Here is a 72,089-nt window from a genome sequence, read left to right on the forward strand (position 1 = left end):
AATAAAACAACAAAAAAATATACAAATGTATGAATAAACTTTCAAAAAATGCACATAATTTAAGGTGACTCACAGGTGACATCTTCTCTAAAGTCGTTTACTTTCCCTTTCTTCTTAGTCCGGCCGGGACCGATATGACGACTTATTAGTCTCTGCAGAATTTGCAGTATCCCTACCACCTACTGTATACCCCACACTGTAATCAAACTCGTAATGAACAATGCCCCAAATGGCAAAAATGCCCATCTTGGTACCCAACACATTGAAAGTGCCCCCTCAGTAACCGTTCCCCTTCATTAATAGTTCCCCATACAGTAATAATGCCTCCTTTGTGCTCCCAAACAGTAATAAAACCAAATTTGTGCCCCAATACAGAAATAATGCCTTCTTTATTGACTCCATAAAGCAATAATTTCTCCCTTTAGTGACCCCACACAGTAAAAATGCCTCCTTTTGTGCCCCAATACAGCAATAATGCCCCCTTTAGTGCCCTCTTTGTCCTCCATACAGCAATAATGCCTCCTTTATCACCTCCACACAGTAATAATGCCTCCTTTGTGTACCCATACATTCACAATGCCTCCTTTAGTGCCCTCTTTGTGCCCCCATACAGTAATAGTGTCTCCTTTACAGCCCCAACACAAAAACAATGCCCCATTTGCTCCAAATAAATGAAGTTCTCTCGTACTGGCTGCTCCTCCAGGCCCAGTCAAGGTTGGAGGGGCTGCTACTGGGCCCAGAGAGAAAGGGGGCCTGCCGATGCCAGCGGACTGATCTTTTTTTTTTCTTGCAATATATATTTCAGAATTTATACAAATACAATTTATAATGTTGAGCAAAACTTTTTACATCCGTAAAAGAAAAAAAGAAATTAAGAAAAAAAATAAAACAGAGAGAGAGATAAAAGCTAAGAAACTAGCCAATTAATAAACTAACAACACATAGGTTTGAAAAGTTGGTAATTTCTTATCCAGGGCATCCATCTCTCCTGGAATAGATATTTTCCTGCTTCCCAATCTAGACCTAGTAATTTTTCATACTGAAAATATATATTTACCTTATTTATTACTTCGGTAATACAGGAAATGTTATTTGTTTTCCAGTTGGATGCAATTATATTACGTGCTGCATCTAAAATTCTGCAACAAACCCATCTATTTTCTTTGGTGATTAGATTCACTCATATTTAATAAAGCTAATTCTAACATAAGAATTGTCACGATCTAGGGGTATGTGGAACCATTAGGCCGCTCCGCCGTAGCGGAGAGGCCACTGAGCAACTCACAGTCTATGCACAAAGTCTATGGTAGGAGTGTAGCACAAGGGTACTTGAGATAGTCTGGATGACGGCAAGTGCTTTGGTACAGATGGGGCTGGAGTTGGTCGGTTGTGCTAGATGTGGCGGATGGTATCCTGGATGACAGGCAACAGTAGACGTGTAGTATTCCAGCAGGCAGGGCAAGGCACGGCTCAGGTACTGTAATGACGGGGTAGGGAGAAGACAGGTGAGCCCTAATCTACCCGCCACTCAGTCCCTGCCTACTTGCACGGCCCGTCCTAGGCGACGGCGTACAACTGGGCGACGGTCCCTACGCTCAATATGTGCACGACAGACAAACAGACAAGGGTACACAGAAGCTAGTCAGTAAAGCCAGGGTCAAAATGAAGCAAGGTCAATAATGATAGCAGGAGCAGCAGAGCCAGGAAACAGGAAAGAAGCACAGGCAGAGGCAAGCAGGAAATGAAGGTATAAATAGACCGAGGGCGGGAGCTAGAACCGTCTGGCCAGGCTGTGATAGGTTCTCCCACTCCTGAGCCTACCAGCCTGAGTGGTAGCAGATCGCGTCACTCTATCAGACTTAGGAGCAGGTGCAGACTGATTAACCACGGGCGTCGACACAGAAGCTGTGTCTGGCAGATCCTTTACAGGTACAGTACAAGCTCGGGAACAAGGCACAGCACGTGATACAGGATATAGGAGGCAGGACAAGGGAACACTGGGAGAAGGAAAACACTAAGGGACCATTTGCAATACAGACATGGGAAAACTACAACAATGCTCAGGCAGGGAGTGAAAGGGTGGAGCCCTTCTTGTAGTCCAGGATGGACAGGAGTTGATTAGGGAACATGCGCGTGCGCTGGCCCTTTAAGGTCGGGGAGAGCGCGTGCGCGCACCTTAACAGTGAAAGCAGGACCAGCCGGCGGCGAGTGCTTGCATCTCCTAGGAGGGAGACGCTGGCAGTAAGTCAACGGACTGTGGTCATGGGCGTCGCCAGGTAAGGAACGGCGGCGGGTCCGAGACCGCGGCCGCGACAGTACCCCACCTTACGCCCCCTCTTCTTAAGTCCGGAATGCAAGAGGAACTTCCTTATGAGGGTAGGAACTTTGAGGTGCTCTTCTGGCTTCCAGGACCACTCCTCAGGACCAAACCCTCTCCTGTTCTCTTAAAGTCCAGAATCTCTTTTACCTCAAACACATCAGACGACCCGCTGGGAGCAACTACCTAGGAGCTTTACTGAAGCGGTTCAGAACCACAGGCTTAGGGAGGGACACGTGGAATGGGTTGGGGATCTTGAGCATGGGAAGCAACCAAAGTTTATAGGCTACAGGGTTAATCCGTTGCAGAACTTCGAAAGGACCGAGGAACCTGGGAGCAAATTTGTGGGAGGGCATCTTGAGATGAATGTTTCTCGAGGATAGCTAGATCTTGTCTCCAGCAGAGAACTGAGGAGGAACCTTTCTCCTTTTATCGGCATACTTTTTCATGCGGTCCGCTGCTTGGAGAATTGCAGACTTCGTCTGCTGCCAGATGTGAATAAACGTCCTAAAAGAAGAATTGGCTGCTAGTACCTGAGTCATGGCTGGCACAGAGAGAGGAGCTCGAGGATTCTGGCTATACGCGAGATGAGGCAGTAGACTCACTTGTGTTATTATTGTACGAGAACTCCGCCCAAGGCAGAAGTTGCACCCAATTGTCGTGTTGGGTGGAAACAAAATGGCGGAGATAGTTCTCCAAAATTTGATTGGTCCTCTCCACTTGACCATTGGACTGTGGTGATAGGCAGAGGAGAAGTTCAGCTTTACATCTAACAGGTTGTACAGGTTTCTCCAGAACTTTGATGTAAACTGTACTCCCCGGTCCAAGACAATATGCAGAGGAAGGCCGTGCAGGCGGAAGATGTGTTGAATAAACAAATTTGCCAAGCGACGCGCAGACGGAAGGCCTGTCAGTGGAACAAAATGTGCCATTTTTGAGAAACGATCCACAACTACCCAGATTGTAGTACATCCAGCAGAAGAAGGAAGGTCAGTGATGAAGTCCATCGCAATATGCTGCCAAGGGGCATCAGGAACAGGCAGGGGTAATAGCAGGCCAGCAGATTTGGAGTGGGTAGATTTGTTCAAGGCACAGTTCGTACATGAAGAGAAATAGTCCGCAACATCACCAGGCAGAGTGGACCACCAATAGTGACGAGCTACCAAATCCTGTGTCTTACGAACCACTAGTGCCCAGCTCGTTTAAAGTTGTGGCTCCAACTGAGAATTTTCTTCCTGTCAGCAAGACGGACAAAAGTCTCTGATTTGCAGAGAGTTAGCAGCAATAATCCTAGAAGGATCTATGATGTATTGAGGAGTCTCCTCAGAGTCATTGGTTTCGAAAGAGCGAGACAGGGTGTCTGCCTTCACATTCTTGTCTGCAGAATGGAAGTGAAGCAAAAACTGAAATCGGGCAAAGAACAACGACCATCTGGCCTTGCGTGGATTTAACCGTTGGGCCAACTGTAGGTATGTGAGGTTCTTGTAGTCTGTATAGATGATAATAGGATGAATAGCACCCTCCAGCAAGTGTCTCCACTCCTCTAAGGCCAACTTGACGGCCAACAATTCCCGATCCCCGATGGAATAGTTGCGTTCTGCTGGGAAGAATAATTTTGAGAAGAAGCCACAAGCCACCATCTTGTCTTTGGAATTCTTTTGGCACAGTAGTGCTCACGCACCAATGGAAGAGGCGTCTAGCTTCAGAAGAAATTGTCGAGAAGCATCAGGGTGATGGAGAACAGATGCTGAGGTGAAAGCGCTCTTGAGATCAGAAAACACAGATTCTGGCTCCGGAGGCCAGACCTTGGCGTTCACCCCCTTTTTGGTGAGGGCCAAGATTGGAGCAGTCAGAGATGAGTAGTTCGGGATAACCTGCCGATAGAAGTTTGCAAATTCGAGAAATCGTTGTATGGAACAAAGACCCTGAGGTCGTGGCCATTCTAAGACGGATCTCACCTTATCAGGAACCATCTTGAATCCACGATCAGACACAATGTATCCCAGGAAGAGCAGAGAGTTTCTCCTAAACACACATTTCTCGAGTTTAGCATATACACGGTTCCCCCTTAACCGCAAGAGAACTTAGTGAACGTGCTTTCCGATGTGTCAACAAATCAGGTGAGTAAATCAGTATGTCGTCCAGATAAACCACCACACAGACATACAGTCGGTATCTGAAAACGTGATTTGCAGAGTCCTGGAACACAGCTGGGGCATTACATAGTCCAAAAGGCATTACGAGGCCGTCTCGGGTGTTAAATGCGGTTTTCCAGCCGTCATCCTTGCGGATACGTATCAAGTTATAAGCTCCACGTAGATACAGCTTTGTGAACACCTTGGTCCCACGAATTCTATCAAAAAGTTCCGAGATAAGTGGTAGGGGGTACTTGTTCTTGACCATAATTTGGTTTATACCCCGGTTGTTGATGCATGGACGAAGAGATCCGTCCTTTTTCTTCACGAAGAAGAATCTGGCTCCTGCCGGAGAGGATGAATTCTGGATGAACCCTCATTCGAGGTTCTCCTTAACTTAGGCAGACATGGCTAGGGTCTCTGGCAGGGAGAGAGGATAAACTCGACCTCGAGGTGGCGAGGCGTCAGGAAGTAATTCAACAGGGCAATCATAGATACGATGGGGGGGAAGCATCTCTCCCTTCTACTTACTGAAGATGTCCGCAAAACTGGCATACTGTGATGGTAGATCGGGCAGTGAGTGAGGCAGTGGCGGCAAAACAGGACGAACCTGTGGCAGGCAGCAAGCAAGGCACTTGGGACCCCAATGGAGGCCCTCACTGGAACTCCAGTCGAGAACCAAAGCATGTAGTCGGAGCCTAGGCAGGCCCAACAGCACAGGATTGATGGCTTTAGACAGGACAAGGAAGGTGATCTGTTCCGAGTGAAGAACTCCGATTTGTAAGGTCAGTGGTTTGGTGATAGGATCGGGCAATGGTAGTCCATTTACAGAGCCAACAGCCAGGGGTCTCTCTAGAAGAACTGTGGGTAGATGTAGACGATTCAATAAATACTGCTGGATGAAATTTGCAGCTGCTCCGGAATCGAGATAGGTAGAAGAGGAATGTGATGTCTCTCCAGAGATGATGGTCACAGGAATAGATAATTTGGAAGAGGCTTGGACGCATGGAGTCATCCCCCCTACGGTTGCCTCTCCAACCAACCCTAGGTGCTGGAGTTTCCCGGCTTCTGTGGACATTGGCGCACAAAATGACCCTTAAGACCGAAATACAGACATAAACCAGAAGAGCGTCTATGCTGCTTTTCCTGCTCGGACAACTTGACTCTGTCTACCTGCATCGGTTCTTCAGGTAGCGCAACAGGGGAAGGCAATAGTGGTCTCTGGGCCGAGGGTACAATTCTGTGAAACCGGCTCTCCTGTCAAACCTCCTGAGTGCATTCCTGGATCCTCATGTCGACCCGGGTGGCCAACAGGATGAGGGCATCCAAGGTAGAAGGAAGGTTGCAGGCTGCTAGCTCGTCCTTGATGTGTGAGGACAGTCCCTGCCAAAAGGTCGCCACCAATGCCTCATTGTTTCATGTCAACTCTGCTGCAAGAGTACGAAAGGAGATGGCCTACTCTCCTACTGTGGAGCCTCCTTGCTTGAGGGTTAGCAGAGCTGTGAAGATGTTTGGCCCGGCTCCTCAAACACGGCATGGAAAGACTGCAGAAACAAGGCTATATCCGGGGATTCAGGTCCCTGTTGTTCAAAGATGGGGTTCACCCATGCAAGGGCCTTGCCAGTGAGGAGGGAAATAATAAATACTACCCTGGCCTCCTCAGAGGTGAAGAGATGAGCTCGTAGTCTAAAATAAATGGTGCATTGATTGATGAACCCTCTACCGTCATAGCGAGGAGGAAGAGGCAATGAAACTGTGGATCTGGAACAAACAGGAGGAGAAACGGGCAGTGGAACAGCAGCAGTCTCTGGTGGGGGAACTGGAGGTGGAACAGGGAGTTGATCTAGTCGGGCCATGATACGGTTTACAGCCTCAAGGAGATGATCCTGACCTGCCCGTAGGTCATGCATATCTGTCTGTATCCTCTGAACTGCGGTCATAGGCTGGCCAGCGGGTTCCATGATACTGTCACGATCTAGGGGTATGTGGACTCACTAGGCCGCTCTGCCATAGCGGAGAGGCAGCTGACCAACTCACAGTCTATGCAGAAAGTCTATGGTAGGAGTGTAGCACAAGGGTACCTGGGATAATCTGGATGGCGACAAGGGCTCTGGTACAGATGGGGCTGGAGTTGGTGGGTTGCCCCAGACATTGGCGGATGGTATCCGGGATGACAGGCAACAGCAGACGTGGAGTATTCCAGCAGGCGGGGCAAGGCACGGCTCAGGTACTACACAGGCTCGGGAACAAGGCACAGCACGGGATACAGGATATAGGAGGCAGGACAAGGAAACACTGGGAGCAGGAAAACAAGGGACCATTTGCAATACAGATATGGGAAAACTGCAACAACGCTCAGGCAGGGAGTGGAAGGGTGGAACCCTTCTTATAGTTCAGGATGGACAGGGGTTGATTAGGGAACTTTAAAAAAGTGCACGCGCTGGCCCTTTAAGTCCAGGGCCGAGCGCATGCGCGCACCTTAACAGTAAGAGCAGGACCAGCCGGCCGTGATTGCTGGTGTCTGCTAAGAGGGAGAAGCCAGCAGGAAGTCAATGGACTGTGGTCGCGGGCGTCATCAGGTAAGGAACGGCGGAGGTCCGAGACCACGGCCGTGACAAGAATTTATTTTCTTTTTCCAGTAATTTAATTGATAGACCAGTAACTTCAGACCAGAAGGTCTTCATTTTTCCACATCCCCACCAGATATGTATCAGATCATCCCGCAATCTCTCCAACATAGCCCCCTTTTATTTAAGTTGAACCAATTTCTTTGGATGTAAATATATCCGCCGGTACATTTTTTTAATTGTTACAAGATGATTTATACATTTAGTATTTTCACAGGTACATTTTATAGCAGTCAGCCATTTATCCAACAGAAACTCTTTTTGTAAGGGCTTATTCAGACGAACGTAAAATACGTACGGGCAACGTGCGTGATTTTCACGCGCCTCGCACGGACCTATGTTAGTCTATGGAGCCGTGCAGACAGTCAGTGATTTTTGCGCAGCGTGAGTCCGCTGCGTAAAACTCACGACATGTCCATTCTTAGTGCGTATTTCGCGCATCACGCACCCATTGAAGTCAATGGGTGCGTAAAAACCACGCATGGCACACGGAAGCACTTCCGTGGGACGCGCGTGATTCGTGCAACAGCAGTGAAATGTATGAATGAAAACAGAAAAGCACCACGTGCTTTTCTGTTTACAAACATACAAACAGAGTGTCATAATGATGGCGGCTGCGCGAAAATCACGCAGCCGCGCACCATATGATCATGACATACGGAGCTGTTAAGTGCCTTTTGCGCACGCAAAACGCAGCATTTTTTGCGTGCGCAAAACGCACAAGCTCGTGTGAATCCGGCCTAAGTCTTTTTCCCATTGTAGCATGTACTTGAGTTTGCCATTGATATTTCCAGTTACTAGTTTATTGTAGATCAGGCATAAACCATTCGAGAGTTCTTTAGATTTAATGACCTGTGTAAATCCCTTTATATCCCTCTGACTTTGTAGTCTAATAGCTTCAACAATTTTATATCTATTAATAATACTTTTGATTTGGCAGATTTTCAAACAGTCGTTATCGCCTTTACCAGAAAGCAGCGATAACCATTCTGGTGAAGCGAATTGATCTATATTATAGAGATCACTTAGACATGAAATGCCTTTTGATTCCCACCAAGTGCTCTCCCAATTCTGTATTAAATGACGAAAATAACTTATTTTGAAATCCGTTATTTTTATATTAATAACTAGTTCTCCTAGCTCTTTGCGCGTAAGGCGCCATATTCTGAAAGTCTTAGAGTTGATATAAGGAAGGTCATGAGGAATAGGGAGGTTTAGACTATCAAAGATCAAAATTAGTTTTGGATGCCATCCATCTTTTAAAGTTGTAGCTTCTTACCATCAGCAGTTAATTGGCTCTATAGTTGTCACTTTATATTACGATAATAAATTTGATATGCACCATTTTTCAACTGCAGATATGCTATTTTTCCCGAAACCCTCACTCTCCCTCTTTCCCCTTTCCAAATATAGTGAGACATGGAAACTTGCAATTTTTTTTATCCAGGTATGAGGAAGTTTGAAGGGAAGGTTAAGGAAAATAAAGACTATTTTTGGTAAAATATTCATTTTGAAGGCATTAATCCTTGCTTTTCATGACAGGTTTGTTTTGACTAATTTCGCAACGTCTTCCCACACCACTTCAAGAAGCATCTTTTGATTTAACTCATTTGTTTTAGGGATACTGTTTGCAATTTTTGAACCTAGTTATTGCATGTTATCTACCCAATGAAATAGATTTTTTTTTGATGGATTCTTTCCGTTTTTTCGTAATATTAAAAGGTAAAATTTGTCATTTTCCCTAGTTTAACTTCTACCATGACACCTGTGAACACATATTAATGATTGTTTTGATATTTTGAAGAGTATTGTAGATTGACTGTGTGGCCGAACTTTATGCCACTAATGTTTGGGTCCTTTTTGAGGGCAACTAGGGGTTCCACCACCAAATTAAAAATTAAAGTAGACAACGGGCAGCCTTGTCTTGTTCCATTTGATATATAGAACAGTTCTAAAAGGAAACCATTGTATAATACATTAGAGCTTGGAAACGAATACAAGGCCTTCACTGCATTCATAAACGAGCCCATGAATCCATATCTCTCCATTGTTTCCCATAGAAAGCCCCAGTGGACCTTATCAAATGCTTTTTCAGCATCTAGTGATAGGAGAACACTGGGGCCCTCCATCTTCCCCATAAAATCTATCAACCCAAGTACTCTTCTACAGGCATCGCCTGTTTGTCTCCGAGGTATGAAGATTTAATAATTTCATTCATACGAGCTGCCAAGATACTGACAAGAATTTTTATATCTCCATTTAATAATGAAATTGGCCTGAATTCAGCGGGAGTATTCCCTAATTTACCTTGTTTAGGGATCGCTATAATTATTCCTTCCAACATTTCTCTAGGAAAGGATTTACTTTTGAATGCCATATTAAATACCCTGGTTAAATAGGTAGAGAGGATATCTCTGTAGGTCACATAATATTCATTTATTAGGCCATATGGGCCTGGAGCCTTCAATTTTTTAAAGAATTAATAACTTCCCTAACCTCAGAAATAAGAATCGGTCTGTTTAGAAGTTCTTGGTTGTCTTTGGAGAGATGGGGGAGTTCTAATCTGTCTAAAAAATATTTTGTGTCTCCATTGTTTTGGTTGTTTACATCCTCTGATCCATTTAGGTTATACAGCTTCTTATAATAATCCGCAAGGGTGTTGGCAGTGCCCCAATAAAGAAATAGTGCCTTCTTTAGTGCCTCCATAAAGCAATAATTTCTTCCTTTAGTGACCCAACACAGTAATAATGCCCCTTTGTGCCCCAATAAACTCGACCTCGAGGTGGCGAGGCGTCAGGAAGTAATTCAACAGGGCAATCATAGATACGATGGGGGGGAAGCATCTCTCCCTTCTACTTACTGAAGATGTCCGCAAAACTGGCATACTGTGATGGTAGATCGGGCAGTGAGTGAGGCAGTGGCGGCAAAACAGGATGAACCTGTGGCAGGCAGCAAGCAAGGCACTTGGGACCCCAATGCTCCCTTTGTGCCCCATAAAGTCACAATGCCTCCTTTAGTGCCCCCTTTGTCCCCATATAGCGATAATGCGTCCTTTATCCCTCCACACAGTAATAATGCCTCCTTTTTGCCCCATAAAGTCACATGCCCCCTTATGCCCCAGACAGTGATAGTGCCTCCTTTACAGCCCCCACACAGTAATAATGCCCCATTTGCTCCAAATAAATGATGTCCTCTGCGTCCTAGCTTCTGGAAAAAGATCAACACACTGCCATCGACGGGCCTGCTTCTCCTCTGGGCCCAGTCAAGATTATAGGGGGTGCTACTGGGCCCAGTTTTCCCCCCTAACACCACCCCTGTAGAGCCCCCAGCAGTCAAACCACAAGTATAACAGTATAATTTCCCCCATAGAGCCCTCAGTAGTTAATATACTGCAAGGGGGGGTCTAAGCAACTGACTGACAGCGGAGGGCTCTCCATAGAGCCCTCTGCAGTTAGCCAGATGTTCAGACTCCCCCTCTTGTAGTATAATCCCCCCCCCCCCCTAGCATTGGCTGATCACTTTTTTAAACTAGAAGGTTGAGCACAGTGAGCGGTGCTCAGTCTTTCACACGGCACACCGCACAGAGGCCCTCGATTTCTTTGGCTGCTCTTCTCTACAGACCTGGAAAGAGAGAGCAGCCAGCACAGAGCAAGTGGTGCTCTCTCCTGCTCTGCTCTGGCGGTGCGGGCAGCGCCAGAGGCGTGTTCTAGCAGAAGCCTATCTTGCCTATCGTGCTGCCCATCTTCTAGATCAGGCAGCCTCTTAAAGGTCTAGCACGGCCATAGCCGCGATCATAGGAAGGGGAAACAAAAACCTGGCAGCCCTAAAAATATATTGGGGGAACGGCCTGGGGGGCCCCACGGCCCAGCCCGCCCCTTCACTTTTCCATTGCTTTTTTAAGAAGAGAAGCATAGGGAAACCATACTAGGTCGGGCCTGGTGTTGTTTTAAGCATTTAGGGGTTCATTCAGGGCCGACATCAGGAATTTCTAGGCCCCATACAGCCAAGAAGTCTGGGCCCCCCTCCATTACTGAGGGTTGGGCAAAGTAAAGTGGCGCGATCACATTTGTATGTTATGCACTGATGTTAACTTATTTTCGTAGTGATGTCAATTACAGTGAACAGAACCATGGATCAGGTGCATGACCAGTTAATGCCCTGGATTTTGTTAAATTCAGCTAAAACGTATCCCACTGTTATAGTGAATTTTCAGTGCGCAATCCGCACCGAAAATAATCTATCTATCTTTCTATCTATCTCATGTCTATCATCTATCTATATCTATCTAACTAGGAAAGACTGGGCCCCATAGCAAACTTTTGACTGGGGCCCCCCTCCCCTGGGTATCACACAACCCCCCCTTGTAGATAGTGCCTCCCTATAGATTCTGCCACACAGCTCCCCCTATAGATAGCACCATACAGCCCCCCTGTAGTCAGCACCATACATAGCCCCCTGTAGATAACGCCTTACAGCCCCCCTGTAGATAACGCCATACAGCTCTCCCCCTGTAGATAACGCCATACAGCCCCCCTGTAGATAACGCCATACAGCCCCCCTGTAGATAATGCCATACAGCCCTAAACTCCCCCTGTAGGTAATGCCATACAGCCCCCAACCTCTTCCCAAAAAAACGACCTATAGTTTGTCCTACAAAAGAGATGTATCCCCTATCCACAGGATAGGGTGTGGATAGGGGATACATGTGTGATCGCTGGCAGCAATAAGGAGAACGGGGGACCAAAAGTCCCCCGAAGTTCTCCATGAGAAACCTCGGACTTCCGGGGTCTGCGCAGTTCAATAAAAATTAAAGGAGCGCTGGTCACACATGCGCACAAGCATGACCGGTGCACAATTAATTTCTATGGAGCTGTCGACAGACCCCTGGAAGTCCGAGGTTTGTCATGGAGAACTTCGGGGAACATTCGGTCCCTTGTTCTCCTTTTCACTGTGCGTCCCAGCGATCCCACATGTATCCCCTATCCTGTGGATAGAGGATGCATGTCTTTTGTAGGAACAACCCCTTCAGTGGCGTCGCACCGTAGCAGCCATAGCGGCTGCTAGCGGAGCCTCCGGCCATGGGGGGGATAAATCTGTCTATTTATCTCGTATCTCTATCTATCTATCTATCTATCTATCTATCTATCTATCTATCTATCTATCTATCTATCTATCTATCTATCTATCTATCTAAGAAACACAAAAGTTTGAACAGCACATTCCAACAAAATGAAACAAAACAAAACGTGTATAGAGGTGCAAGAACGCCTGTGACTGCAAATTTACATAGCACACAAGAAAATGGCGACAGCACACTGCGAACACTAATGCCACCTAAGCCACTAAATATAAATAAATATGCATTACTGCTAAATCTACTTACAATAGGGAGGTTCTTAGCGCACATTTTGATCAAATTGTGTGAGCTCACCTGCCACGACAAGGCGACCTCTATGAGGTGGGAACCTACGCTGCACATACAGCCAGAACTGGGACTAAACCTACATGTTCTTGGGGATCCATGCGATACTTTATGTGGTCCTCATCTGACAGCCATTTGCACTAACTTAGGGACTTTGGGACTTATCTGGACACCTGGATGATTTAACTTATCACCGAGATTGTTCTGTAGTACCCATACAGAGATGCACCCACTTCACTTAATGGTGGGGTGTATACATCCTCAATCCCTCCTCCTCTCTTCCCTTTCGGTAGTGTGCATACCTCTGCATTTGCATACCACAGCTGGGTTCGCATGGTACTTGGTGCCCACATGAGCTGACACGCCGCCTCTCGCATCACTGTGGGAGATGGTCTGTCTGCTACCCCATAATTGGCTATCTTGGACCTTCAATTGTTTCTTCAGTCGCCACCGTTCACACGGTGCGTTTTCATTGCGGGTCTCCCGCCTGTAATGGAGTTACTCACAGAGTAATCCTCCAGAGACATTCTCTCCCTACCACCGCATATCCCACAGTCCTACCTTGTGGTCGTTTCAAACGTGTGAATATATGGAATAGTTTAGACATCGCTTCGTACCAATTCCAAAATGGCTATGACAGCTTCTCAAGCGCTCATTGCGCATATGCTGAATGATGCCTATTACTTATTCCCTCCTCTTCCTACTGCGTTGCTGGCACCCTCTTTCAATATGGCCGCTATGAGCCTCCGATTTGCACTGCGCATGCGCGGACATGCGCAGTAGCAGTTAGTTGTAATTAGGGCCACAGACTTGCTGATTTACATTGATAGGAAGCCACTCATCATGGGACCGACATCAGCTGGATCCACACAGATTTTTCACCTTATCTATGAACAATACACTGATGTTGTGCATTTACAATTGAACACAATTAACTATGTTTTTAAGTATACTGTACATTGGTTTGTGTATATGCACATTATACTGTAACCTAAGTACGCAAAAGTCACTTCACTTAACCCCTTAACCTTCAAATGTTGTTTAGTACCACTAGTATCACCCATTATACTTGAGTATACTTTATTGACCAATCTTGTACTGTTTGTCACATATGTCCTATATATACCTCCACATGTACTTGTGAACACATGCTTGAGAAAGGCTCTAGGATATTGAGCCGAAACATTGAATTTGGGCTAATAAAGCTCCTTCTTTTTTGAACACCAACTACTGGATTTGCTGCCTATTTTGTGTTTCCCTATCTATCTATCTATCTATCTATCTATCTATCTATCTATCTATCTATCTATCTATCTATCTATCTATCTATCTATCTTTCTAGCTCATATATATTGATATATAGTATAGTTAAAGAATGGGGCTATACGACGACTTTGGCCACGACACAGGTCCCATAGACCTGTGTTAATAGATAGATAGATAGATAGATAGATAGATAGATAGAAGAATACAGATAGATAGATTTGAAAAAATAAAAATGTTTTATTATTACTATTACTGTTCTCCCTCACCTGGCAGCCTGCCAGGAGAGGGAGAAGTTATAGTAGGTCTGTGGGGGGCATGAGAGGGTGGTGCGAGGGGGGCCCATGAGAGGGGGGAGGGGAGGGGTGCCATCAATCGGGCAGGCCCCTAATGGCAGTACCAGTAGTACTGCCCTGATGGTGGTCCTGGGTTCATTAACAGGGGTATGCCGATAAATATCCCCCATTGTGTCCAATGCATGTGACTGACACACTATTGCTTGATGTTTAGCTCTTGTTTAACCCTCACCATTTACCTTCCACCTCTAGCTTTGGAGAGTAAAGCTCATTAGGAGACTAAAATATCTCTTGTGGGCACAGTAATGAGCCTTTGTGCCTTTCAATTTTTGCACTTGAAATTAGTTAATGGGTTTTAAAATAGGAGTACTGCAATTTCCTGGACTGTGAAGTAAAAGTTTAGAATAAGAATGCATTTTTAGTATTTGGTAAATGTACAAGAAAATTATATATACACAGTCAAGTCACAATATTATGACCACCAGCTAATATCCAGAGTAACTGCCGTGTACAGCTCAGACAGCAGCTAGAGGGGCTGGGAGGGACTCAATAAGGTGCTGGTAGTTTGTCTCAGGTATCTGGAGCCATACTGACTGCAGTGCATCCCATGTTTGCTGGAGGGTACATGGAGGAGGATCCATAGAGCGAATAAGATGATCGAGGTGGTCCAACATGTGCTCAATTGGGTTCAAGTCTGGCAAATTAGGGGGCCGGGGAAGTACTTGGAAGTCTTGGGCGGGCTGTTCCAACAACTGTCGGACATTTCTAGCCATGTGACATGTCGCGTTGTCTTGCTGGAAGATTCCATCTGCCCCAGGGAAGACAAACAGCATGTATGGGTGGATGTAATCTGCAACGATGGATTCATACCCAAATCGGTTCAGAGTGCCTTCCACATGGAAGAATGGTGTTTGTTCTGTGATGTTTCTCGCCTGACATGCCAACGTCCATCCTGTCGATGAAGCAGAAAATGTGACTCATCAGAGAAGGCAACCCTTTGCCAATCATCGGTGGTCCACATACGATACTGCCGTGCAGTTTTTGCCCCTTTTTTAAGCCTTTATTTCTGATGCACCTTAGTTAACATGAAAGCAGTGACCACCCGTTTGCTTCGGAGCCCCATACACTGTAGGGTTCGCTAAACTGGTGTTTTAGGCAAACGTCTTGTAGCCGCCTGGTTGATTTTCACGGTGAGCCGACGTTCACCTCCCACATCAATGGAATGTGGTGCTCCGCAGTTTCCACGTCGGTTATTCCTAATGGTGCCATTTGTCCACTCGCGATACACTTTCACCACATCAGCACGTGAACTGTGCTGTTTGAGAAATTCTGTCTCCCTTGGCCCGAAAGTCAATAATCATCCCATTTTGCAACTCTGATAACCCGTTTACCCATGGCAACAACGAGTGATATGTGTTCAGACAGCCTATCGCACACCTTATATACCCACCAAGCCAGCCCACATCACATCACTTCCTTCATGGGCTACGTGCTGCCGATGTCAAAAGTAGGAGGTGGTCATAATAATGTGACTCGACTGTGTATATCATTACAGTATTATTAACAAAATGGTGCCTTTTAGCAGCCAGAGTATTCCAATAAAACATCAGGGAGCTGGAGGAAATTCCTTGTCAGTCCGTCATCAGTCTGCTAGTTCTTAGGCCCAGTTCACACAGTTTTTTTATGCTGATTTTGATGAGGAAACCGCGTCGCAATCAACGGCAAAAAATTATTTCAATAAGAGGCGGAGGCGTTTTTTTTGCGCGACGGTTTTTAGCCACTCGTGGTAAAAAAAAAGCGGCATGCTCTTTCTTGCCGCAGCTCCGCCTCTGACCTCCCATTGAAATCAATGGGAGGCAGAGAAAGCGTTTCTCGCTGTGTTTTTTTGCCCGTGGCGCTCATTGGCCGCAGGCAAAAATGCAGCGAAAATCGCGGCAAGAATGTGCATTCATATTTTTCTGCCTGCAAAAGAACTCTGTGTGAACAGGGCCTTATACTACAGCATGTAATATTTGCCCCATTCAAACACTATATGCCTCCACACAAATCTGTAGTCTGTTGACATATATGCTAGGCAGTGGGGGGAAATTTGAAATAAAGTAACAGTCTGACTACTAAAGTGAGCAACAGACAGTTTAAGTATTATGTTGGAAAGATTGATATTTATAAATTTTCTCATACTTTTATTAAATCTAATAAGAAAATCATGTAAAATTAGGACCCATATGATCATCTGGTATGTTAGATTTCAACCCATGACCTTAGTTAATCAGTGTGTCAGTGCATTGCTTTTTTTTTATGCATTCAGTACAACAACATGAGAGCATAATAGCAGAGGTAGACTGTGTTACTTTTGATGCATTTAATTGCCACAATCAATGATACATTTGGATATTATTGGAAACACTTTGATGCTATCTAAAACCCAGGGGAACAATGCTTCTATTTCTATCCTCCTGCATTGACTAATATTTACTGTCGGGACTGGTTCTAATTATACACAGCCTTTAAAGGGTAACTAAACGTTCAACAAACTTCTGGCATATCATAGTGACATGTCAGAAGTTTTGATTTGAGGGGATCCGAGCACTGAGACCCCCACCAATCGCTAAAATGAAGCTGGAGAAGTGCTCGTGTGAGTGCTTAGCCGCTTCATTAGGCTGGGTTCACACGACCTATTTTCAGACGTGAATGAGGCGTATTATGCCTCGTTTTACGTCTGAAAATAGGGCTACAATACGTCGGCAAACATCTGCCCATTCATTTGAATGGGTTTGCCGACTTACTGTGCAGACGACCTGTCATTTACGCGTCGTTGTTTGACAGCTGTCAAACGACGACACGTAAAAATACAGCCTCGGCAAAAGAAGTGCAGGACACTTCTTTCAGACGTAATTTGAGCCATTCTTCATTGAACTCAATGAAGCACAGCTCAAAATTTACGGCTGTCAGAGAAGCCTCGCAAAATGCGAGGAGGAGCATTTACGTCTGAAACGAGGCAGCTGTTTTCTCCTGAAAACAGTCTGTCATTTCAGACGTAAAAGCCTTCTACCGTGTGCACATACCCTTACTGTTCGGCTTTTTCCGGAACGCTGATGTAGCGGAGTACGAGCCCACACACTTTCTATTGAGTATGTACACCGCTTCATTGATTTCCGGAAAAAGCCAAACAGAAACTAAGCGGCTGAGCGCTCACACGATCACTTCTGCAGCTTCATCTTAGCGATTGGTGGGGGTCTCAGTACTCGTACCCTCACCAGTAAAAAAATATAACATGCCACTATGACATGTCAGAAGTTTGTTGAACGTTTAGTTACCCTTTAACCCCTTAACGACCGCCCACCATCTTTTGACGTCAGGCGGTGCAGGTACTCAGTCGGTGGTGCAGGTACTGTAGTAGAGGGGGTTTAACGGCACCCTGGTGACATCTGCACTAAAAACCGGCTGTAAGTAACAGGTCCGGTTCTTAGTGCAGCCATCAGGACCTGCCGATTTCGTCGTAACAGCATGTGACCGCTGTGACAGCCAATCACAGCGGTCACATGCTGTTACTGCGTACAGAGCCACCGGGAGTGTCTAAATGACAGCTCCTGCTCTAAGAACGAGCTGTTGCTAGCAGCTCTGTTCTTAGAGCAGTGATCAGGAGCCAATAGTATTGGTTCCTGATCTTTTTTGATCACTATGAGATCCAATCATAGTGATCACTACTGTAAAATAAAAGTAAAAACATGTATCTGTTTCTCCTCACTGTTCTAGCTGTGGAGAGAAACAGATACAAGTGTGTCAGTGTCCCCACACAAAATCACTTGTTCCTCACACACAGTTTATTAAAAAAAAACAATTTTTTTTCAGTATTTTATAGTATATAGTATATACATATATATATACATATAAATATATTTACTGTATATACTAAGAATCGTACTATAAACTACTTTCTTTTTAGGGTACGCTGTTAGACGGCGTGTACGCTGTTAGGCCTCATGCACACGACCGTAGCCGTGTGCACGGCCGTGATTTTCGGGTCGGCCGGCTGCGGACTGTCAGCCGCAGGCCGCCCGCAAATCGCGGGACATGCACATGGCCGCCACCATTGTTTTCAATGAGCCCGGACCGCAGAACAGGGCCGTAATAAGACATGCCCGTTCTTTCTGCGGTCCGGGCTCCCGGGCCGTGCAAGGACCGCAAAAACTACGGTCGTGTGCATGGCCCCATAGAAAAGAATGGGGCCGAAATTCTCCCGTGGATTTTCGGGGGAATTGCGGCCGCAAAAACACGTACGTGTGCATGGGGCCTTAGACGGCGTAGGGTGCTGTTCTGGGCTTGGGTTTACGGTTTGTGTTAGGCGTAGGGTTTAGGTTTAGGTTTGAAAAAAAAAAAAACTTAAAAAAAACAATAAAAAAAAAAGTTTAATTCTTTTAGTGTTCTTAGTTGATTAGGCTTCATGCACACGACCGTGCTCGATCCTGCACTTCTTTTGACGAGGCTGTATTTTTACGCGTCGTCGTTTGACAGCTGTCAAACGACGACGCGTAAATGACAGGTTGTCTGCACAGTAAGTCGGCAAACCCATTCAAATGAATGGGCAGATGTTTGCCGACGTATTGTAGCCCTATTTTCAGAAGTAAAATGAGGCATAATACGCCTCGTTTACGTCTGAAAATAGGTCGTGTGAACCCAGCCTTACTTGAAAGCGACAGCGAAAGTGTCGCTTCAAGGGATTCTATGGATATGAGACCCAGCACCAGTGATATGGGAGACGGCGCAGTTGCCACAACGTCCGTTCAAAGTGCAGCCCCTGAAATTGCACAACCTCACCAAACCGATTTAGTGTGGGAACCCACGAGTTTATTTTCTCCCACCATAAATGACTTTATTGCTACTCCTGGCATAAGTCCCAATGTCAGTAATTTTTCACCACTAAATTATTTTAATATTTTTATTACGGACCAAGTTTTGGAACATTTTGTGCAGAAAACAAATTTGTATGCCAGGCAGTACATTGCCAATAAGCCTTCGTCACCTAATGCCAGGTTGTGGAATCCCACAAATTTCAAAGGGCGTCTCTCATTCCGTCAATTCATACCCTCAAAAAGTGCAAAATACGGGGTAAAGATCTACAAGTTATGTGAAAGCACTACTGGCTACACATGTGCATTTAAGATCTACGAGGGTAAAGACAGTGAATTTAATCCACCAGGGTGCCCTCCAAATATTGGTACCACTGGTAAGATTGTGTGGGATTTAATTGGCCCTTTCCTACACAAGGGGTATCATGTATACACGGACAGTTTTTATACCAGTGTGCCATTGTTTAGCACCCTTCATTGTGCCAACACCGGAGCCTGTGGCACAATACGCAGGAATCGCAAAGTTTTCCCACGTCAACTTGTGGATAAAAAACTACAAAAGGGGGAGTCATGCACTTTTCAAATTGAGAAGATGCTGGCTTTAAAATTTCATGACCGCAAGGACGTCTACATGATCAGCACTGTCCATTCAAATGCAACAGCAACTATTAGAGAACGTGGGGCCTCTGCAGATAGACAAAAGCCTGTGTGTGTCATCGGCTAGTACAAATTCAGGTTGCGATGCAGAACGCATTTGTCCTGTACAAAAAATCAGCGGGCAGAGCGACATTCTTTGAATTTCAGGAGAAAGTGATTGAAGATCTCCTATTTCAATCTGCAGACCAGAGAGTAGTCCATGAGTCAGAGGATGTACACCGACTTGTTGAAAAACATTTTTTACACCCCATCCCTTCAACATCTAACCAAAAATACCCCAAAAAACGGTGTCGGGTCTGCAGCAAACGAGGACAGCGAAGTGAGACACGATATTATTGTTCCGCTTGTCCTTCCAACCCTGGTCTATGCATAAGTCCCTGTTTTGTCCTTATCAATACACTATGGGCTTTATTACAGTTTTGTTCGGGTTTTTGGTGGACCTCTTACACCCGACAATACTTCTAGAAATAGCGACATTAATTTGGGGAGTAGTGGTCCTTTACTGTATCTATACATACGGTGTCGGACACTGCCCCTTTATATATTCTACAGGTGATTGGTTGTTTTGTGCACATGGCGGTTCCTACCTTGCCGGGCAGGGGCTTGTTATGGTGTACCGCGTCACTTGGCACATTCGTCCCTTATATAGGGATTGATGGAGCTAAAGAGACGTTGTATGACCAGTCACTTTGAATAATAAAGTCATTACAGCCCTACAAATTTTCTTTCATCCTGTGAACATGCTCTAGTTTTCATCATAGCTGGATACATTCTTCCTCCTTTTTTTTTGATATATTGCCTTTTTCCGCCAACAGTTTAATACATTTTCCCACTCTAACTTACTATATATCAGAGCGGGTTGATATACATAATGTCTATGGACTGACATGATTTCAGGACAGCTGCTTTCTTAGCACGACATAGTCATAGGGTGTAGAAACTGTTAGGGACATATATTTCTCAATCTAGAAAAGTAGAATCCTCCCATTTTCAAAGCAAAATGTGTGTCCTGAAAGCCTCCGGGTGCTCCCTTCCTTTTGTGTCCTGCCGTGTGTCCAGGAAACACATTAGGGCCACAATGGGGATATTTTTGAACACAGGAGAAACAGGGTGATACATTTTCTGGTGCATTTCCTTATTCTCATGTCCTCTGTACAAGAAATCTGACCTTAAAATGACACATTTGTGAAAAAAAGTGAAATAAAATTTTCTTTCCACCTGCTTTGCATTAATTCCTGCGAAAACTGTGGGGTCAAAATACTTAGTACACACCTAGATGAATACCTTAAGCGGTCTAGTTTTCAAAATGGGGTCATTTATGGGGAGTTTCTATCTTTTTGGCAGCTCAGTGCCTCTATAAATGTGTAATGGGACCTGAAACATTTTCAAGCAAAATGTGTGTCCTGAAAGTCTTCGGGTGCTACCTCCCTTTCGGGCCCTGCCGTGTGTCCAGGCAACGCATTAGGGTCACAATGGGGGCATTTTTGAAAACAGGAGAAACAGGGTGATAGATTTTGGGGGGTGTTTCTTCATTCTCATGGTCGCTTTACAAAGAAATCGGTCTTCAAAGTGATACTTTTATATAAAAAGTGTTTTGTTTTTTTATTTCACCTGCTATGCATTCAATTTAGCAAAAAACTGTAGGGTCAAAATACTCACTACAGCCCTAGATAAATACCTTAAGGGGTCTAGTTTTCTAAATGGGGTCGTTTATGGGGAGTTTCTATCGTTCTGGCAGTTCAAAACCTCTCCAAATGTACAGTGGGGCCTAAAACATTTTCAAGCAAAAATGAGACCTGAATGCCTCCGGTTGCTCCCTTCCTTTCGGGCCCTGCCGTGTGTCCAGGCAACGCATTAGGGTCACAATGTGGGCATTTTTGAAAACAGGAGAAACAGGGTGATAGATTTTGGGGTGCATTTCTTCATTCCCATGGTCGCTTTACAAATAAATCGGTCTTCAAAGTGATACTTTTATGAAAAAAGTGAAATTATATTTTTTTACGCCTGCTTTGCATGAATTCTTACAAAAAAACTGTGCTGTCAAAATACTTACAACACCCCTTAATAAATACCTTAAGGGGTGTAGTTTTCAAAATGGTGTCACTTGTGGGGGTTTCCACCATTCTGACACCTATGAGCCTCTGAAAACCTGGCTTGGTGCAGGAAAACAAAATGTACTTCAAAATTTATAAAATCATTACTAAACTTGTAAGTCTTCTAAATTGCTCTAAAAGTGCTGCCAAAATAGAGTAAAGCGATGGAAATATATATTTAATAAAAAAAATTGTACAGTATGTATGTACATATGTGACATATTGCAGTTAAAAATAGGGAAAAATGATAATTTTTACAAAATTTCTTCAATTTTTCTATTTTTTCATTAATTTCCGCAAATCGTATCAGTCTACTTTTACCACTAAAATAAAGTACAACATGTGACGAAAAAACAATGTCAGAATTACTTGGATATTCAAAACTTTCACAGAGTTATTCTCTGATAAAGTCAGACATACCAGATTTAACAAATATGGCTTGGTCATTAAGGTCTTTTCAGGCCCGGTCATTAAGGCGGAATTCACACGACAGGGATTCCCGGCCGGGTGCCGGCCGTTCATAAATCGGCTGGCACCCGGCTGCATTAGGAATAATAGACCCCTAATGGGGCTATTCACACGACCGATTTTTTGACGGCCGGGAAAACCGCCCGTCAAAAATAGGACATGCTCTATTTTCAGCCGGGTGCCCGGCCGCCCGGCTCCCATAGAAGTCTATGGGGCCGGGTAATACACGGCCATCACCGGAATGTGTTCCGAGTGATGGCCGGGTCTACCGTCGCTCGCGCACTCTCTCTCCTCCTCCTCACAGTGCAGAGTGCATGTGAGGAGGAGGATCTTTTATTGCTCGCTGTAGGAGTCGGAATCCCCAATCCCCGGCTGGGGATTGGGGATTCCGCTACAGGAGAAGTGAGTGACTACACTGTTCATATATGGACACAGCGAAGTCACGCACTTCTGCAGCGGAATCCCCGACTCTATGGCCGGGGATGCCGCTACAGGAGAAGTGAGTGACTACACTGTCCATATATGGACACAGCGAAGTCACTCACTTCTGCAGCGGAATCCCCGACTCTATGGCCGGGGATTCCACTACAGGAGAAGTGAGTGACTACACTGTCCATATATGGACACAGCGAAGTCACTCACTTCTGCAGCGGAATCCCCGACTCTATGGCCGGGGATTCCGCTACAGGAGAAGTGAGTGACTACACTGTCCATATATGGACACAGCGAAGTCACGCACTTCTGCAGCGGAATCCCCGACTCTATGGCCGGGGATGCCGCTACAGGAGAAGTGAGTGACTACACTGTCCATATATGGACACAGCGAAGTCACTCACTTCTGCAGCGGAATCCCCGACTCTATGGCCGGGGATTCCGCTACAGGAGAAGTGAGTGACTACACTGTCCATATATGGACACAGCGAAGTCACTCACTTCTGCAGCGGAATCCCCGACTCTATGGCCGGGGATTCCGCTTCAGGAGAAGTGAGTGACTACACTGTCCATATATGGACACAGCGAAGTCACTCACTTCTGCAGCGAAATCCCCGACTCTATGGCCGGGGATTCCACTACAGGAGAAGTGAGTGACTACACTGTCCATATATGGACACAGCGAAGTCACTCACTTCTGCAGCGGAATCCCCGACTCTATGGCCGGGGATTCCGCTACAGGAGAAGTGAGTGACTACACTGTCCATATATGGACACAGCGAAGTCACTCACTTCTGCAGCAAAATCCCCGACTCTATGGCCGGGGATTCCGCTACAGGAGAAGTGAGTGACTACACTGTCCATATATGGACACAGTGACGTCACTCACTTCTGAAGCGGAATTCCCGACCTGTGGCAGGGAATTCCACTTCAGGAGAAGTCAGTGGCTACACTGTCCATATATGGACATTGAAGTCAGTGACTTCTCCTGGAAGGGGGGGGGGATGGGTGCAACCTACAGGGGACTGTGTGGCATCACCTACAGGGGGCAGGGTGGCATCACCTACAGGGGGCAGGGTGGCATCACCTACAGGGGGCAGGGTGGGTGGCATCACCTACAGGGGGCAGGGTGGGTGGCATCGCCTACAGGAGGCTGGGTGGGTGGCATCGCCTACAGGGGGCAGGGTGGGTGGCATCGCCTACAGGGGGCAGGGTGGCATCGCCTACAGGGGGCTGTGTGGCATCGCCTACAGGTGGCTGTGTGGCATCGCCTACAGGTGGCTGTGTGGCATCGCCTACAGGGGGCTGTGTGGCATCGCCTACAGGGGGCTGTGTGGCATCGCCTACAGGGGGCTGTGTGGCATCGCCTACAGGGGGCTTGGTGGCATCACCTACAGGGGACTTGGTCGCATCACCTACAGGGGACTTGGTGGCATTACCTACAGGGGACTTGATGGCATTACCTACAGGGGGCTGGGTGGCATTACCTGCAGGGGACAGGGTGGCATCGCCTGCAGGGGGCTGTGTGGCATCGCCTGCAGGGGGCTGTGTGGCATCACCTACAGGGGGCTGGGTGGCATTACCTACCAGGGGGGCTGTGGCATTATCTACAAAGGGCTAAATTCATCCGATTTTAAAACGGACAGGGAAAAAAACGGATGCAAATCGGGTCCAAATCGGCCGGTAAAAACGGCAACTCGGCCCGGAACGGAATCGGAACGGATGCAAAACGGATGCAAACCGGCTGGGAAAATCGGCCAAAAACGGCCGATTTTCCCGGCCGACACTCGGACCCTGTCATGTGAATGAGGCCTAAGGCCTCTTTCACACGACAGTGAAAAACGGCCATGTGATGGCCGTCCTTTTAACGGCTTTCACATGGCCGTTTTCAGAACAATGATATTCTATGGGTGCATTCACATGGCCGTTTTTTTAACGGCCCGTGAATAATGGCCGTCAAAAAATAGGACATGTCCTATTTTTGGCCGTTTTAACGGCCTGACGGCCCCAATAGAAGTCAATGGATCAGTTTTTAACGGCTGTCAATACATGTAACAACCGTTAAAAACGGATCTGTTACATGGGGATTGGCAAGGGAACTACTAGTTCCCTTGCTGGCTATCGTTGGCATACTCACGTTTGCGGCGCTTCTTCAGGTGTGGTCACTCGTCTGTGGTCACTCGGGTTTGAAGGCGCCTCGATGACGTCATCGCCCCGTCGCGCTGCCTTGCCAGATCCCATGCAGACGAGTGACCATACCTGAAGAAGAGGAGAGACGGCGCTGCTCTCGTAAGTATGTTGCATGATCTATAGGCAGGCTGGTGTGGCATCTACAGGGAGGCTGGTTTGGCATCTACAGGGAGGCTGGTGTGGCATCTACAGGGAGGCTGGTGTGGCATCTACAGGGAGGCTGGTGTGGCATCTACAGGCAGGCTGGTGTGGCATCTACAGGCTGGGTGGTGTGGCATCTACAGGCAGGCTGGTGTGGCATCTACAGGCAGGTTGGTGTGGCATCTACAGGGAGGCTGGTGTGGCATCTACAGGGAGGCTGGTGTGGCATCTACAGGGAGGCTGGTGTGGCATCTACAGGCAGGCTGGTGTGGCATCTACAGGCTGGGTGGTGTGGCATCTACAGGCAGGCTGGTGTGGCATCTACAGGCAGGTTGGTGTGGCATCTACAGGGAGGCTGGTGTGGCATCTACAGGGAGGCTGGTGTGGCATCTACAGGGAGGCTGGTGTGGCATCTACAGGGAGGCTGGTGTGGCATCTACAGGGAGGCTGGTGTGGCATCTACAGGGAGGCTGGTGTGGCATCTACAGGGAGGCTGGTGTGGCATCTACAAGGAGGCTGGTGTGGCATCTACAAGGAGGCTGGTGTGGCATCTACAGGGAGGCTGGTGTGGCACGATCTACAGGGAGGCTGGTGTGGCACGATCTACAGGGAGGCTGGTGTGGCACGATCTACAGGGAGGCTGGTGTGGCAGGATCTACAGGGAGGCTGGTGTGGCACGATCTACAGGGAGGCTGGTGTGGCATCTACAAGGAGGCTGGTGTGGCATCTACAAGGAGGCTGGTGTGGCATCTACAAGGAGGCTGGTGTGGCATCTACAGGGAGGCTGGTGTGGCACGATCTACAGGGAGGCTGGTGTGGCACGATCTACAGGGAGGCTGGTGTGGCACGATCTACAGGGAGGCTGGTGTGGCACGATCTACAGGGAGGCTGGTGTGGCACGATCTACAGGGAGGCTGGTGTGGCACGATCTACAGGGAGGCTGGTGTGGCACGATCTACAGGGAGGCTGGTGTGGCACGATCTACAGGGAGGCTGGTGTGGCACGATCTACATGGAGGCTGGTGTGGCATCATCTACAGGGAGGTGTGTGGCATATACAAGGAGGCGTGTGGCATCATCTATAGGGAGGCGTGTGGCATCATCTACAGGGAGGCGTGTGGCATCATATACAGGGAGGCGTGTGGCATCATATACAGGGAGGCGTGTAGCATCTACAGGGAGGTGTGTGGCATATACAAGGAGGCGTGTGGCATCATCTATAGGGAGGCGTGTGGCATCATCTACAGGGAGGCGTGTGGCATCATATACAGGGAGGTGTGTGGCATCATATACAGGGAGGCGTGTGGCATCATCTACAGGGAGGCGTATGGCATCATCTACAGGGAGGTGTGTGGCATCATATACAGGGGGCGTGTGGCATCATCTACAGGGAGGCTGTAAATAGTGTCTAGGTGAACATGTGACCTTCCTTTGGTTGTTTTCAGGGGGTTGGGACAAAAAAAGCCTGACCAATGAAATTCAGCAGTTTTTTTAACGGCCATGAAAAACTGATGCAAAATGGATGTCAAACGGCCATTAAAAACGGACAGACGACTTCCGGTTCCGGCGCTGGGGATGCAGGACGCGAGTGACTGAGCTCCCGCTCCCTTCCAGCCTGTAAGCTCGCAATAGTCGCTACGGCGACGATAATCAGCGGGGAAGTCACCAGCCTTGCACACAGCAACATCATCGGTGGTGCCTGTATGGACAGGTACCTCCTCAGAAGCGCGCAGAAGCCAGCCATGGAGGAATCAGCCGCGGCCGTGGTAAAGGGAGGTAAGATGGCGGCGCTTCCCGCCACTGCGACCCTGCTATACACACAGGAAGATGAGCTGCAGCACCATCAGTCCCAGCTTTCAAGCCCGGCAGAGCATGTACTGTCCGCTCTTCCAGTAGCCATTGACTATGTAACCCTGGCCCGTGAAGTAGCCAAACAGATAGCGCCAGACCTGCAAAAGGCGCTGGAAAAAACGGTGCAAGATTCTCTAAACCGCGTGCATGCGGAGCTGGCACAAGTCACTATCAGAGCTGATGAGTTAGAACAGCGTATGACGCTGTTGGAGGATGAAAATGAACGCCTGCAATCCAAACTCAAAGGGGTGCTGTCTGTTACTGCGCAGTTGGGAGACAAGGTGGAGGATCTGGAGAACCGCTCCAGGAGGAGCAACCTGCGACTGGTGGGGCTGAAAGAAGCGGTGATATCTGCTGATTTGCAGCGAGTGTGTGAGAGGACATTGCCGGAAGCCTTAGGTCTCCCCCGTCCCTGCCGGGTGGAGAGGGCGCATAGAGTGGGGCCGGACCCCAGAAACCTCCCAGCAACAGCTGACCATAATTCACATCGTCCCAGACAAGTGATCTTCAAACTGTTGGATTACAATGACAAGGTGGCACTCATGAAAGCTTTCCGCAGCAGATCGCGTCCTTTGGAAATACTGGGCATGAAAGTGCTACTATTTGAGGATTTCTCGGCGGAGGTTGCAAAACGAAGGCGGGCTTTCAGCAAGATCTGCACCGCGCTGTTCCAAGCGAGAATACGCTTTAGCCTGCAGTACCCAGCCACCCTGCGGGTGTTTCAAGAGAACGGGCGGAACAAGGTTTTCACCACTCCACAGGAAGCGGAGGACGCACTTGCGGAGCTTTGTGGGAACAGATCACAGCAAGAGGAGCGTCACAGTCCAGTACATAGTCCGCAACGCAAGTCAAGAGAAGACAAAAGGCACCGGCTAAATAGGGAGCGTACCTGGGCAGAAGCCTTAATGCCCACACCTGGAAGATCCCGGGGGGGTCGAGCCGGAAATAGAGGGGACTCTCCGAAGCCGCAGAGGCGAACACGGGACCGCACCCGATCCACGTCTCCTGATTGACGGACGAAGTCCTTTTTGGCGCATTTTATTTAAGCTGTTGTGATGATGATTTTGTGGACGCTGTAGACCAATTGCAGATTCCGACCAGATACAGATAAGTTTACAGATAATCTGAAAGTTATTGAGGGGGATATTTTGCAGTCTTAAACAGCACTATGTACCGGTCAATAGTTGACCTATTGTTACAATGTTACAATGTTATCAAGGTTGAAGTATATGCATTCTGATATTTCCCTGCTTTTTCAATGCAAGATATTTGTGAGGGAGTTAGATCAGGATCTGAGATTGTCCCTGGTGGGCGGGATTGAACGGGAGTTATACAATGCCTCCCCCACGCAAGGGATTAGTGTTATCTGTTACAATGACAGACTGAGGGACATTGTGGTAGGAGATAGGGGGCACGGAGGTAGGGAAACCTTGAAGCGAAGCAAGGTTCATAGGGAAATGTGAGGATGCAATCCTAACGGACTCTAGGCTGTTAAAGTAATGATAAGGGAAGGTACATAAGGGTGCGCAGGTGACAAAGAGGTACTGAGGGGGCAAGGGCAGGTGTTACTTCCTCATGGAAGGAGCCATATAGGCAGGCTGGGGGGGAGGGGGAGGGAGGGGCGCGTTCTGGCATAACAGAAAAAAGTGAAGTCACATACACCAGTGGGTATTAAGGGAATGCTAACCCTTGCCGCAGGTGATTTTATGATTTTATTAGGTAAGGGATGGTTGGCATTGTTGGTTCTGGCTTACAAGCCAGGGTTTGGTTATGATGTTAATGTTAATGTTTGTACATGGCTCTTGGGAAAAGACGGATCTGACTCCCTGGACTCCACACGACTTTTAGGCACTTTAGCTCATCTTAAACACGGTCCAATAACATGAAAATAGTTTCTTGGAACGTTAAAGGGCTGAGATCCCCACAGAAACGGACCAAACTTTTAAGGCACATGAAACGATTGCATCCTGATGTGGCCCTATTGCAGGAAACTCACCTAACCGAGCCGGAGTTTAAGTATTTGCAAAAGTTCTGGGTGGGTCAGGTTTTTGGCTCGTCGGCAAGGGAGGGTAAGGCGGGAGTTATAATTCTGGTACATAAAAACTTTGCGTTTACGCTGGTGTCCCAGGAACGGGATGACGAGGGCCGTTGGATCCATCTAGTGATGGAGCATGCAGGGGAAACCATCAGTATTTATAATGTGTATGGCCCAAATACGGTTAACACTGGTTTTTTCGGTCACTTGGAAACCCAACTCCAGCAGGATCGCACTAGGTTTTTGATTTTAGGGGGAGACCTTAACACTGTAAGGTCTTCAAAGGAGGATAGGAGCGCAGGGACTAGTTCGCAGAGAAATAGAGATAAGATCTTGCCCGACTTTTTAAGACACACGGCCCTAATAGATGCGTGGAGGAGTCTACACCCAGATGCGCGGGAATATACACATTTCTCTCATGTTCATCAGTCATGGTCGCGTATTGATTATTTGTTAGTTAGTGACGCAATGTCGCGACGTTTACGTGAAGCGACAATTGAAGATTTAGTTATTTCGGACCATGCTCCGGTTACCATTACATTGGCTGACACAGTAGCTAGAGGAACGGATTTTATCTGGAGGTTTCCCGCTTTTCTTGCAAAGGATGAGGGCTTTACACAGAAGCTTAAGGGGTGGTGGATGGAATTCGATGGGGATAATGTAGCGCATCGCTCGGAACCGTCATTGTATTGGCGTACAGCCAAGGCGGTAATAAGAGGGAAAATCATGCAGTATATGTCTAATCTTAAACGTAGGACGACCGAAGGATACAAGGCAGCGAGCGACAGATTACGGCGTGCGTACACAGCATTCCTACATTCGCCATCAATGCTATTGGGGGAGGAATGGAAGGAAACCAAGCGACAGTTTGATCAATGGTTAGACAAAAGAGAGAGTATTTACCGGTCCCAATTTGATGCTGATTTAATGCGTTTCGGCAATAAGGCGGGCAAATTATTAGCGCGGTTAGCAAAGGGGAGGTATGCACCGTCACACATTTCAACACTTAAAGAATCAAACGGAACTCCTACCTCGGACCCAAAAAAAATCAATACCATATTAAGTAAATATTACCAAGCCCTTTACTCAGAAACACCCATAGATCTCCAAAAAGGGAGGGCATTTTTGGAGAAGGTGAAGTTGCCAGGGCTTACCCAGGAGCAGAATGGTCATTTGAGCGCGGAGATTACACTAGAGGAAGTTTGGAGCGCCATTAAAACATTATCTAACGGAAAGGCCCCGGGTCCGGATGGATTCACAGGGGAGTTTTTCAAATCTCTGAGAGAAGAAATCAGCCCTACCTTGGTGGCATATTATAATACTTTACTAGGAACGGGAGCTCTACCAGCAGAGGCCAAGGTAGCGCATATAAAGGTGCTACCCAAGAAGGGGAAGAATCCTCTTGACCCGGGGTCGTACCGCCCCATCTCGCTGATAGATCAAGATCAGAAATTGCTCACAAAAATTTTGGCCAATCGACTGGCTATGTATCTACCCATACTGGTGGGAAAATCTCAGGTAGGCTTTGTAAAGGGCAGGGCTGCAGTGACAAATTTACGTAAGGTATTGACGGTGCTAGAAACAGTCAGGCACGATCCCCAGCCAGGTACCAGGCCGGCACTTCTAGCGCTAGACGCAGAGAAAGCCTTTGATAACATACAATGGGAATGGCTGGGGATGGTGCTAGACAAAATGAACATTCAGGGAGATTTCCGGGTCTTCCTGAAGGGAGTCTACAATAGCCCGCAAGCACGTGTTCACTCCTCGGGGTTCCTATCAGATCCCTTCCAATTACATAAAGGAACACGGCAGGGTTGCCCCTTGTCGCCCCTGCTATTCAATCTAGCACTGGAACCTATGGCCAGATTCTTGGAGGAATCGGATATGTTCAGAGGCATTCAAGTGGGATCTTGTGCAGTGAAATTAGCCCTGTTCGCTGATGATGTCATACTTTTTATGTCAAACCCTCAGGAGCATTTAGGGAAGGTTTTTCAATTTTTGAAGGAATTTGGGCAGTGCTCGGGATACAAAGTCAATATAGCTAAGAGCGAACTGCTGGAGTTGGGCAGGCCATTGCCAAAGACCTTTTGGCAATCCTTGGGTTGCGGGATATCACCGGTGGAACACTGCATTACCTATCTGGGTATCAAAATAGGGAGGGTACCAGACACTCTGTATGGCCTAAATTATCCCCCGTTAATTAAAAAAATACAAGCGGAACTCACTAGATGGGGCCAATTGCCGTTGTCCCTCTTGGGAAGATGTCATCTGATCAAGATGGTTAGTTTTCCTAGATTGCTATACCCCTTTCAAACGCTACCTCTCTTATTGAAGCATGTGGATGTCTCGAAATTGACGGCTTCATTCACTAAATTTATATGGGCAGGAAAAAGGCCGCGCATAGCACTCACCAAGTTCATGATGGGCAAACAAGAAGGGGGTGTGAACTTTCCGAATGTCAGGGGTTATAACGTGGTCTGTCTTATGCGTCATGTAGTAGATTGGCTTCATGAAACAAGTAATTATTCCAATTTAGATCTGGAAGGGGAGTATGCCTCACCTTGGAACCTGAAAGCTTTGTTACATTGTAGAATCGCTTCTCTTCCGTGCCGTCTCAAAACCTCCATTGTATTGAGAGATACAGTTCTAGCTTGGAAAGTGGTACGTAAGCAGTTTGGGTTACCCCACCTGTTATCGAAGTATATGCCGTTGAGCGGCCACCCGGAGTTTTTACCGGGAATGGACAAGGGGGACGGAATTGCCTCATGGGGGAGGGTAGGCATTGGTAGCGCAGGGGATCTCATGCATACAGAGGAAAAGAGGTGGTTAACTGGGGAGGAAATCACCGCTAAACTCAGACCCATAGTAGATAGAGTCAATTTTTTGCAAGTACTTCAGGTACGAACATTTTGTACCTCCAGGCTCAGGGATTTGAGTAAGGAAGCTACTACGCACACTCTGGATGAGGTCATAGGTCCAACAACTGGGCGGGCGACCATTTCAGGAATGTATAGAGCATTGAGAGAGGGTTTTGTTCGTCCGCAATTAAGGATTAGTTTTAAAAGCTGGGAACGGTGGACTCAGGATCCAGATATAGGAGAGACCATACTGGGAGGTTGGGAGACGGTACGGAAGAGTGTGATAAATGAGAGCTGGAGGGAAACCTATTTCAAGTTGATGCATGCAGCTATATATGGTTTTAATATCTTGCCCTCACAATCTTTCCCTGATCGCATTACAAGTTGTCCCAAGTGCAATACACCACTGACGAATTTGTGGCATGGAGTGTGGGGGTGTGTACACACGAAACGATTTTGGGGGATGGTACAGAAATATATTAAGGACCATTGGAAAACGAATCTCCCAATGACGCCTCAAGCGCTACTATTCCATCAAGCGCGGCCGCCGGAGGAAGAGGGTGCTCGAGGAGTAAGATCACCTCCCGTGTTGGTGCACACGATTCTACTGGTAGCTTTGAGATGCCTCCTGAGTCACTGGTTAGAGGCAGACACGCCGGGGTTAGAAATGATTGTGTCACGGCTGAAACAGTTATTGGTTCTTGAGAGGGTGGAGGTGGAAAGGCGGAAGGAAACGGGAACCAAGAAGCTATTTGATAAGTGGCAAGTATTTATAGAAACGCAATGTACAACAGCCGAAATAGCGGAAATTGTTAGGCCTTTCCAGTACACAAAGTGGTACTGCACGCAGCTCTTGGCAGGCGGTTTAGGGAGGATGCAACTGTGAGCCAGCTGGGGGAGAAAGGATGAGTGGAAACTCATTGATGATCTAGGTGGTGTTGGAGTTGGGGGAGTCATGTTTGTTTGGTCCATCTGAAGATCGACAATTATGCCATGTTTCTATGTTGGTGTGTTTATATGTTATGTTGAATCTAAATCAAAAGTTAATCCCATGACAGTTGAGTGCTGCGCACTCATGATGTAACTCTTACGTGAAATGTTTGTAAGAAAATGTGAAAACTGACAATAAAAAGGATATTTAAAAAAAAAAAAAACGGACAGACGGACTTGAAATGGATGAAAATTTAGAGACACACTGATGCAAAATGGCCATGAAAAACTGACAGTTGATCAGTTTTAAATGGACATTTTTTTTCACTGTCGTGTGAATAAGGCCTAAGGGGTTAAGAAACAGAAAGTTCATCTGTCTTCAAGATGTAAGTGTGTTTTGATCATGCTGCAAAATCACTCAAAACTGTACCTCTTTTTTGCTGCACTATGGGAGAAGTCAGCAATAGTGTGAATTGCCGCTACATCTGTGTCGACGATTCACAGTGAGCCAGTAGAAATGAGGGGGAAGCAGTGCTCTTCCGAGCTCTGCACCGCCTTAAAAACTACTGATTGGCGGGGGTCCCGGGAGTCGGACACCGAGCGATCAGCAACCACAGCTAGAAGTAGCGCAGGGCTTATTGTCCTGCACCCAGGAAACGCAGAGGAGGAGGAATTTAAGTAAGTGTGTGTGTGTGTGTGTGTGTGTGTGTGGTCTCATTTTTTTAACTCTGATTTAATTTAGGAGGTCTTGTCTGGGTTCTGATTTTATTTATGGGTCTGGTCTGGGGTTTGATTGGTTTAGGGGGTCGGGTCTGGTCTGGGGTCTGAATTTATTTAGGGGTCTGATCTGGGGTCTGAGTAATTCTGAGGTCTGAATTAAAGAGGCTCTGTCACCAGATTTTGCAACCCCTATCTGCTATTGCAGCAGATAGGCGCTGCAATGTAGATTACAGTAACGTTTTTATTTTTAAAAAACGAGCATTTTTGGCCAAGTTATGACCATTTTTGTAGTTATGCAAATGAGGCTTGCAAAAGTCCAAGTGGGTGTGTTTAAAAGTAAAAGTCCAAGTGGGCGTGTATTATGTGCGTACATCGGGGCGTTTTTAATACTTTCACTAGCTGGGCGCTCTGATGAGAAGTAACATCCTCTTCTCTTCAGAACGCCCAGCTTGTGACAGTGCAGATCTGTGACGTCACTCACAGGTCCTGCATCGTGACGGCCACATCGGCACCAGAGGCTACAGTTGATTCTGCAGCAGCATCAGCGTTTGCAGGTAAGTCGATCTTACCTGCAAACGCTGATGCTGCTGCAGAATCAACTGTAGCCTCTGCTGCCGATGTGGCCGTCACGATGCAGGACCTGTGAGTGACGTCACAGATCTGCACTGTCAGAAGCTGGGCGTTCTGAAGAGAAGAGGATGTTACTTCTCTTCACAGCGCCCAGCTAGTAAAAGTATTAAAAACGCCCCGATGTACGCACCTAATACACGCCCACTTGGACTTTTACTTTTAAACACACCCACTTGGACTTTTGCAAGCCTCATTTGCATAATTACAAAAATGGTCATAACTTGGCCAAAAATGCTCGTTTTTTAAAAATAAAAACGTTACTGTAATCTACATTGCAGCGCCGATCTGCTGCAATAGCAGATAGGGGTTGCAAAATCTGGTGACAGAGCCTCTTTAAGTTAGGTGTTAGGTGTGGGGTCTGAATTTATTTAAGGGTCCGGTGTTGGGTCTGAATTCATTATGGGGTCTGGTGTGGGGTCTAAATTAATTTACAGATCTGGAGTGGGGTCTAAATTAATTTAGAGGTCTGGTGTGGGCAGGGGCGTTGCGAGGGTCTTAAAAGATATGGGGCACAAGCCCCAAGACATATAGTTACCACCACATTTTTTTATTTTTTTTTACCTATACTGTATATCAGAGATAGCATATCTATAACACTAAAAGGCTCCTCTAGCTACACCGCTGGATAGAATTGGATGCATGGCCCCAGCAGACAGTATCACAGATGATAGACTTAGGGCTCATTCAGACGAGCGTGAATCTCATCCGTGTGATGTACATTGAAATAACGCACAGCACACTGACCCATTGATTTTAATGGGGCTATTCACACATAAGTGAGTTTTCACTGCATGTCCTATATTAGTGCATTTTCCCGCACCTAGTCGCCTGTTGAAGTCAATGGGTGCGTGAAAAGCTGCTGACCGCGTTTCACACATCAATTACATTGAAAAAAAAAAAAAGTGCTTGCAAGTGCGTGAAAAACACATGCCACACGCAAAGCACACTGATGCAAAACGCAACGCAAACGACCAGATTTCCACGCGTTATTTACACGAGTAAATCTGTCACGCTCGTGTGAATGTAGCCTTAGATACATGGCCCCAGTAGTAAGTATCCTTGTACTAACCCTCACTGGCAAATTTGGCATTTCTGAGGCCATTTCTGGGACCCCAAGCAAAGTTATGTCTCGGGGCTCTAATCAAATACATCTGGAGATTGTTCCCCATACAATGCTCCTGTATGGTTCCACCCACAGTCCCCCTGCCATACATCTGCCTTGTAGACAGTGCCATGCAGTCCCCTGTAGGTAGTCCCCTTGTGGTAGGCTTAGATACATGGTCTAACAGACAGTATCACACATAGGCACTATATCTAAGTCTACCACATGTGTTACTAATGTTTTTTTTTTTGTGTTTGTGTTTTTTTACAGCTTCGGTTGTTGGACTACGTCAGATTTGAGGACTACTTCAATGACAGTGTTTTTTATTCTCAATAAAATGGTTAATGAGGATTGTGTGGTGGGTTTTTTATTTCAATAAAAAAATTTTTTTTATGTTCTTGTATTTTTTTAAACTTTATTTCTACTGCCTTAATAATAGCTGCTGGCTTATTGACAGCGTCCATTTCTAAGGCGGGGCTTAGTGTTAGCCGGTGCAGAGGCTAACACTAACCCCCATTATTACCCCGGTACCCATCGTCACCAGGGGTGCCGGTAGGAGCTGGGTACAATCTGGCACCGGCTACCACTAAGCCCCGCCTTAGTAATAGACTCTGTCAATCAGCCAGCGGCCATTACTAAAGTGGTAGTAATAAAGTTTAAATGAAAATACAAAGACATACTGTAGATAAAAAATGTTATTGAAATAATTCCCCCACACAATTCCCACTAACCATTTTATTGAAAATACAAAAAGCCGTCATCGAAGTAGTCCTCGAATCTGTAGTAGGCCAATGACTGAACCTGTAAAAAAACACAAACACAAAAAAAACCCATTAGTAACACATGTGGTAGGCTTAGATACAGGGCCCATGTGTGATACTGTCTGTTAGACCATGTATCTAAGTCTACCACAAGGTAGGCTTAGATACAGGGCCCCAGCAGACAGTAATCGTATACTGTATAAGATTACGAACAACATAAGTCTCACAGGACACGTTCAAATGGCTAGGTGACCGCTGGGTACGGATTATACACCTCCAGAGTACAGGAGAGAAGTAACAAAATAAAAACTCCAATACATCATACCTTATAACTGCGATACAGGAGTCAGACACTATTTATATAGAAAATTAGAAAAATATCAATTTTATTACTAGATTTTATACAATGAAGAAATATAAAATATGCATAGGATCCAAAAACAGGGGCGCTTCCTTTCCTCTGGGTCACTTTCCTGACACCTATGGGTAAGGAACACCAGGTTACTTTACTCTGTTTGGGACTCTAGTCTCAGCTATACACTTTTCAGGACATCTGTTTAGACCTATATGTCAGCATTGATGCTCATAATGACCTTTTAAGATATTACCACCCTTGTGTTTGTACTTACTACTTATCTCATCTATGCCAATATTGGTTATTTAAGCTAGATTCAATAGCTTTGCTCCCCCTTTTTATACCTGATGTCACCTGCCTTCTATTAGTACCAGGCATGCTTCAACCCTATATTCATGTATTAATTACTATGATACTTTTGTGGTACTAATGTGTGCACTTCTGTGGCCCATGTACAGTCCAATCTTGTTTTTGGATCCTCTGCATATTTTATATTTCTTCATTGTTTAAAATCTAGTAATAACATTTATATTTTCTAATTTTCTATATAAATAGTGTCTGACTCCTGTTTCTCAGTTGTAATGTATAAGATTACCGTCTGCTGGGGCCCTGTATCTAAGCCTACTATGTGGTAAACTTAGATACAGGACCCATCAGACAGGATCAGACATGGGCCATGTATCTAAGAATATTATGTGGTAGGCTTAGATACAGGGTTCATGTGTGATACGGTCTGTTAGACCCTGTATCTAAGCCTACCACAAGGTAGACTTAGATACAGGACCCCAGCAGACAGTAATCTTATACTGTATAAGATTACTGTCTGCTGGGGCCCTGCATCTAAGCCTAACATGTGGTAGGCTTAGATACAGGGTCCATGTGTGATACAGTCTGTAAGACCGTGTATCTAAGCCTACCACAAGGCAGGCTTAGATACAGGACCGTAATGTTACACTTACCCTCCTCTTCGGCTACGGGTGCAGAGGATGTTCTAACACCATCTAACGTCGTGATGTCATCCGCAGCGCACAGCGCTCGGGAAGGAAGATGGGTAAATACGTGTTGTTACTATAGTAAGAGGGCCCGTGTATTTTATTATATAGGCCCCAGTTACTATAGAAAGTTTTATAGATGCGGTGCTAGCGGCAGTGGCCAGGTCCACTTGCGACCGCTGCAACCCAAATGTGGCAGTCGTTGAGGACCTAGGGCACCGGGCCAAAGATCCAGGGCTTGGGCCCCGAAGGCCCGGTGCTAGCGACGTCCTTCGGTGTGGGGTCTGAATTAAAGCGACCCTCCGGTCCCGATACAACATTTTAAATATGATGGTGTATATGGAGTAATATTACATGGTGCCCTCCAGTTGCCCCCCTCTGCCGTGGATCTGCTGTTATAGGGTTCCCTCTTTGCCGTCCGAAAATGGCTGCAGCGTGTCGTAGACTATGATTCTGAGACACTCCAACTGTTCTCGGATTGGCCAGAGGTGATCACTTGAGCAGTTTTGTCCAATCCGTGAACAGAGGGAGTGTCTTAGACTCAGTTTGAGAAGCACTCTCACCATTTTAGACACCACAAAGGGGGCCTAAAATTGAGGATCCACAGCAGAGGGGGGCAACTGGAGGGCACAGGTGATATTACTCCATATACCCAGTGGCGGATTATCATATGGGCGGTTCGGGCGGCCGCCCGGGGCCCGAGGCTCCCAGGGGGCCCATGGCAGCTTGAACCGCACATCGTCTTATAAACCTATTCAGCGCGCTAGCGCTGCTAACTGCCGAAGGTGGGGAGGAGCAGGGAATTGGCCGGGATAGCGGTAGGACACGCTTCCCTGACAGTGTGGGCGCCGCCATTGAGTAACAGAGCAGCGACGGACGGACTCCAAAGCTGGCAGAGAAGAGCCGGGCGGGCGGTCACCGGCGCTGAGGTTAGTAGGCTTATCCTCCTGCCCAACTGGTTCCCGACCGCTGGCTGTATTTTTACCGCCAGCGGTCAGGGACGGGTCCTTAAAACCCGAGCCATAGACTTTCTACGGCTCGGGTTTTAACTTGCTGCCCGCGCGATCGGGCAGCTGAATGTCGGGTCTCCGGCTGTCAGTGACTGCCGGGGACCCTGAGGAGAAGACAGAAGCAGCTTTCGCTGCTTCTGTCTTCTCTGATCTCTTTTACACAGCGCTCAATGAATGCTGTGTAAAGGAATAGAGACAGCAGCAGCGGCGCTGTCTCTATTCCTCCCGGTGATCATGTGACTGGTCACATGATCGCCGGGTGCCGTTACTGACAGACTGCTGCTGGGTCTTACTAGACCCAGCACAGCTCTATTAGTGACACTATGAGAGGGCTGATTTCCCCTGTAACTGGGGCTGCTGGGCAGCCCCAGTTACAGTGGAAAAACATGGTGTAAAAGAAAGAAAAAAAATATATAAAGTTCCCCAAAGGTCTTTTTTGACCTTTGAGGAACAGACCATAGTAATAAAAAAACAGTAAAGTAAAGTGCAAAAAAAAATAAAAAAATAAATACACATAAAATACCAATCCCAAAAAAAACGTTCCCCTGCCAATCATTGTTGTAACGCTAGCGCTGACACAATTACCCTAATATAGACATGTAATATATTAACATTTACGGTAAACAATGACGATTACAAATAAAAGGTCTATTTTAGGGTAAAACGATGTTATTACCAAAAAAAAATAGCTGAAACTTAAAAAAGCTTATTTTTTTACTATTATTTTCAAACTTTATGAATAAAAATTCTAAAATAGCAAAAAAGGAGTGTATAAAAATGATAAAAAACTAAACCTGCATTATCTACGGAAAAAAAGTCGCAAAAATCACGTCGTTCTTATTTCTTTTTAATAAAAATGTGTGTTTGGTGCAACTTTATAATTACGTTTTATTAAAAAATATTTTCACTTTTTGAGATACAGCTGCTTTGTATCCTGTATCTGTCAGGTCAGCAGGACTGACGGGATCAGTGAAACGGGCCCTGCGCTAAATTATAATCTTAGATGTGATAGATTTGAGGTGGATCCTGCGTGTCACTGATCCTGTCAGTCCTGCTGACCTGACGGATACAGGATACAAAGCAGCTGTATCTCAAAAAGTAAAAATATTTTTTAATAAAATCAATCAATCAATCACACTGATACACACACATACTAATATATATATATATATATATATATATATATATATATATATATATATGTATATATATATATATATGTATATAATTATAATATAACGTTTTTAAATGTGTACATAACCTTGTGGCACTATATACAAGGGGGAGCGCTGTGAGGCACTATATACAAGGGGGAGCGCTGTGTGGCCGATGCAGTTGTATGAGGACTTTTTTTTTGCGTGAAGACTTGTAGTTTTTATTGGTACCATTTTGGAGTAGATGCGACCTTTTGATCACTTTTTAATCACATTCTTTTAAAGTCAGGATTCACAGAAAACAGCAATTTTTCCGTCGTTTTTAAATTAACTTTTTACGGCGTTCACCGTGCGGGTTAAGTAATGTAATAGCTTTATAGTCGGGGTCGTTACGGACGCGGCGATACCAAATATGTGTAACTTTTTAACTTTATTTTGGTTTTTTTAATAGCAAAGCAGTTTGTAAGGAGAAAAAGTGGGTTTTCCATTTTTTTCTTCACATTTTTTTTAAAATGAACTTTATTAAACTTTTTTGTTTTACTTTTTTACTGGTCCCACTAGGGGACTTCACTATGCGATCCTCCGATCGCTATTATAATACACTGCAATACTTGTGTATTGCAGTGTATTACTGCCTGTCCGTTTAAAACGGACAGGCATCTGCTAGGTCATGATCTAGCAGGCATTCATTACAGGCAGACCTGGGGGCCTTTATTAGGCCCCCGGCTGCCATGGGAGACACAGACACTCGGCGATCTTATCGCCGGGTGTCGGTGGGATGAGAGGAAGCTCCCTCCCTCTCTCCAAAACCACTTAGATGCGGTGCTCGCTATTGAACACCGCATCTGAGGGGTTAAACGGGTGAGATCGATACTAATATCGATCTCACCCGGCAGAGCAGGGACGCTCCCAGCCCTCAGCTACCTCTGGCAGGTAAAAGACTATGGGCCAGTCACTAACGGGTTAAGAGCCTTCTAACAAGAGATGAACTTCAGAAAAGCTGTTTGCAATTGCAAACATCACTGACAAGTGGCAGCGCTTGTGATATAAATGGTGCTGAACTAGCTGATGAGCTCAGGCATATTCAGACACTTCTTTCTGAGGAAACTGTAACCCCAATGCAGATTCTGAATTTTGTAACAAAAAATGGCCTCACAGATACATTTTCAAATATATGGATAGTCCTTCGAATTTTGCAGACAATTCCTGTTTCCGTTGCATCAGGGGAGCGCAGTTTTTCAAAACTGAAACTGATAAAGACATATTTGAGGTCAACTATGTCTGAGGAGAGATTATCTTCCCTTGCAGTGTTATCTATTGAAAACCATGTGTTAAACTCAATTGACCTGAGCAGCGTAATTGATGAATTTGCAAGAGTTAAAGCACGAAGAGTTGTATTTTAATGATACCTTCAAAAATCAAAGTTGTTGCAGTTTCAAAACATGTTTCACTTGGTGCGTTGTACTTATTTTCAAAAACGTATCCGCAGTGCCATTTTGAATCTTGGTTTAAATGTTCACTCTCCTTTATAGCCTAATTTTTAAACCTGGCTTTTTACCCCTCATGGTTTTGTCTCTTATGCCTGCTAGATCCATGGGCTAGACCCTCTTCCTTCATATTTGTTTGCATGCTATAATTTATTTGTGGATATTTGTCAAAAGTTTTTTTTTTTAATTTCACTAAATAAATATATATGCGTTACTGGTTCTGCAATATACTTCTCAGTTCTAGATGCAGTCCTCTTTCATTAATTAAATTTATATATATATATATATATATATATATATATATATATATATATACATACGCACACAATATTTAGGTGCAGCTCTCAGGTGATGGGGGGATGGATACTTGTTTATGGACATGTCCATAAGGAAGTGATAAAACAGTACTGCTGTCCAACATTGCACACGTGGACAGCAGTGTTAATATTTTTTAATCCAGACAAAAGATAGCCTTTGAGAAAACTGAGTATAGATCAGGGGCGTAGCTAGAGGCTCATGGGCCCCGATGCAAGAATTCTTACTGGGCCCCCCCCCCCGCAAACTTCTCATGGCCGACGGTCCGCTTTCAGCTGCATCGCTGGGTCTCCTAAGTGACCCAACAATGCAGCACTAGCAGCCGGGGTGTCACTAAGGCTGGGTTCACACACACTATTTACGGACGTAATTCGAGCGTTTTAGCATTGAATTACGTCCGAAAATGCGGCTCAAAAGCGTCGGCAAACATCTGCCCATTCATTTGAATGGGTCTTACGATGTTCTGTGCCGACGGTCATTTTTTTTTACGCGTCGCTGTCAAAAGGCGGCGCGTAAAAAAGTGCCTGTCACTTCTTCAGACGTAAATGGAGCCGTTTTCCATGGACTCCATGGAAAACCAGCTTCAATTACTTCCGTAATGGACGCAGCAAAAGACGCCTGCACATGCCATTACGGCTGAAATTACGGTGCTGTTTTCTCCTGAAAACAGCACAGTCATTTCAGCCGTAACGGACGCTGCCGTGTGAACATACCCTCAGGGCTTAAAATGTCCGGGAAATAGCCCCAATACATATGTGTCCGCCCAAAAACATGTGTGTATAGGATACAGCATAGCATATCTATAGCACTACGACCCTATAAACTATGGATAGGATTAGATACAGTGGCTGAGCAGACAGTATCACACATGATAGGATTAGATACAGTGGCTCAGAAGGCAGTATCACACATGATAGGATTAGATACACAGCTCAGCAGACAGTATCACACATGATAGGATTAGATACAGTGGCCCAGCAGACAGTATCACACATGATAGGATTAGATACAGTGGCTCAGCAGACAGTACCACACATGATAGGATTAGATACAGTGGCTCAGCAGACAGTACACACATGATAGGATTAGATACAGTGGCTCAGCACAGTATCACACATGATAGGATTAGATACAGTGGCTCAGCAGACAGTACCACACATGATAGGATTAGATACAGTGGCTCAGCAGACAGTATCACACATGATAGGATTAGACACAGGGCCCAGCTCGCTGACATTGCGGCTCCAGCGCTGGACCCAGGATAGGTAAGAATAATAATTTTGCTTCTTTATGTGTTGCTGATTATTTTTGTGTGTTTGTGTTTTTTTTACAGGTTCGGTTGTTGGACTACGTCGGATTCGAGGACTTCAATGACAGCGTTTTTTTTATTCTCAATAAAATGGTTAATGAGGGTTGTGTTTTTTTATTTCAATGAAATATTTTTTCTATGTGCTTGTATCTTTTTAAACTTTATTATCACCGCCTTAGTAATGGCCGCTGGCTGATTGACAACCTCCATTACTAAGGCGAGGCTTAATGTTAGCCGGTGCAGAGGCTACACTAACCCCCATTATTACCCCGGTACCCACCGCCACCAGGAGTACTGGGAAGAGCCGGGTACAAACCAGTACCCGACCATCTGTAGTGACGGGCAGGCACCGGGGTGGCCGCAGGCTGGTAGTATTAGGCTGGGGAAGGCCAAAAACAGTGGCCCTTCCCACCCTTGTAATGCTGCCTGCTGCTGCTGTGTTGTATCTGGCTGGTTATGAAAATTGGGGGGGACCCAACATCGTTCTTTCCAATTATTTATATATTTTTTTTTTTTTTAAATGACGTGGGGTCCCCCCCATTTTCATAACCAGCCAGATACAATAAAGCAGCAGCAGGCAGCATTACCAGGATGGGAAGGGCCACTGTTTTTGTCCTTTCCCCTCCTGATAATACCAGCCTGCGGCCACCCCAGTGGCCGACCATCACTACAGATGGTCAGGTACTGGATCGTACCCAGCTCTTCCCAGCACCCCTGGTGGCGGTGGGTACCGGAGTAATAAAGGGGGTTAGTGTTCGCCTCTGCAGCAGCTAACACTAAGCCCCGCCTTAGCAATGGATGCTGTCAATCTGCCGGCGGCGATTACTAAGGCGGTAGTAATATAGTTTAAAAAAAAAAACACAAAGACATAGAAAAAATATTTTATTGAAATAAAAAAAAACCCACACAACCCTCATTAACCATTTTATTGATAAAAAAAAAGCTGTCATCGAAGTAGTCCTGGAATCCGCCGTAGTCCAACGACCGAACCTGTAAGAAAACACACAAAATGATTAGTAACACATGTGTTAGGGTATGTGCACACACACTAATTACGTCCGTAATTGACGGACGTATTTCGGCCGCAAGTCCCGGACCGAACACAGTGCAGGGAGCCGGGCTCCTAGCGACGTACTTATGTACGACGCTAGGAGTCCCTGCCTCGCTGCCGGACAACTGTCTCGTACTGAAAACATGATTACAGTACGGGACAGTTGTCCTGCAGCGAGCCAGGGACTCCTAGCATCGTACATAAGTATGATGCTAGGAGCCCGGCTCCCTGCACTGTGTTCGGTCCGGTACTTGCGGCCGAAATATGTCCGTCAATTACGGACGTAATTAGTGTCCGTGCACATACCCTAAGGCTTAGATACAGGGCCCATGTGTGATACTGTCTGTCGGACCCTGTATCTAAGCCTACCACAAGGTAGGCTTAGATACAGGGTCCAGCAGACAGTAATCTTATACAGTATAAGATTACTGTGTGCTGGGGCCCTGTATCTAAACATACAGTGTGGTAGGCTTAGATACAGGGCCCAGCAGACAGGATCACGCATGGGCCATGTATCTAAGCCTACCATGTGATTGGCTTAGATACAGGGCCCATCAGACAGGATCACACAATCTGTGATCCTGTCTCATGGGCCCCCTAAGCCTGCTACATCGTAGGCTTAGGGGTTGTGCAGTCCCTAAACATTGATGGCCTATCCTCAGGATAGGCCATCAATAGCTGATGTGTCGCCCGGGACCCGCAAATCAGCTGTTTTGAAGGGGCCGCAGCACTCGTACGAGAGCTGCTTCCCCTTCATTTCACTACTCGCCCACACTGTGAATCGCCGACACCGATTCACAGTGTGACCGGAATGAAGTGACAGGAATGAAGGGGAGCAGCTCTCGTACGAGTGCTGCGGCCCCTTCAAAACAGCTGATTGGCGGGTCCCGGGGGTCGGACCCCGCCAGTCAGGGCTAAGCTTACCTTCCTCTTCGGCCGCGGCGGGAGTTCTGTCGTCTCGATGCTGTGCGCGGCGGCATAGCGCCGTGACGTCATGCGCTGCGCACAGCGCTTGACGTCAGGACCTCCGCTGCCATCCGGAACCAGGAAGGTAAGTACTGTCTGTTACTATAGTAACAGGGGCCCGCGGCCCGAGTTACTATAGTAACTTTTTATTGATGTGGTGCGGGGGGGCCGTGGGCCCCCCTGGCTTCGGGGCCCGGTCGCAATTGCGACCGCTGCGACCCCTATAGCTACGCCAGTGGTATAGATCATTTCATATTACATCCGTTTAACGTATTCACCGGGAAAGCTACCAGAACATATGGTAAACAGTCCCATAAGCCTGATGGAGGGTAAAAAAAGCCTCATTTTGGATGGGACTGCGCTATTTTATCCAGTGGCTTCCAGTAAAAAAAAATGATACTGCACATTTTTTGAGTCAATTTAATGTATGCAACAGGAGCTTTTCCGCTGCATATGATAAACGGAAAGGCAGGACGTAATGTGAAAGCAGCCTTAACAAAACATACAGTACAAACAAAAGCACCAAATGCCCACACTATATAACAATGGTAAATTGAGGGGGGGGGGGGGGCACCGAAGTGCAATTCCGCACAGGGCACACTACAGCCTAAGGCCGGCCCTGATCCTATAGATGGCTAATCCCTCATGTAGAAACCCAATAAATTGTGGACACAATGGTCCTGGGAAAAGTTAGGGAAAACCTGAATGTCAAAGAATGGAGGAAACCTTACCCATGTCGATGATCATGGAACCCGAATACCATGTACCGAACCCCAATGCATGTTTCGCGATGTGGGCTTCCTCAGGGGGTGCATAGTGTCCTGTTGCAGTCTTAAATAGGACAAGACCCAGATGTATTCTGCTCTTAATCAGCGCCCATGAGATCGCGGTGCATGTCCACAGACGTGACCGGAAGTGAGGCATGCCCAACTTCTGGCCCCCAGCGCCGTAGCGCTTATCCAGGTTCCTGACGCGTACCAGGAATACCGGACATGCGCAGTGCGCTATGGGAGGCGGGAATGGAGCAGGCGACACCCCCGGTCACGTGCAAGTGGAATGCGCACCTCATTGGACAGCTGGGACGAGAAGGATCGAAGGTAATGTATACTAATCCACTATTGACGTAGCTACTCCCATTCCAATATTAACAAGGGCCAACCAAAGGAATGGCAAGTGCTCTGCATTGAATATGTTAGAAGAAAGTGTATGTAATGCATACATTTATGTGAAAAATCACGTTCAAAAAGGGGGGAGAGAAAGAATCCCCCAAAATTATACAATGTGTGTAAATCAGTATAATGGTTTTAAAAAGATGTGACAAAATGTATATGTGAACATCACAATCGTACTGCTGGTTATAGAAAACCTCATAAAGTGAATGTTATTGCAGTGATTAATGAGGTCGCTTCTTACTACACATCACATATGTATCCCATGACAGAATAAAGTGCAAAAGAGAACAAAAAGGGTCTCATCGGAAAAATTATGTGACATAAAATACATTTCAATAGAGAACAGGGAAGGAGAAGAGTGACAAGTTTGTCGATATCGAATCTACGTCAGGGTGCGATGAATATACTGAAATCTTCTCAGTCCTAATTATAGGGGTCATCTCGGTCTAGAGCTTGTATTTCCTATATGGAGGCAGCCAGACTGGGGAAAGATGGTACATCAGATACCTAGTAAAAGTTATGTACAAGACACAAAAAATTATAAATTAAAAACATGCTGATGGCAGAGATTACATTAAAGAAATAGTGCAAAGCTGAATTTCTCGTTAAGTCCAAACGGTGTCATTGAGCCCAATTTGACAAACCACTTGCACTCTCTTTGTGCCAGAACCTTCTTCAAGTTGCCCCCCCTGATGCCACAATGTATACGGTCAATTCCACGAACCTTCAAGGATTTAGGGTTACAGCCATGATATAATTTAAAGTGCTTTGGCAGGGTTTTTAACTGTGTAAGGTAATTTATAACATTAGTAGAACATTAGTAGAATTAGTAGAATAGCGCATAGTAGACTACATGTGTGGTACTGCAAGAGATATAGTCTCTCATTTCAAAGGATCTTTTCCCATCCACTGACACAAAATCTGTCGCTCTGCTAACGTTAGGGCATTCTATGCAATCACAAGGATAACAACCCACTCTCGGTCTCCGTGATCCAAAGGGATTTATGTTTTTTGGTATATAGTGGCTTTTGACCAGGAGGTTTCTGATATTCCTGCTTCTCTTGGCCGTCATCATGGGCCTCTCAGCCAAACAAAGAGCCAAAGCTGGTTCAGATCTTAGGACAGACCAGTCTCGCCCTAGGATTGTCCTCATCCTCTCCCATTGGCTGTTAAACGTTGTTATAAACCGTACCCCAGTTTCTCCAGTTTGATGGGCTTTACGTCTCAGTAGGTCACTGCGTGATGTTTGTTTGGCCCTATTGTACCTGGACCTAATTGTCCTTCTACTATAACCTCTTTTCTCAAACCTAGATCGAAGGTCCTCAGATTTGTTCAAAAAGACTATCAGTGGAGCAGATCCGCCTCATCCTGAGGAACTGACCAACCGGGAAGGCTTTAATTGTGGAACATGTGTGGGAGGACGAGGCATGCAGCAGTGAATTAATGGATGTGGTTTTACGATAAACATCAGTTTGAAGAAATCCAAACTGATCAGTAAAAATTAGTATATCCAAGAATTCAATATTATGTCTGTGAAAAGTGTGTGTCAGCCTGACATTGAATTGATTCGCGTTCAACTGCTGCATGAAACTCGTCAACTCGGACTCAGATCCTTGCCACACAAAAACGACATTGTCTGCACATGGTCTGCGGTATGGGCGCCATCCCCATGGAAAACCTGCCTCTCCCAAAATCCGAGAAACAGGTTCGCATAGGATTGCGCACACGCCGCCCCCATCGCAGTGCCCCATATCTGGAGGTAGAAATTGTCCTTAAACACAAAAAAGTTGTGACTCAAAATATATTGTCACAGCTTCAGGATTAGTTCACACTTTTCTCCATCCCGGTTGCTGGTCCCCAGGAAGAAGCGGGCCGTCTCCAAACCGTCATGATGTCATATGCGGTTACAAGATACATTTCTGATTCTATTTGGATCCCATCGATCCTCCCTAGGACGTCCATTGCGTCTATTACATAAGATGGTAACTCAGTGACTAATGGTTTTAAATAATAATCAATGAATTTACATATAGGGTTACATAGATCTCCCATACCTGACACGATTGGGCGTCCCGTGGGGTCCGTGACGTTCTTGTGAACCTTTGGCAGGAGGTACAATGCGGGAATCTTGGGATCGTTGGTCATAAGTTCTTCATAGATTTTTTGGGGAATAATCCCCTTATCCAAGGCTCTATTTAAAATCTTAACCAATTCTGAGGAAAATAAGGACAGTGGGTTAAATGTTTGTTTGGCATATGTCTGTTTGTCCAGCAATTGTCTAAAAGCTTCCTCCTCGTATTTATCTGTTGGCCAGACCACAATGTTGCCCCCCTTATCTGCGGCCTTGATAACGACATCATCAAAAGATTGAAGCTCTCTCAGAGCCTTCCTCTGAGGAGCTGTTAAATTGTCATTGTTCCTAGAAGTGGACAGTTGTTTAAACTCGTCCACGACCAGTTTCGTAGAAATTTCAACTTGAGGGCACAGAGATAGGGGGGGAGGGGACGGACCTTGTGGATCTGGATAAAACAGACGTTGGAAACGTACCTGTTGCCTCGGCAGTCTGTTTTCATAATAATTCCTCTAGGGCTTGTAAAGCATCCCTTTCCATCTCACTAGTGATCTCCCAAGATCCAGGGCCCCTGCTATGTAATTTTTTTAGCACCAGTTTTCGAGAAAATAAATGTAAATCCTTTAGAGCTATAAAAAAATCAAAGGAATTAGTGGCTGAAAATGTCAACCCTATACTAAGAACCTCACATTGGACATTAGAGAGGGCATGAGAAGACAGGTTAATTACCTCCAAGTTGTTTCCGGGCCTCTTAGGCCCCATGCACACGACCGTGTTCGGTCCGTGATATACGGTCCGCATGTCGGCTGCATGTCCCGGACCGAACACAGTGCAGGGAGTCGGGCTCCTAGCATCACACTTATCTATGACGATAGGGGTCACTGCCTGTCCGCGGAACTACTGTCCCGTACTGTAATCATGTTTTAGTGTGTGACAGTAGTTACGTGGATAGGCAGTGACACCTAGCGTCATAGATAAGTATGATGCTAGGAGCCCGGCTCCCTGTACTTTGTACGGTCCGGGACAAGCGGCCGACATGCGGACCGTATATCACGGACCGAACACGGTCGTGTGCATGAGGCCTTATCCTGTAGGTGATTCGACGGGTTTTTGCGTTTTGCATGTCTGTCGTAGTGTCTCTGTGAACCTTGGGGTCCCTGGTTAGTTCCGGTGTTAGTACTGGTTTTTATATCTCTTGTTCTACCTAGTTCATCATTAGACGTTCGGGATGATATGGACGAGGATCTAGAGCGAGATATGGATCTAGATCGATCTCGTTTCATGCGCCACCTATATACCCTGTTGGATTGGTAGTCTTGTATATCCCTTTGAAATTTACCTGATTTCACAGAGCATATGTCCTTCTCCCATTTGACATATTATTTGTCTAGATCCTCTTTTAGTTTAACTAGGGTCTCATTTGGAAAATCTTTTTTCAAGATGGTTTGAATCTCATCTATATCTTTTTCTATTTCCACTAATGTGGTTAAATTAGATTAGACCAAAAGATACATAAACCCTTTAGACAAGTGTCGGCTAAATCCTCCCACTTTTTAAAAAAAATCATAATTTTCTATCTCAAAAGAGGGAAAAACTTGGACCCTCAGACCCCTATGTATAAGACCCCTAGAGATGTGCTTCTCCAAAAAAGCTTTGTTCCACCAAATTTTAGTTCTTCTATTTAGAAGTAATTTCAGTTTGTTACTGAATTCCAGGGGCGTAGCTAGGGGGGCAGACGGGGCATGTGCCCCGGGCGCAACCCGGTGGTAGGGAAGGGGGGGGCGCCGAAGAGCAGCTGATCGCTGCTGATAGGCACCCCGTATGTTGGACACCTGCAGCAGCTTTAGGAAGAGCCAGGAAATTACGGCGTTCTGACTGGGGTCTGTGACGGCCAGGGAGTGGACCAGTCCTGTCACCTGACCTCACATCAGTGACATGAGGTCAGATAAGACTCAGGTCAGGGGACAGGTCCACTCCCGTGCTGCAGCCTTCCAGCTCTGCTGTTACACATGCCGAGAAGCAGAGAGGAAGCTCCGCCCACAGCACGTCCTGACCTGTGATGGTGTCAGCAAGGAGACATGGTCAGTGTCTGTGTGTGTGTGTAGTGTGAATACAGTGTGTGCCTCTGTTTGTATGTGTATATGTTACAGTGTGTGTGTGTGTTTGTGTGTGTGTGTGTGTCTCTGTCTGTCTGTGTCTCTGCATGTGTTTGTCTCTTACATCTACTACATTATCCGTACTCAGAGAGTTATCACTGTGTTATCTGTGATGTTACATAGGACTGCAGGCAACAGCTACTACATTATCTGCAATCAGAGTTATCACTGTGTTTTATCTGTGGTGTTACATAGGACTGTAGATAGCATCTACTACATTATCTGTACTCAGAGAATTATCACTGTTATCTGTGGTGTTACATAGGACTGCAGGTAACAGCTACTACATTATCTGTACTCAGAGTTATCACTGTGTGTTATCTGTGGTGTTACATAGGACTGCAGGTAACATCTACTTCATTATCTGTACTCAGAGGGTTATGACTGTGTTATCTGTGTTGTTATATAGGACTGCAGGTAACATCTACTACATTATCTGTGCTGTGTACATATGTGCCTGTGTCGGTATATATGGGCCTGTTTGTGAATGTGTCTTTGTGCTTGTATATTTGTGCCTTTTATGTATTTGTATATGTTCCGGTATGTGTATTTATTTGCCGGTGTGTGTGTGTATATATGTGTCTGTACGTCCTATATATTTACCTGTATGTATATATTCCAGATGTGTGTATGTATATTTGCCTGTATGTCTAAATATCTATCTTTATGTATGTACAGTATATATGTTCCAGCGTGTCCATATATGTGGTTAATTTTTGGTTTGTGTAGGGGGCGGAAATAGAGAGTCCCGCACAGGGCGCCATCCAAGCTGAGGCCGGCCCTGGCTGTCATTAACCCTAGTCAGAAGGAACTCCGCCGCTGCCTGCGCCGCTTGACCTCCTCAGCTCCTCCGGTAAGTCACACCAGGCAGAACAGAGAGTGGTAGCGGTAGGCTACCGCTCACCGGTCTGTTCACAGTGTGGCGCTAAGTACAAGGGGGGGGGGAGTGTGGCGCTATTTACAAGGGGGGGGGGGGAGTGTGGCGCTATTTAAAAGGGGGGGAATGTGGCACTATTTACAAGGGGGGGAATGTGGCACTATTTACAAGGGGGGGAATGTGGCACTATTTACAAGGGGGGGAATGTGGCACTATTTACAAGGGGGGGAGTGTGGCGCTATTTACAAAGGGGCAGCGGGCTGTGTGTGGCACTATCTACAAGGGGGCTGTGTGGTGCTATCTACAGGGGGTTGTGTGTGGCCTCTTTAATTTATTTTCTTTTAATTTATTTTTCTGTTAATTACATTATAGAACTACACCGCTTGTAAAATGTAGAAATGCTTTTATACTCGAGTTACATTAAAAAAATGGTGAAAAAAAAATGACACTTCATTGATTGGTAGGAAAAGAAAACATGACGAGGAGGAAGGAGATGTCGGGAAATAAATCTGAATCTTTGCCCCGGGTGCAGGAGAACCTAGCTACGCCTCTGCTGAATTCCCTAATATCCCTACCACCAGCATCTAAAAACAATGTAGAGTCCTCCTTAAATATCTCATCCAATTGCAAGAGCCATGATTGATCACGTACCCTGAAAACCATTTTTTGCTGGGAGCCAGTAGCTGTGAAGAATACAGAGTATAGTATTATAATTATATAAACTCCTAATGCATTATAGTGACGAGCTAGGTAATGTCCCAAAGAAACACCCTCCCTCTCTTAGTACAAAGGCAACTCCATAATTGATATTAAGGCAAAGAAAAAGTGCCCATGAGATTGCGGCGCATGTCCACAAGCGCGACCGGAATTGAGGCATGCCCCACTTCCGGCCTCTAGCGCCGTAGTGCACATCCGGGTTCCTGACGCGTCCCAGGAATACCGGACATGCGCAGTGCGCTATGGGAGGCGGCAATGGAGCAGGCGACACCCCCGGTCACGTGCAAGTGGAATGCGCACCTCATTGGACAGCTGGGACGAGAAGGATCGAAGGTAATGTATACTAATCCACTATTGACGTAGCTACTCCCATTCCAATATTAACAAGGGCCAACCAAAGGAATGGCAAGTGCTCTGCATTGAATATGTTAGAAGAAAGTGTATGTAATGCATAAATTTATGTGAAAAATCACGTTCAAAAAGGGAGTAGAGAAAGAATCCCCCAAAATTATACAATGTGTGTAAACCAGTATAATGGCTTTAAAAAGATATGACAAAATGTATATGTGAACATCACAATCGTACTGCTGGTTATAGAAAACCTCATAAAGTGAATGTTATTGCAGTGATTAATGAGGTCGCTTCTTACTACACATCACATATGTATCCCATGACAGAATAAAGTGCAAAAGAGAACAAAAAGGGTCTCATTGGAAAAATTATGTGACATAAATTACATTTCAATAGAGAAAAGGGAAGGAGAAGAGTGACAAGTTTGTCGATATCGAAGCTACGTCAGGGAGCTATGAATATACTGAAATCTTCTCAGTCCTAATTATAGGGTTCATCTGGGTCTAGAGCTTGTATTTCCTATATGGAGGCAGCCAGACTGGGGAAAGATGGTACATCAGATACCTAGTAAAAGTTATGTACAAGACACAAAAAATTATAAATTAAAAACATGCTGATGGCCAATGGCGGATTATAATATGGGCGATTCGGGTCGCCGCCCGGGGCCCGAGGCTGCCAGAGGGCCCATCGCGGCCCGAACCGCACACAATCTTAAAAAACTATGCAGCGCTACCGCGCTGCCCGCTCCCAACTGAATCTGCGTCCGCAGGACGCAGATTCAGTTGGGTTGAATGCTGGGGCCTCGCCCCAGCATTCACTCTGCCGTGAGCGGCTCGGTGCATGCAGGCGCGATGTAGTGACGTCATCGCGCCTGTCTGCACGGAGTCACTCACATCACAGTGCAGAGGAGGAGTAGCATCCCCCAATTCCACGAACTTTCAAGGATTTAGGGTTATAGCCATGATATAATTTAAAGTGCCTTGGCAGGGTTGTTAACTGTGTAAGGTCATTTATAGCATTAGCTCCGGCAATATCTCGCACATGTTCTCTAGTACGTAACCTCCGTTCTCTGGCTGTCAGACCTTTGTAGACCTTGGGACATCCACATAGTGCATAGTAGACTTCATAGCAAATTTCATAGCGATTTTTGTGGCTGAAAAGCAGTGATTCTGCCGTAAAAATCGCAACTGAAAAATAACAAAAAACGTATACTTACCCCTTTTTCTATAGATCTCCGTCCAAGCCGGTCTCGGGATGACATTTTATCCCATGTGACTGCAGCAGGCAACCACAGACAGCAGTGGTCACATGGTATAAAATGTCACCCCAGGGGGCCATGCTGCGCGGACAACAGAGGGACGCGTCACCATAACTACCATAACTAAGTATTTTTTATTTTTTTTTAACCACTGTATTCCACAGCAAACATTCCGCCCAAAAAACTGCACCACAATTGCGGTGCGGTTTTTCGGCCGGAATTCCCTGCGGGATCCAGGGCAGATACGCTGTGTACTTTTACCAAAATCCATATTGAGGAAATAAGTTGATGTTTATTTAACACCATATTACCACTTGCCCTTTTTAACCCCTTGGGTGACTATCTTATGAATTCGGCCATTTATATGTAGAATGTGAAGTATTCTCTACATTCATTTTTATTATGCTTGGAATATTGATATTTATTTTTACTGTTTTTACAGATATACACTGGATGACAGCTGATCACTCACAGATCGAGATGACGTTTGATGTCTTCCATTTGTTACTATTACAAATTTATGTGTGTACATAATTTGTTACTACATACCAATACTGATTATGTTGTGGATACCCAAATTGCGCTGGATACTGTTTATGTAATCTTTTGATAATTTTACAAATGGTTATCTTATATTTCTCAATTTATAGCACACATATCGGTCATGAGAACCCAGTTTTGATCCCACCAATACGTAGGGGAGTGTATTATACACTTTCCTATAGAAGTGTGATAATCTTAGGGGGTATTTACTCCCTGGAATAAGGGGCTGGATCCTCCTTAGGGTCTATGTAGAGCCTATTGTGGTGCATACTTGCTGTTCTTTTTTATATGATAGCCCTATATGTTGTCCCTGTTCGTATTCTAGCACACGCTCTGGCTAGATACAGGGACCGCCAATGGGTTGAAACACCCTTTCCCAAGATTGGGCGACCAGCATCTTATATGCTTAACACGCATGCACGCATGATGCGCTTTATCATGTGACCTTCCCTCCGTCACGCTAATAGGGTTTTTCCTTGGAGCATGCACAATGGGTTGTAAACAACGCTGAGTTGCTGGTATGCTATGTATCTCTAACTCTTATGTGTAAATCATGTGCATTTGGTTTATATAACTCGGAGGTGAGTGCCAGCTGATACTTATGACACACTAATTGTTATTTATATGTTTTTTAGCACTATTTGTACACATTTTTATATATTTGATACTTTGTATGTATTTTACATGGTTGCATTGTCACAGTAGATGGATGGATCTCTGAAATCCTCTTATGCACAAACTGCAATATGTTTTGTACTTTTTTTATTAATCACACTTGATTATCGGAACCACATAATTGTAATGTTAAAACACTATACAGTATATAAGCTCTATACACATTTATTCATTGCTTGAAAATGCCTTCAATGGGAGGGTGAAACGTTGCCTACATGTAGGGTGAATAAACACGACCATATACTTTATTTCAGTGCTGCCTTTTTCCTTGTTTTTTTTTTCCCTTGGATTTGTGCATTGAGTTACAATTTTACCTATTAAACATTTAAAATAGCAAATATATATTAGAGATAATTTAGACAATACTAGGTAGCCTTTCAAAAGAAAATGGAAACCCTGTAATAAATTAAATGAAAGGTTCAATGTGACTAATAGGATGGACTTCAGGCTGTCTCCAGTATGTACACAGTATTTTAACAGTTTCTTAAAATGAAGGTTCACCTTATAAATGAATTCTGTAATGTTCTCCTATTACCCTAACTACTCCCTTTATTAGCAGAAGTAATTTCGGAATTAATGTGTTTGTACCGTAAATTGCAGTGGTTTTGCGATGCGATTTTTGGCCTTGTGCGCTTGAAGCACATTGAAATCATGTGACGAGGACTGCATAGTAAAAATGCATGCAGTTCTCGACTGCTCAGCGTGCTACTGCATGTCGGCCTCTCCATTTACAGGCACCCTTGGGAAAGAGCAGCTAAATGGATATCCAATTGCCAGTTGTCATTAGTAGAATAAAGGACAAATTTACGGCTCTCCCCTCTTTTAATTGGACCTGGCTAATGCGTTTACACAGGCAGTCCACTAATTTCAATGAGCATTGTGTAATGCTTCTTTTCTAGCTTTCCCCAGCAATAGATATTGATCACAATCAGCTTATCGATAGAGTATTCTACACCTGGATAGCATATCCCTATAGGTAGGAATTTAGTGAACCTCCGTTTTAGAGTGATCTCTAGTGATAAAAGATAAAAACTAGAACAACAACCGATACAAAACTGCAAGTTATTTACTTTGCTTTCATATGTAAGAATTTACGTAAAGGCTGTAAAATATTCTAGATTGATATACTGCAGTACGTAAGGGCATGATATTACATCTACAGGTCCATACTCCTTGTAGCCAAAGGCACAAGAAAGCTTTGTGCGGTTTGGCTAATAGGATGGCTGAAAGAATACTGTGCGCTCATAGTTATGAGACCACTGTATTAATAAGGGGAGCATTCCCTCTTGCCTCTGACTGCCTCCTGCCGCCCCTCAGGCCGGTAATTGACAGGCTGCTGTGTATATGTGCATACACAGCTGCCTGTCAATCATTGCAAAGAGGGAAGGGGATAGGCAGGGGCAATCCTTTCCCTTAGGAATACAGTGGATTCATAACCATGAGTCTGCTGTATTCTTTCAGAGATTCTATTAGCTAAGTGAATTACAAAAAAAGTTTGGCTAATAGAAAGTACAGACCTGTAGCTGTAATGTGCTGCTCTAACATATGGCTTAATATCATATAAAGCTGACAAATTTACTTTAAGTGCAAAAGCCCTTTACAATCAGTGGCAGAGGTAACCATACAAAATGACAAATACTGAAAACAAACTACTGACTGTAAAAAAAGAAATGAGGAAGTTGCAATAAGAGCTTGCAATCTGAAGAGTATGATGAGAGTGGCACTTAGATACAAAGTGTGATTGTTCAGTGGACCAATCAATTTATGCAATTGGAAATATAAATAAAGGCAGTCATCCAGCCAGGTCTGTGTCAAAAGTTAAAAGCATACCTCCCAACCATCCTGATTCCGGCGGGACAGTCCCGCCGGTCTTCAAAATCTCGCTGGGCGCTGCATCAAAACAGCTGATCGCTGCTGACTGAGGCAGCGATCAGAAGAAGGCAGGAGTCTTGCGGCGGTGTTCTCACTGGGATCGATGCCGGCCCGAGAGTGGACCTGTCCAGTCACCTGACCTGTCACCTGACCTCACCGGTCAGGTGACTGGACTGGTCCACTCCCGGGCTGGCATCGACACCAGTGAGAACACCGCCGCAAGACTCCTGACTTCTTCTGATGGTGAGTGAAAGCAGAGTGCATGTGAGGAGGAGGAGGAGGGTCTTTTTTTGCTCCCTGTAGGAGTCGGAATCCCCTATCCCCGGTCGGGGATTGGGGATTCCGCTACAGAAAAAGTGAGTGACTACACTGTGCATATATGGACACAGTGACCTCACTCACTTCTGAAGCGGAATCCCCGACCCTATGGCCGGGGATTCCGCTACAGGAGAAGTGAGTTACCAAACTGTCCATATATGGACACAGTGACGTCACTCACTTCTGAAGCGGAATCCCCTACCCTGTGGCCGGGAATTCCTCTCCAGGAGAAGTCAGTGACTACACTGTCCATATATGGACATTGAAGTCAGTGACTTCTCCTGGAAGGGGGGGATGGGTGCAACTTACAGGGGGCTGTGTGGCATAACCTACAGGGGACTTGGTGGAATTACATACAGGGAGCTGGGTGGCATTACCTGCCGGGGGCTTGGTGGCATTACCTGCAGAGGGCTGGGTGGCATTACATACAGGGGGCTGGGTGGCATTACCTGCAGAGGGCTGGGTGGCATTACCTGCCGGGGGCTGGGTGGCATTACCTGCAGAGGACTGGGTGGCATTTTATACAGGGGGCTGGGTGGCATTACCTGCAGGGAGCTGGGTGGCATTACATACAGGGGGCTGGGTGGCATTACCTTCAGGGGGCTGGGTGGCATTACATACAGGGGGCTGGGTGGCATTACATACAGGGGGCTGGGTGGCATTACCTTCAGGGGGCTGGGTGGCATTACCTACAGGGGGCTGGGTGGCATTACCTGCAGGGGGCTGGATGGCATTACATACAGGGGGCTGGGTGGCATTACCTGCAGGGGGCTGGGTGGCATTACCTGCAGGGGGCTGGGTGGCATTACATACAGGGGGCTGGGTGGCATTACATACAGGGGGCTGGGTGGCATTACCTACAGGGGGCTGGGTGGCATTACCTACCAGGGGGGCTGTGGCTTTATCTACAGAGGGAAGTGTGTGGAAACAAATTGAAATTAAATTCATCCGATTTTAAAGCGGACAAGGAAAAAAACGGATGCAAAATGGGTCAAAATTGGCCATTAAAAATGGCAACACGGCCCGGAACAGAATCGGAACGGTTGCAAAACGGCCGGCAAAAATTGCCAAAAACGGCTGTTTTTATCGGCCGACACTCGGACCCTGTCGTGTGAATAAGGCCTAGGGGCTGTGTGTTGCGCTACCTACAGGGGGGCTGTGTCTGGAGCTATCTACAGGGGGGCTGTGTCTGGAGCTATCTACAGGGGGGCTGTGTCTGGAGCTATCTACAGGGGGCTGTGTCTGGAGCTATCTACAGGGGGGCTGTGTCCGGAGCTATCTACAGGGGGGCTGTGTGTGGAGCTATCTACAGGGGGCTGTGTGTGGGGCTATCTACAGGGGGGCTGTATCTGGAACTATCTACATGGGGGCTGTGTCTGGCGCTATGTACGGGGGGCTGAGTGTGGAGCAATCTACAGGGGGCTGTGTGTGGCGCTATGTACAGGGGGGCTGTATCTGGTGCTATGTACAGGGGGGCTGTATCTGGACCTATCTATAGGGGGGCTGCATGTGGAGTGATCTACTGGGGGGCTGTGTGTGGAGCGATCTGCAGGGGGGCTATGTGTGGCGCTATCTACAGGGGCCTGTGTGTGGAGCTATGTACAGGGGGGCTGTGTGTGGAGCAATCTATAGGGGGGCTGTGTGTGGCACTATGTACAGGGGGGCTGTATCTGACGCTATGTACTGAGGGGCTGTATCTGGAGCTATGTACAGGGGGCTGTGTTTGACGCTATCTACAGGGGGCTGTGTGTGGAACGATCTACAAGGGGGCTCTGGTGGATGATTTTTCCATTGACCGGTAGCAGAGTTACACAACTGGAAAAAATTTAACTCTGCTACTGTTAGGGATCTGCCAGGTACTTCATCTAGGTATACTCCTGGGATTAATCAATCCACACCTGAGGCCAGACCTGTTCGACTGACACCATCTCCCACCAACCAGGGTGGCAGGCTCAGGAGTGGGAGAGCCTATCGCGGCCTGGTCTGTCGGAGTTAGCTCCGCCCCCTGTCCTTTATTACCTGCCCTGTTCTCTCCCTCAGTGCTTGTAATTCTTTTGGATTCCTGGCCCCACTGCTGCTTGCTCCAGCCTGCTTCTGCCGTGCTTCTGCCTTGCTGCAGTTCTGCTTGACCTGCTTTGCTTTGCCCCTGGCTTGCTTCTGTCTCCTTGCCCGCTTGGGTGTACTCACTTCGTCCTGGTCCTGACTGTCCGTTCGCCGCTCCGTTTCCTCGTGGCGTTCCGTGGCTACTGCCCCTTCCCTTGCATGTTCCCTGTTTGTTTTCCTGTGCACTTAGACAGCGTAGGGACCGCCGCCCAGTTGTACCTCGTCGCCCAGGGCGAGTCGTTGCAAGTAGGCAGGGACAGGGCGGTGGGTAGATTAGGGCTCACTTTCCCTTCACCTCCTTCCGGCCATTACATAATTACAAGCCCTTACCTAGTCTACCATTTCTCCTACGCTGACGCTATCATGGACCCCCTTGAGACCCTGGCCCAGCAGATGCAGGGCCTCTCCCTACAGGTCCAGGCCCTGGCCCAAAGGGTCAATCAGGGTGACGCTGCTTTAGTAGTACCCCTCACCTCACCTCTAGAACCCGACCTCAAGTTACCTGACCGGTTCTCAGGGGACCGTAAGACGTTTCTCTCCTTCCGGGAGAGTTGCAGACTGTATTTCCGCCTAAAGCCCCACTCCTCAGGTTCCGAGAACCAGCGGGTGGGTATCATCATATCCCGACTCCAGGAAGGGCCCCAATAGTGGGCCTTCTCCTTGGCTCCTGACGCCCCTGAACTTTCCTCTGTTGATCGTTTTTTCTCTGCCCTCGGACTCATTTACGACGAGACTGACAGGACTGCCTTAGCCGAGAGTCAGCTGGTGACCTTACGTCAGGGTAGGAGACCGGTTGAGGAATACTGTTCTGATTTTAGGAAGTGGTGCGTAGCTTCTCAGTGGAACGATCCGGCCCTAAGGTGCCAGTTTAGGTTAGGATTATCTGACGCCCTGAAGGATCTGCTGGTTAGCTACCCCTCGTCTGACTCCCTTGACCAGGTTATGGCCCTAGCAGTACGACTTGACCGACGTCTCAGGGAACGTCAGCTAGAACGCTTCAGTGTGCTCCCCTCTGACTTTTCTGCGATCCCCCCCGAGGTCCCGTCTCCTCGCCCCTCCACGGAGGACTCGGAGGTACCTATGCAACTCGGGGCCTCCATGTCCCCTCGACAACGTAGGGAGTTTCGCAGAATGAATGGTCTCTGCTTCTACTGTGGGGACGACAAGCATCTACTGAACACCTGTCCCAGGCGCAAGAATAAGAAGCCGGAAAACTTCCACGCCTAAGTGATCATCGGGGAGGTCACTTGGGCGCACAGGTATTTCCCGTTAATGTGAAACGCAATAAAATTTTGCTTCCCTTTCAGGTCTCGTTTGCTGGCCGGGCTGCCACGGGCAGTGCTTTCGTGGATTCAGGGTCATCTGCTAATATCATGTCTGCGGAATTTGCTATGTCTCTAAAGATGCCTTGTATTGATTTACCTTATCCTATCCCTGTAGTAGGAATCGACTCAACTCCCCTTGCTAATGGTTATTTTACTCAGCATACTCCTGTTTTTGAACTCCTTGTTGGCTCCATGCATTTGGAGCAGTGCTCTGTACTGGTGATGCAGGGATTATCGTCTGATCTGGTTTTAGGCCTTCCCTGGTTGCAGTTGCATAATCCCACGTTTGATTGGAATACTGGGGATCTCACCAAATGGGGTAATGAATGTCTTATGTCATGTCTTTCTGTTAACTCTATTTCTCCCCGGGAGGAGGTAAACACGCTTCCTGAGTTTGTTCAGGACTTCGCCGATGTGTTTTCTAAGGAGGCCTCCGAGGTGTTGCCCCCCCATAGAGATTACGATTGCGCTATCGATTTGGTGCCTGGTGCCAAGCTTCCTAAGGGGAGGATATTTAATCTTTCATGTCCTGAACGTAAAGCTATGAGGGAATATATCCAAGAATGCCTGGCCAAGGGTTTCATTCGCCCCTCGACTTCTCCTGTAGGTGCTGGCTTCTTCTTCGTGGGGAAGAAGGATGGTGGTCTTAGGCCGTGCATTGATTATCGTAACCTGAATAAGGTCACCGTAAGGAACCAGTACCCACTTCCTTTGATTCCGGATCTTTTTAATCAGTTTCAGGGAGCCCAATGGTTTTCTAAGTTCGATCTACGGGGGGCATATAACCTTATCCGCATCAAAGAGGGGGATGAGTGGAAAACTGCGTTCAACACACCCGAGGGTCATTTCGAATACCTGGTCATGCCCTTTGGGTTGTGTAATGCCCCTGCTGTCTTCCAGAATTTTATTAATGAAATCCTGAGAGAGTACCTGGGTAATTTTCTTGTTGTGTACCTTGATGACATACTGGTGTTTTCCAAGGACTGGTCCTCCCACGTGGAGCATGTCCGGAAGGTGCTCCAGGTCCTTCGGGAGAATAATCTGTTTGCTAAGACTGAAAAATGTGTCTTTGGGGTACAGGAGATACCATTTTTAGGGCAAATCCTCACTCCTCATGAATTCCGCATGGACCCTGCCAAGGTTCAGGCTGTGGCGGAATGGGTCCAACCTGCCTCCCTTAAGGCGTTACAGTGTTTTTTAGGGTTCGCCAACTATTACAGGAGATTTATTGCCAACTTCTCGGTCGTCGCTAAGCCTCTTACGGACCTTACCCGCAAGGGTGCTGATGTCTTCCATTGGCCCCCTGAGGCCGTCCAGGCCTTTGAGACCCTCAAGAAGTGCTTTATCTCGGCCCCCGTGCTGATTCAGCCCAACCAAGAGGAGCCATTTATTGTGGAGGTTGACGCTTCCGAGGTGGGAGTGGGGGCCGTCTTGTCCCAGGGTACCAGCTCCCTCACCCATCTCCGCCCCTGTGCTTACTTCTCTAGGAAGTTTTCGCCCACGGAGAGTAACTATGATATTGGCAACCGCGAACTTCTAGCCATTAAATGGGCTTTTGAGGAGTGGCGGCACTTCCTGGAGGGGGCCAGACACCAGGTAACGGTCCTTACGGATCACAAGAATCTGGTTTTCCTAGAATCGGCCCGGAGGCTTAATCCTAGACAAGCTCGGTGGGCACTATTCTTTACCAGATTTAATTTCTTGGTTACCTATAGGGCTGGGTCCAAGAATATTAAGGCTGATGCTCTGTCACGTAGTTTCATGGCCAATCCTCCTTCTGAGAAGGATCCTGCTTGTATTTTACCCCCTGGTATAATCGTCTCTGCCACGGATTCTGATTTAGCTTCTGATATCGCGGCTGATCAGGGTGCAGCTCCCGGGAACGTCCCTGGGGACAAACTGTTTGTTCCCCTGCAATACCGGCTGAGGGTACTCAGGGAAAACCATGACTCCGCTCTATCTGGTCATCCTGGCATCTTGGGCACCAAACACCTCATTACCAGAAACTATTGGTGGCCTGGGTTGCCTAAAGACGTTAGGGCTTACGTCGCCGCTTGTGAGGTTTGCGCTAGGTCCAAAACCCCTAGGTCCCGACCTGCGGGCCTACTACGTTCCTTGCCCATTCCCCAGAGACCTTGGACCCATATCTCCATGGATTTTATCACCGATTTGCCTCCATCTTAGGGCAAGTCGGTGGTGTGGGTGGTAGTCGACCGCTTTAGCAAGATGTGCCACTTTGTGCCCCTTAAGAAGCTACCTAACGCCAAGACGTTAGCTTCTTTGTTTGTGAAACACATCCTGCGTCTCCATGGGGCCCCAGTCAATATCGTTTCTGACAGAGGGGTACAATTTGTTTCCTTATTTTGGAGAGCTTTTTGTAAAAAGTTGGAGATTGATCTGTCCTTCTCCTCCGCCTTCCATCCCGAAACTAATGGCCAAACGGAAAGGACCAACCAATCCCTGGAACAATATTTAAGGTGTTTCATCTCTGACTGTCAATTCGATTGGGTCTCATTCCTTCCCCTTGCTGAATTTTCCTTGAATAACCGGGTCAGTAACTCGTCAGGGGTCTCCCCGTTTTTCTGTAATTTCGGGTTTAACCCAAGATTCTCCTCCGTCTCCCCTGGTTGTTCCAATAATCCTGAGGTAGAGGATGTTCATCGGGAACTGTGCACCGTCTGGGCCCAGGTTCAGAAGAACCTAGAGGCGTCCCAGAGCGCACAAAAGATTCAGGCGGATAGTAGACGTTCTGCTAACCCCCGGTTTGTCGTCGGGGATTTGGTCTGGTTGTCGTCCAGGAACTTGCGCCTTAAGGTCCCGTCCAGGAAGTTTGCTCCCCGATTTATTGGACCTTATAAGATCATTGAAGTCCTCAACCCTGTATCCTTCCGTCTGGAGCTCCCCCCATCATTTCGCTACATGACGTCTTCCATGCCTCCCTCCTTAAACGCTGCTCCCCGTCCTGGTCCCCCTCGAGGATACCTCCTGTTCCCGTTCTCACCCCTGAGGGGGTGGAATTCGAGGTGGCCAAGATTATGGACAGTAGGATGGTCCAGGGCTCCCTCCAGTACCTGGTCCATTGGAGAGGATACGGGCCGGAGGAGAGGACTTGGGTACCTGCCCGTGATGTTCACGCTGGGGTATTGATCAGGAGGTTCCACCTTCTCTTCCCCACTAAACCGGGTCCCCTTAGTAAGGGTCCGGTGGCCCCTCATAAAAGGGGGAGTACTGTTAGGGATCTGCCAGGTACTTCATCTAGGTATACTCCTGGGATTAATCAATCCACACCTGAGGCCAGACCTGTTCGACTGACACCATCTCCCACCAACCAGGGTGGCAGGCTCAGGAGTGGGAGAGCCTATCGCGGCCTGGTCTGTCGGAGTTAGCTCCGCCCCCTGTCCTTTATTACCTGCCCTGTTCTCTCCTCAGTGCTTGTAATTCTTTTGGATTCCTGGCCCCACTGCTGCTTGCTCCAGCCTGCTTCTGCCGTGCTTCTGCCTTGCTGCAGTTCTGCTTGACCTTCTTTGCTTTGCCCCTGGCTTGCTTCTGTCTCCTTGCCCGCTTGGGTGTACTCACTTCGTCCTGGTCCTGACTGTCCGTTCGCCGCTCCGTTTCCTCGTGGCGTTCCGTGGCTACTGCCCCTTCCCTTGCATGTTCCCTGTTTGTTTTCCTGTGCACTTAGACAGCGTAGGGACCGCCGCCCAGTTGTACCTCGTCGCCTAGGGCGAGTCGTTGCAAGTAGGCAGGGACAGGGCGGTGGGTAGATTAGGGCTCACTTTCCCTTCACCTCCTTCCGGCCATTACAGCTACCTGTCAATTGAAAAGTCATCCACCACAGGGTCTTCCTCTTGATTTTCATTGTTCTCAGCCTTTTGGTTTGTCCTGCTGCTGCCGCCTTGATGAGCAAATGTTATACCCAAAATAGGAAAAGTAACATAAAGACGACATTACCGGATCCATAATATTTGCGATATCCAGACAGTCTAGAGATCCGCAGTGACAATGTAACCGGATCCATAATATCTGTGATATCCAGACAGTCTAGAGATCCGCAGTGACAATGTGCGTGTGTTATTTGCAGAAAGATCTGGCCATGATTTTATGTGTTTATGCCGGATATTGGGAGTGGTTAGGGGGCGTGGCTTAAAATGTCCCTCTTTTCCGAATTCAAAAGTTGGGAGGTATGGTTAAAAGGACTGAGTAGAGTGTAAATTGGCGCAATATAATACAATTATAAGGCATGATACACATCTCAGAAAAGATGAATTGATAGGATATACTAAAAGCTGTGAATTTTGCAACTTAGTCTAATCGGAGAAGGCAAAGAATTCCACATTATAAGTGAAGCAGTGGAGAAGTCTTGGAGACAGAAGTGGTTCGGATGCACTAGGACAATAGCATTAGGTCAATGGATAAATGGTAGACAGAGGTAAAAAAAAAACAGATGTTTCGAGGTGCAGCATTGTAGAGAGTGCTGTAGATCAGTGGTTCCCAACCTATAATTTGTGTACTCTAAGGGGTATGCACATGAGTCCAGAGGGTACCCAGCAGGCATCCAGTATCCCAGGCTGTCACCATACGGATGTAGCCATCTTTATCTTGACTCTGATAACTTGCTGCAGCCTGATATCACACAAAAAAGCCATTGAAAAGTAATTGAAAAAGTCAAGATAAGGGATCTAGCCATTGTTTATTTAATGCGTTAAAAGTCAATGTAAAGACGGCTACATCTGTACATGTCAGTACTATTTTGAAAATCGGCGCAAACCCACAATGATATCCTTATGTGTGGAGACAGTCATAATATGCAGTGAAGCTCCATGTCTTTCCCCAGTGATGTGAGCACAGAGCAAGGTGAAGAAAATGTTTTCCTTCACAGAGAGACCTATTCTGGCCTGCAGAGGAAGAACTGAGGGCGGCTCTTGCTGTGTAAGTATGTCTGTGTGTCTATATGTGTACATACATGTGTACTTAGTTGTGTATGTATTTGAATGTGTGTATGTCTGTGTGCTTTTTGGATATGCCTCATAAATATCAGTAAAACTACAGTATAAAAAATTTGATAAATCCGTATTTTGTGAATAAGCCCTAACAATGGTTTTTATGGGGCATTAAAGGGTTATTCTTACCATAGACATTTAATGTCTGACGGGAGGCTGATCGCTGTGACTTTCACCAGGTGTCAGAACGGGGGTCCATTGACACTCACTTTTGTCACATGCCTTACTGGGAAGTTCTGACATTTATGGGGGTCCAAACATTTTTGGGGGTTTTCATGTGGCTGCATTAACTGTACAGAGGGGTAGTTGTGGTATTAATTGTACTGGGGACAGGTGGCGTCATTATTTGTACAGTATGTAGGGGGTAGCATTAATTGTACTGTGTGTGACCAGATTAATTGTACTGTGTGTGACCAGATTAATTGTACTGTGTGTGACCAGATTAATTGTACTGTGTGTGGCAACTTTAACCCCTTCAGAACAAGCCTATTTTGGCCTTCAGGACCACAGGATTTTTTTCATTTTGCATTGCTGCATTCTGAAGGCCATAACTTTTGTGTTTTTTCATCAGTGTAGTTGCAGGAGGGCTTGTTTTTTTTTTGCAGGATATGTTGTATTTTTCAATGGCACCTTTTTATTATTCTGCATTTTGGGGTGCATATAACTTATTGATGAACTAAGACCACGATGGAATGTAGCTTTGGGGGTATTTGGTTCAAATTTCTTGCCCATAAATAAAGGCCCTCAGGTCCTGCCATCGTTGGTCTGCCACTTCCCGCCACCGTCATTTTTCAGATTTTAATTTACATTTTTTCCTCCCCACCTTCAAAAAGCCATAACTTTTTTTATTTTTCCGTCGATATAGTCCTATGAGGGCTTTATTTTTACGTGTGGAGTTGTAGTTTTTCATTGCACCATTTATTATACCATATAATGTACTAGAAAAATGAAAAAAAAAACAGCAATCCCTCCATAGTTTTTTGTGCTTCGTTTTTATAGCGTTCACCGTGCAATTAAAATGACATGTTAACGTTATTCTGTGGGTCAATACTATTATGGCGCTACCAAATTTATAGAGTTTTTTTTATACTTTACTAATTTTAGAAGGAAAAAACTAACTGTAAACATTTTTATTTTGTGTCGCCAAATTCTGAGAGCGATATTTTTTGCGGGACGAGCTGTAGTTTTTAATGGTTCCATTTTGGGGTACATGTAAGTTTTTGATCACATTTTATTCCATTTTTTGTGGGAGATGAGGTGACCAAAATACAGAGATTCTGAAGCTTAACTTTTTTTCTCACGCATTTCACCGTGTGGGTTAAATAATGATATATTGTAATAGTTCAGACGGATTTTGTGGATGCGGTGATACCAATTATGGTATATTTTGCGGATGCGGTGATACCTGAAACAAAAGAATTACCATTGAAATCAATGGTAATTCTAACTTAACCGTTGCTTTCCGTTTAATCTTTCGACCCTCTTTTACTCTGACGGAAGAGAGGTAAATGTATACTAACGCTAGTGTGAACTTAGCCTTAGCTCTCAGAATGTGGCGACAAAAAAATCTATTTATTTTTTTTTTTAAATCTATTTTTAAAAAAAATTGTTTTTCTTATAAAAGTGGTAAAACATAAAAAAATATAAATTTAGTATCACCGTAATCGTATCAACCCGTAGAATAAAGTGATAATTTAGATTCCACCGCACGATAAACACTGTAAAAACAACCACCCCACCTTGTCCCACAAAAAACAATCCATCATATGGCTATGTTGACAAAAATTTTTTTTATGGCTTTTGGAAGGTAAGGAGGAAAAAACTAAAAAAAAAAAAAAAATGACAGTTGGCTGTGTCATTAATAACATTTATTTATTTATAAGATAGGGAATCATGGGGGCCGATATTTTCCTGGACCTCGTGTCAGTAATCCTATTGAATTCTAATAGATAAATTGTATTATTTGATGTGTGTGTGTGTGTAGGAAGACAAGCTATTCTTGCGTAGGGTAATTACTCACATTGACCACAAGGTGCCAGTACAATGACACACAGCTTTAAAGTTGTCCGAAACCCTCCATTATAAGAACAATACTATATGTCTTTACAATAACCTTCAGAATGACTCTATTATTTTCCAGTCACTTGACATCAGTCATTTAAGTAATGTATTTTCACTTCTAAAAATAATATTTACATTATGTGAACTAAACTTACAGATTTATTGTTAGTTTACTAAAAATTAAAATGTAGTGTTTTATGTCTATGGGGAATATTTACAGTGTTTTTTTTAGTGCAGTATTTTACCCTAGCAGCCAGATGTGCAATGTTTGTGTTTCCAATTTACACATTGCTTAAAGGGGTTGTCCAGGCACGGACAATTGATGACCTATCCACAGGATAGGTCATCAGTATATGATTGGTGGGGGTCCGACAACCGGCCCCTGCACCGATCAGCTGCTCTAGCTCTAGCTGCCTCCGGGTGCCGGATGTTATACAGGGTATAACATGGTTCTGACCACTGCATAGTGGCCGTGCTACAGAACAGCAACTCTGCTCCTATTCACTTGAACAATATCAGAGCTGCAGTACTGCAGCTCGGCCACTATTTTGGGGCTGGAGCCATCTACTTCCGGCATGGACATCCGGTTCCTGGAGGCAGCCGGAGCAGTTAATCGGTGCGGGGTCCGGGTGTCGGACCCCCGCCGATCATATACTGATGATCTATCCCGTGGATAAGTCATCAGTATATGATCGGTGGGGGTTCGATGGATGTCATCAGTTGTCCGTGCCCGGACAACCCCTTTAAGTGCCCTCTGTGGTGAAACATGCAATAGTAGACGCCTAAAGAAGGGGCTGGACGGAGCCTGCAGGGCTGAAGGGAAGCCTCCATGACCTCCCTGGTAGGGAAAGGGTTAACTTGTGAGGGAGAGTTGGAGGGAGGTGGAGGGGGTCAGGGAGGAGTCAGGGGGCTGTTGCTGCTCTTCCCGCTGTTTTCGGCATTGAGCCGGAAGCAGCGGAGGGAGTAACACAGTAAGGACAAGCTCCCCGTTGCCCGCGCTCGTACAGCATGTCAGAGGCAATTTTGTTAGAGCAGCTGCGTGCTGCTGCTGTGCACCACGGTCCCGGATGGCTGGAGGAGACCGTGGCTGCATTAGCGAGGATCCCGGACGCCGTGTTGCCATGTCAGGCCCGGCGTTCGGGGTCTGTTGCAGGGGACAGGCTCCTCTCCCCCGGCCCCCTTCCTAGCATGGCGGCGGGGGGGGAGTCGGCAACAACTGCTCCTGTCCAGAGCAGGCAGAGAGCGTTGCCGGGGGTGACGGCGACGCAGGCCGGGTCGACCCGTCCCTCCCGGCGGTCTCGACCTCCAGAGCGCCTTAGTCCTGAGACAGTCCCGCGGACACTGCGTCGCAGAGGGAGCCCGATCTCGGACGCTGCAGGCCAGGCAGCTGGGGGGACCGCCCCTTCCCAGGCCCTGCGTCCTGGCAGGAATCCCAAGCCGCGACGGGGTCCGGCGGTGAGCAGGGAGTCGCAGGCCGGGCTCCCTGTCACCCCTCCACCATCGGATGGAAGATCTGGAAGACGAGGTACGGCCGCCCCGCCTGGTGATGTTCCGGCCAGGGGGCAGGCCTCTTCAGGATCAGCGAGACGGACGCCTAGATCTGCAGCGACGTTGAGGCAACAGGTCCAGTCGGAAGTCTGGGTTCCATCGGTCGGGCGGCAGGTTGCCGGCCCATCAGTCAGCGCTTCATCATCTCCGATCCGAAGATGTCGGTGGGATGGCCAGTCGTCTGCGAGAGAGGAGCTGGAGGAAGGTGAACTGGACGTGTATCGTCGAGGTCAGGATGGTCCGGCTGACGGGAACACAGCGCCTGTGCGGCCCGGTGAGTGTGTAACTCCATCATTGTCGTATCCAGCGATTTTTATGTCGGGTGTCAGCGGGGGGGCTGCTAGCGTCGCATCGGTGGCTGGTAGTGGCGCGGGCGGGCGCGATGGCGCGGGTCTGGCAGATTTAGTGGTTTGCTTGAGGGAGCTGGTCGGGCGCCTGGATAGAGCGGCGGCGCCGGTAGTTTCGGAAGTGTCCCCGGCGGTAGTGTGGGAGGGCCCCAGGGACGTGGGATTGGTACAGGCGCGGCCCGTGCTGGCGGTTAGGGAGGCGGTCGCGGTGTCGGTACAGACCGAGGCACAAAAGGATGGCGATCGGGTGCATATTGATGACCGTGCTCGGGGGGAGGTGTACGTTTGTTTCGAGGGTCCATTGGGGGCGCATTTAAAGCAGGAGGTGCGCGAGCGGATCTGGAAGGACGAATATGTGGAGATTTTTTCTCTCTTGCCGCTCGCTAAATTTAATTTGGATAAGAGCAAGCGGGACGAGAGTAAAAAGGACGAGGAAGAACGGCGGCGGTATAGGCTTATCCCGCAGACGTTCGTTAATTGGTCGCAGGCGTTCGCCATATTGGCTAGTGTGATAGGGGAAAAGGCGCCGGAAAATTGTTCGGCGTTGTTTTGTTATTTTGATGCCATTGGGGAGGCTCATAGGGCGTATGGGGGTCAGGCGTGGCTGCGGTACGATGAGCAATTCCGTCAGCGAAAAGCGGTTCGGCCGGCGATTCGGTGGGACCAGAAGGATATTGCTCTCTGGTTACGGGTTACGGCTCCGGTTAGGCAGTCCTTTCCCGGGAGCGCCGGCCAGGGAGGCCAGTCTAGTCAGGTGGGACAAAGCGGCGGGGGAAAGGCGGGTTTTTGCTGGCAATTTAATGAAGGCCAGTGTAAGTTCGGGGCCACGTGCAAGTTCAAGCACGTGTGTTCCGAGTGTAATGGGGCTTCACACGGGGCGGCAAAATGTATGCGGAAAAAGAGGTCAGGAAACCAGCCCTCCGCGGCTGGTCAAGGGGGTGTCGCCGGTGAGGGTGGAAAAGATGGCCCCTTATCTAAATGAGTATCCGGATAGGGCGGCGGCTAAGTTGCTTTACGAAGGGTTTCGTGTTGGTTTTGTTATTCCTCCGCCTCCTTATGAGGTTCCGGTTACGCGGAGGAATTTAAAATCGGCTTACTTGCATGCAAAAGTCGTGTCGGAAAAGTTGTTAAAAGAAGTTTCGTTGGGCCGCATGTCGGGGCCGTTTGTTGAGTCGCCGGTAAAGATTTAGTTGTGTCCCCGTTGGGTATTGTCCCTAAACGCGAGCCCGGAAAATTTCGTTTGATTCAACATTTATCGTATCCCAGGGGTTCGTCGGTAAATGACGGGATTGATCACGAGTTGTGCTCCGTAGTTTATACCTCATTCGATAAGGCGGTGGGGTTAGTGCGGGCTGCGGGTCCAGGTGCGCTGCTAGCAAAAACCGACATCGAGGCGGCGTTCAGGTTGTTGCCGGTTCATCCAGAAAGCCAACGGCTGTTGGGTTGTTTTTGGAATGGGGCTTTTTACGTGGATCGGTGCCTTCCGATGGGGTGTTCCCTTTCTTGTGCATACTTCGAGGCGTTTAGTAGCTTCGTGGAGTGGGTAACGAGGGGAGTATCCGGGGTCGACTCGTTGATCCATTACTTAGATGATTTTTTGTGCGTTGGCCCGGGGGGTTCGCCGATTTGCGGAGGGCCCGGTAGCGACTATTTGTTTTTTGGGAATCGAAATAGACTCGGTGGCAATGGAGTGTCGTCTCCCTGCGGATAAGTTGGGTGCTTTGAGGCTGGAGGTTCGGCGGGCTTGTAGAATGAAGAAAATGACACTGCGGGAGCTTCAGTCGCTGGTGGGGAAGTTGAATTTCGCCTGCCGGATTATGCCGATGGGGAGGGTGTTTGGTAGGAGGTTGGCGGCGGCAACGGCGGGAGTGCGTGCGCCGCATCATTTTGTGCGGCTCAAGGAGGAGCACCGAGCTGATCTTCAGGTTTGGGATGACTTCTTGGGCCAGTACAATGGTCGCTCGCTATGGATGGCCCCAGCGCAGGATACGAGTGATTTGAATATTTTTACGGATGCGGCTGGGGCGGGCGGTTTTGGAGCTTACGGGGGAGGTCCGTGGTGCGCAGGTCAATGGCCGGCTAGCTGGGTGTCCAGTGGACTCACGCGGAATCTGGCCCTGCTCGAGCTGTTTCCCATCGTGGTGGCGGCTACCATTTGGGGGGACAGGCTCAGGGATAAGAAGGTCCGTTTTTACTGCGACAACATGGGGGTGGTGCTTGCCATTAATAACATCACGGCGTCCTCTCCTCCGGTAGTTCAATTGTTGCGACATTTAGTGTTGGTGTGTTTGTCGTTGAACGCGTGGGTGGTGGCGGTGCATGTCCCGGGTGTACGGAATTGTATCGCTGATGCTCTTTCTCGCTCGCAGTGGGACCGGTTTCGGCAATTGGCACCGGGAGCGGAACGTCTCGGTTTGGCTTGTCCGGAGCATCTTTGGGATCTGGTATCGGTCCTGTAGAACAACTGTTACAAAGGTCTTTGGCGCGCACGACGTGGAGTGCTTATGCTGCTTGTTGGAGGCAGTGGGAGGAGTGGGTAAGAGAGTTGGGTGACGTCAATACGGATAGAGACAGGTTGGTGGCACTTTTGTACTGGTTAGGGGACGCCTGGGAGGCGGGGTTTTCAGTGGCGAAGGTGAACCGGTTCATATCTGCGGTGGCGTTTGGGTTTAAGTTGCGAGGCTTTCAGGATGTATCGAAGGAATTTCTGGTATCGCAGGCTTTGAAGGGGTTGCGCCGAGGTAGGGTGGAGGCGGATAGTAGAAGGCCTGTGTCGTTTGCTTTGCTTAGCTCGTTGGGCGGTTCATTAGCATCGGTCTGTCGTTCTTCAGACGAAATGGATTTGTTTCGGTTGGCTTTTTCGTTAGCGTTCTTTGGGGCATTTAGAATAGGTGAGTTGGTGTCGCCAAGTACCAAACAGGCAGGGGGGCTGAGATCTGGGGAGGTGAGCCTATTCGCAGATCGGCTGGAGGTATGGTTGCGTCGATCAAAAACTGACCAAGTAGGGAAGGGTAAACTGATAGTTTTGTTCGCCCTCCCGGGGTCGGTTATGTGCCCAGTAGAGTGCATGCAGGGTTTTACGCCAAACAGGGGGTCTCCAGATTTGCCTTTGTTACGTCATGTGGACGGGTCGTTTTTGTCCAGGTTTCAGTTTGGAGCTGTATTTAAAAAATGTTTGACGGCGGTTGGTGTTGCGGCAGGCTCATATTCATCTCATTCCTTCAGGATTGGCGCAGCAACAGAAGCGGGGCGCTGGGGGTTGGATGATGAGGGGGTGAG

This window comes from Rhinoderma darwinii, chromosome 4 (genome assembly GCF_050947455.1).
Source record: "Rhinoderma darwinii isolate aRhiDar2 chromosome 4, aRhiDar2.hap1, whole genome shotgun sequence".
NCBI classification, from domain to species: domain Eukaryota; kingdom Metazoa; phylum Chordata; class Amphibia; order Anura; family Rhinodermatidae; genus Rhinoderma; species Rhinoderma darwinii.